This window comes from Spinacia oleracea, chromosome 1 (genome assembly GCF_020520425.1).
Source record: "Spinacia oleracea cultivar Varoflay chromosome 1, BTI_SOV_V1, whole genome shotgun sequence".
In the NCBI taxonomy this organism is placed as follows: Eukaryota; Viridiplantae; Streptophyta; class Magnoliopsida; order Caryophyllales; family Amaranthaceae; genus Spinacia; species Spinacia oleracea.
The window spans coordinates 61,085,671-61,157,759 of NC_079487.1; the positions used below are offsets into that span (position 1 = coordinate 61,085,671).

Genomic DNA, 72,089 nt, shown 5'->3' on the forward strand with positions numbered 1-72,089 from the left:
TACAAGGAAAGAAATGATCGTCGTGATGACGTTAGTCTCTAAAGAAATGTAATCCTTAGTTTTATTTTTCGTTGATTAATAAAGTGGCAAAGCTACTATTTATGGTTTTAGTTTTTTTATAGTTGGAGAATAAATGCTATGGCATTAGTGGATGTAAGACTTATTCATTGGAGTTTTAATAAAAGAATAGAATTTCCTTTTCGTTATCCTTTAAGTTAATTCTCAATTCTAAGTCTCGTGGGTATCGCAAAGGGATTATTTGTTATTTCTTCAATGAAATTTTATGTGCAAGGTGGTTTAGTAGCAACCATCTAAATTTACTTGCATCGAATAGTGGGGTGAGAAGGCCCAAGAATGGCGCCAACTCTTCCCCTAGGTTGCGCTTAAATGTGTTCTTGTTGTGAGTAGGTTCGTTGTCGAACTAGTGCCTTAGTGATGTCATGTCCAACCAATATTAAAGTTAGCCTTTTTATTTATTCAGGAGAAGGGATATGGCTAGCCAAGATATTTCTGAAGTGGTTAGACAACTAGCTGAGGTAGTTCGAGACCTAGCTCAAACCAGGGCCAACCCAATGCATGATCCGGCTGGGGAAATGTTTAAGAAAATAGCTCAAAGCAAGCCTCCACTCTATAGCGGAGAGATTGAACCCAGTGTGCTTGAGAACTGGTTGAGAGAGTTTGATAAACTCATTGTAGCTGTGAATTGCCCCGAAAACCTTAGGGTGAATAGTGCTGTGTACTACCTAAGAGGTGAAGCTGATTTATGGTGGCAACGATGTGAAAATACCCTTAGAGCCACACCTAACTTTAGATGGGAAGCATTCAAAACTGCACTAAGGAACAAGTTTTACCCACCTTACCCGAAGAAGCAAAAGGCGCAGGAGTTCATTGAACTCAAAATGGGAGGTCTGTCTGTGACGGAATACTATTCTAAGTTTATAGAGCTGTCTAGGTTTGCACCTGAAGTGGTGGCAACGGAAGAGCTCAGGGCTCAAAGATTTGAGAATGGTTTAACCATGGATTTACAGCTGTTGTTGTCTGGAGAGATCTTTACCTCATTAGACACCCTGTACAGAAAAGCTGCTCACCTGTATGGGTTACAGAAAAGGAAGAATGGTAGTGCTGAAAAGAGAAAGGATGGTGGAAGCTCGAATCAGGGAAATAACCATCAGAATCAGGGGAATTTTAAGAAGCACAAAGGAAATAGGAATTTCCAGTTTAGGGCTAACAATGGGGGCAATCGCAACAACCAAGGTGGTGGAAATCAGTCTGGAAGAAATGGAGTACGGACCTACGAATGTAGGCGCTGTAACATGAATCACCCTGGAAAGGATTGTGATGGAAACTTGGTGACTTGTAGGTTCTGTCAGAAGTTAGGCCATAGGGAGTATGAATGTTATTCTAAGAATGGGAAACTTAACCAAGGTAATCACCAAGGCAATAACCGGAATAATCAGTGTTAGGTTATGATACATATGATATTACATAAATCATGCGGAAACAACCATTAACCCAGGATTACATATTATTTACACATAATCATATAGCATAATTTAGATGCATACTCTTTGTTGCGTGCCCTCCCTAGCTGCGCCCGAACCGAACAAGAACAAGTCTTTAGGACTCCAAGTGTCGTCCCTCCGTAGATAGTCCACAGCACGTCCGGATCCGCCTTAAGATTGACCAACTAGAATCGCCCTTAAGGTACTAGAATTTTCGGCACTTTTGAGCAAGATGTGTGGCTGAATTTTTCTCTCAAAAACTCACTTTGAATACTTTTAAAACTCGTTATAAATTGTGAACCCAGGCCACATATTTATAGGGGTATGGAAAGGGAATTGGAATCCTATTCAGATACAAATTAATTAAACCTAGAATCCTACAAGAACTCTAATTTAATTAATTTATCAAATAGAATTAGGAATTTAATCATTAACCGAACTCTACACGTTTTAGGAAACGTGCACGAACACAAACACTTACACACGCACACACGGCAGCCACGATGGGCCGCCCATGCGTGCGCACGAGCAGCAGCCCACGCAGCGAGGCCTGCGCGAACTGCAAGCCCACGCAGCTCCCGCGCGCGCTGCGCGCGCTGTGCGCGCTGCCACGGCCTGCTGGGCCTGGCCTTGCGCTGGGCCTGGCGTGGCTGTTTGTGCGGCGCGCTTGGCTTGCTGGGCGATGGCCTGGCTTCGTGCTGGGCCTCGTCCGGCAGGCCTCGTCCGATGCTTATTCGTACGATACGCTTCCGATTAAATTTCCGATTCCGGAATTCATTTCCGATACGAACAATATTTAACATTTCCGATTCCGGAATTAATTTCCGTTTCGAACAAATATTTAATATTTCCGTTTCCGGAATTATTTTCCGATTCCGGTAATATTTCCGATTCTGACAATATTTCCGTTTCCGGCAATATTTCCGATTCTGGTAATATTTCCATTTCCGATAATATTTTCCGATACGTACCATGTTTCCGTTTCCGGCAACATCTACGACTTGGATAATATTTATATTTCCGATACGATCCATATTTCCGTTTCCGGTAATATCATCGTTTCCGGAGTATTCATTTCTTGCTTGTGACGATCTCAGCTCCCACTGAAACTAAGATCCGTCGGTTCCGAATATCCATAGATAGAGTATTTAATGCCATTAAATACTTGATCCGTTTACGTACTATTTGTGTGACCCTACGGGTTCAGTCAAGAGTAAGCTGTGGATTAATATCATTAATTCCACTTGAACTGAAGCGGCCTCTAGCTAGGCATTCAGCTCACTTGATCTCACTGAATTATTAACTTGTTAATTAATACTGAACCGCATTTACTAGACTTAACATAGAATGCATACTTGGACCAAGGGCATTATTTCCTTCAGTCTCCCACTTGTCCTTATGGACAAGTGTGCATTTCCTAATTCCTTTGTCGCTCGATGCTTGCTCTTGAACATAAGGTAAGAGTTGTCATCCTTATTATGTCCAGAGGTGTTCCTCGGTTTCAGAGTTCAACTGATCAAATAAACAGATAATCATAGCCTATGATTCATCCGAGCACGGCCATGCATTTCACAGTTTCTAGCTCTCCGAGTGGCCTTGTACAACTTTTAAGCATCTCATCCCAATTTATGGGAGGACAATCCCAATCTTGCGATCTTGAGATTAGACTTCGTTTGATAGGTGATTACCTGAGCGTTGCCTTTATAGCCTCCTTTTACGGTGCGACGGTTGGTCAACGTCAAAGCAACCAGTTCTCAAACAAGTAATCTCAAATCACTCAGGTATTGAGGATTTAGTGTCTAATAATTTAATGAAATTTACTTATGACAGACTTTCATCTCTTACAGTAAAGTTTCATAGGTCTTGTCCGATACTAGTCTTCCCAAAGTAAGTATCTATGCAAATGATTATGACATTGCCATGTCCACATAGTTCAAGAAACAGAACTACTAGTCATCTTGCATTCTAATCGTCTAACGTTTTCTATGCGTCCAATTTTATAGAAAACTCCGATTAGGGACCATTTTCAACCTTTGACATTCAAGTTCACTTGATAGACATTTCTTAGTCACAGGACTGGTCCTGACAGTCTATCTTGAATATATCGTCAAATTGAAGGGACTCATCATTTAATAAACCACAAATTAAATGGAAAAATGAATTCTTTTCATTTATTGTGAATGATTAACCAATAATGTTTTACAAAGATTTAAACTCTAAAACTTTAAAACATTAAACAGAGACATCAAAGCCATTCTCCAATATGCTTGATTCCCATAGCTGCAGTGTGCGAGTTGTGCTTCGCTTGCGGCAGAGGTTTAGTTAATGGATCTGATATGTTGTCATCAGTTCCAATTTTGCTTATCTCGACTTCTTTTCTTTCAACGAACTCTCGTAGAAGGTGAAATCTACGAAGTACATGCTTGGCTCTCTGGTGGTGTCTAGGCTCTTTTGCCTGTGCAATAGCTCCGTTATTATCACAATACAGGGCTATTGGTCCTTTAATGGAGGGGACTACACCAAGTTCACCTATGAACTTCCTTAGCCATATAGCTTCCTTTGCTGCTTCATGTGCAGCAATGTACTCCGCTTCAGTTGTAGAATCCGCAATGGTGCTTTGCTTAGCACTTTTCCAGCTTACTGCTCCTCCGTTGAGGCAGAAGACAAACCCAGACTGTGATCTGAAATCATCTTTGTCGGTTTGGAAACTTGCGTCCGTATAGCCTTTAACAATTAATTCATCATCTCCACCATAGACCAGGAAGTCATCTTTGTGCCTTTTCAGGTACTTCAGAATATTTTTGGCAGCAGTCCAATGCGCCTCTCCTGGGTCTGACTGGTATCTGCTCGTAGCACTGAGTGCGTACGCAACATCCGGGCGTGTACATATCATAGCATACATTATTGAACCAATCAATGATGCATATGGAATCCCATTCATTCGTCTACGCTCATCAAGTGTTTTTGGGCACTGAGTCTTTCTTAGAGTCATTCCATGAGACATGGGTAGGTAGCCTCGCTTGGAGTCCGCCATCTTGAACCTATCAAGCACCTTATTGATATAAGTGCTTTGACTAAGTCCAATCATCTTTTTAGATCTATCTCTGTAAATCTTGATGCCCAATATGTACTGTGCTTCTCCTAGATCCTTCATCGAAAAACATTTCCCAAGCCAAATCTTGACAGAGTTCAACATAGGAATGTCATTTCCGATAAGTAATATGTCGTCGACATATAATACTAGGAAAGCAATTTTGCTCCCACTGACCTTCTTGTATACACAAGATTCGTCTGCGTTCTTGATGAAACCAAAGTCACTGACTGCTTAATCAAAACGTATATTCCAGCTCCTGGATGCCTGCTTCAATCCGTAGATTGACTTCTTTAGCTTGCATACCTTTTTAGCATTCTTTGGATCCTCAAAACCTTCAGGCTGTGTCATAAACACAGTTTCTGTTAAAACGCCGTTTAAGAAAGCAGTTTTGACATCCATCTGCCATATTTCGTAATCGTAATATGCAGCGATTGCTAACATTATCCGAATAGACTTTAGCATTGCAACTGGTGAAAAGGTTTCATCGTAATCCACACCGTGGACTTGCCTGTAACCTTTTGCAACCAATCTAGCTTTGAAAACTTCAAGTTTCCCATCCTTGTCCTTTTTCAGTTTGAAAACCCATTTGCTTCCAATGGCTTGGTAGCCATCTGGCAAATCGACCAAATCCCATACTTGGTTTTCAGACATGGAGTCTAATTCAGATTGCATGGCTTCTTGCCATTGCTTGGAGCTAGGGCTCGTCATAGCTTGTTTGTAAGTCGCAGGTTCATCACTTTCAAGTAATAGAACGTCATAGCTCTCGTTCATCAAAATACCTAAGTACCTTTCTGGTTGAGATCTATATCTTTGCGATCTACGCGGGGTAACATTTCTAGATTGACCATGATTCTCACCAGATTCTTCTAAAGATCTCTGAGTTTCATCCTGAATGTCATCTTGAGCATTCTCTAGAGTTTGTTGTTCGACTCGAATTTCTTCGAGGTCTACTTTTCTCCCACTTGTCATTTTGGAAATGTGATCCTTCTCCAAAAAGACACCATCTCGAGCAACAAACACTTTGTTCTCAGATGTATTGTAGAAGTAATACCCCTTTGTTTCCTTTGGATAGCCCACAAGGATACATTTGTCAGATTTTGGATGAAGTTTGTCTGAAATTAATCGTTTGACGTATACTTCACATCCCCAAATCTTAAGAAAAGACACATTTGGAGGCTTTCCAAACCATAATTCGTATGGAGTCTTTTCGACAGCTTTAGACGGAGCTCTATTTATAGTGAGTGCAGCTGTATTTAGTGCATGTCCCCAAAATTCTAATGGAAGTTCGGCCTGACCCATCATTGACCTGACCATGTCTAGCAAGATTCTGTTCCTCCGTTCCGACACACCGTTCCATTGTGGTGTTCCAGGAGGAGTCAATTCTGATAGAATTCCACATTCTTTCAGATGGTCATCAAATTCATAGCTCAGATATTCACCGCCTCTATCAGACCGCAGTGCCTTAATCTTCTTGCCTAATTGATTCTCTACTTCACTCTGAAATTCCTTGAATTTGTCAAAGGATTCAGACTTATGCTTCATTAGGTAGACATAACCATACCTACTGAAGTCATCAGTGAAAGTGATAAAGTAGCTGAAACCACCTCTAGCATTTGTACTCATTGGTCCACATACATCTGTATGGATTAAACCCAATAGTTCATTTGCTCTTTCTCCAACTTTAGAGAAAGGTTGCTTTGTCATTTTGCCAAGTAAACATGATTCGCATTTACCATAATCCTCTAAGTCAAATGGTTCTAGAATTCCTTCCCTTTGAAGTCTTTCTAAGCGTTTCAAGTTTATATGGCCTAATCGACAATGCCACAGATAGGTGAGATCTGAATCATTCTTTTTGGCCTTTTTGGTATTTATGTTATATACTTGTTTGTCGTGATCTAATAAATAAAGTCCATTGACTAATCTAGCAGATCCATAAAACATCTCTTTAAAATAAAACGAACAACTATTGTCTTTTATTAAAAAGGAAAATCCCTTAGCATCTAAGCAAGAAACTGAAATGATGTTTTTAGTAAGACTTGGAACATGGAAACATTCTTCCAGTTCCAAAACTAGCCCGGAGGGCAACGACAAATAGTAAGTTCCTACAGCTAATGCAGCAATCCGTGCTCCATTTCCCACTCGTAGGTCGACTTCACCCTTGCTTAACTTTCTACTTCTTCTTAGTCCCTGTGGATTGGAACATAAGTGTGAGCCACAACCTGTATCTAATACCCAAGAAGTTGAATTAGCAAGTATACAGTCTATAACGAAAATACCTGAAGATGGAACGACTGTTCCGTTCTTCTAATCTTCCTTTAGCTTTGGACATTCTCTTTTGTAATGGCCTATTCCATCACAATAAAGACAGCTTGATGTGGACTTGTCCTGCTTTGATTTAGCATTGCCCTTGGACTTTCCACCTTTCTTGAATGGTCTCTTTCTAGCCTTGAGTAAATCTTTGGCTTCACAGTCCAGTACTACTTCAGCCTTTCTGACAAGGTGAATAAATTCTGAAACTGTTTCTTCTCTTGGTTCACTTAGGTATAGTTGCTTGAAGCGACCAAACCCACTGTGTAGTGAATTGAGCAAGACAGAGACTGCCATCCTTTCGCTTATTGGTGTTCTTAGTAGACTTAGGCGATCAAAATATGAACACATAAGATCCACATGGAACCTCAGTGGGACGCCTACCCTCTGTTTAGTGCGAAGGAGCTGAACATGTGTTTCTTGGACCTCCATCCTATAACACCTGTTGGGAGAACTAACCTTTAGACCAGACATTGATTCAATCAACTCATGGACGTTCAGGTCCCTGTCCTCCGTACTTCCACGACAAATATCCCTCAGATTCTTGATGAGCGTAAAAGGTTCATAGGCTACAAACCTTTTAGCCCAATCATCAGGGATATTGTTCAGCATGAGACTCATAACCTTTTTGAGATCCGCATCCCAGGCGTAAAATCTCTCAGGGGTCATGTCTCTGGCATAGTAGCTTGGCATGGGATGTGACAGTACATACTCAAGTCCATTGAGTTTGACTATTTCAACTAGCTTAGCTTCCCATTCAAGAAAATTTGTCAGGTTTAGCTTGACCATAAGCTCAGAACCCATGATGATGTTTTGATTGTTGTTTGCCATATTAAAACTACAATTGAAAAGAATAAACAAATAAATAACCATTCACAGTTTCTCTTAATAAACTTAAATTCTAGCATACATGCATAATTCAATGTTTATTAAGCATTTTATTCAAATTATGTGTTCCGGCAGGTGTGAATAAAATGATTCCAAGATCCTAAAATCATTGAAGAACTAAGCACAGTTTGTCGACTTAATCCTAGAACATCTTAGGTAAGCAAAAGCCTTTTGCTAATAGTCTAGAAACTATTCTTGGTTGATAGGTACGTCTAATAACTTATTAGGTAAACCTATCGATTTTGCCACGACATAAAATGACTCCTTACTTATATCGTTGAGTTTCACCAAAACTAACATGTACTCACAATTATTTGTGTACCTTGCCCCTTTAGGACCAATAAGTAACACCTCGCTGAGCGAAAACTATTACTAGATTGATGTAAAGGATATCCAAGCAAGTGTATATTTTGGCATGGCACCTTTTAACTCAATTTTTTAAGTTTGGAACTTAAAGCTCTTACTATGTTGGTTAGATTTTAAGTGAACTAAAATCCTTAATCATGCAACATAATCAAGCTTTTGATCTCATGCATTTTAAGACATATTTAAAAGCAATAAATAACTTAAAACATGCATAAGATATTTGTGATCTAGTATGGCCCGACTTCATCTTGAAGCTTTAACTTCAAAGTCCGTCGTGAAAATCTCCGTGGGAGGCACCATTTTCTTCAAATAGGATAAGCTATAACTAATTACAACTATTTGATGGTACGCAGACCATATTTGAATTGAAAAATAACTTTGGTACTTCAGACCAATTACATTCAAATTAATGGTACGCAGACCATATTTTCTATCCTATTTGGGCCATACTAGTCACTTCATAACCTGCAAAACAGTACATATACAATATATACCATTCACCCATTCATTATCATGAATGGCCCACATAGCTGGTTAGTAAAACACATTATGCATCACGTAAATATTTGCAGCAATTAATCAAGGGCACCAATAATCTACCAATTATTCAGTCCTTATTAATTCTAATCAAGTTGTTTTAACCTTAAGGATTTGTAGACCTAATCAAGAGTTTATGACTAAAAAGCGCTCCCACTTAAACCAATAAATTCATATGCTTTACCAATTTTAAACATAAAAATGTATTTCTAGTCTAACCGGAAACATACAAATTTAATTAAAATTTAAAGCTCATATAAATTTATAATTGAATCCAAAAAGTTTAATTTAATTTCAGTCGTTATTTAAATTAATTCATGATTTTAATTTTAGTAAAATAATTAGAATAAATAACATTTATTATAATTACAATATTCAAAATTAAAATCCAAGAAAATAATTTAAATTATTAATTTTAAAATTAATTAAAATTACGTGAACTGAAATTTTCAAATTAAACATTCAAAACGATCTAATTGTAACGCAAACACCCTACGCATTGCACGCCCATGGGCCGCTCGCACACAGCCATCGCTGGCCATGTGCGCGCAGCCCATGCGCTCGTCGCATAGCTGCTGCATTTCCATCGCAAGCCATTGCACGCTGCGCGCGCGCCAGCGCTCGTCGCACGCGAGCCATAGCTCGCAGTGCGCGCGAGCCATCGCTCGATGTGCGCGCGACATCGCTCGCTGGGCGCGCGACATCGCTCGCTGTGCGTGCGAGCCATCGCCCGCTGGGCGCGCGACATCGCTCGCTGTGCGCGCGACATTGCTCGCTGTGCGCGCGACATCGCTCGCTGTGCGCGCGAGCAACGCTGGGCGCAGCGCTCGTGGCACGCGAGCTTGCGCTCGCTGCGCGCGAGGCTGCGCGCTCTTGCGCGAGGCAGTGCGCGTTGTGGCGCAGCTCGCTTGCTGCCCACACGCGACTGCCTTGGCTCGCCCTTCTCCCATGCCCATTCGTCCATTGCTCGTGGCCCACGACACAAGGCAGGGCTGCTGCCTTGTGCTCGTGCACTACGCCCTTGCTCATTGCATTCGTGCCGCACGGGCGACAAGCTCCCTTGCTCGTCGTCGCATGCCCGCACTATACAACACCCCTTAAGGGTAACACGAAGCGTCCATTGCTTTGTGCGTGCAAGTTATATGAACGAATCGCATAAAAAATTTAAAATTTATAAAATTAATAAATATTATTAATTTCATAATTTTAGGGCGAAAAATCGAAAATTTATTATTCAATTGATTTCCGATTTACATGGATTCAAGTCTAGGTCATAAAAATTTAAAATTTATCATAAATTTACAATTTTTATGGTGGTTTTAATCATAGGTTTCTAATTAAATTATAATTAATTATGAAAATCAAATTAATTCTAAATTATTCTAATTTTCAACAAATTAATCATAATTACAAATTAGATTGCATAATTAACAAGGCTAGGCATTCAAACTTGTTAAACATATACAGTAGGTCAATCAAAAATTCAAGATTTATCAACAAGAATCGCAAATATTTAATTTAACATCTTAAATTTACGAAATTTTGCATTCGAAAAACTAAAACCTTCGAAAAGTCATAGTTAGGCTTCGAATTTGAGAATTCTGGGTTCGGCAGAATTTTTTTTTTTTTGTCAAAATTTTAGAATGCCTTTTACATGCGGAATTGACACAAAAATCACTCGATTTGGATGAGTAACGAAGAAACTGCCGAAAAACTGCGTACGTATAATTAAATAAACGCAATTTGCAATTAATTAACAATTACGAAAATTAATCACCCCTTTTAATTCTTGCAAATTTGTAATATTTAACCATGTTTATGCAAATTAGATTATGAAAATAATAAGGGGCTCGTGATACCACTGTTAGGTTATGATACATATGATATTACCTAAATCATGCGGAAACAACCATTAACCCAGGATTACATATTATTTACACATAATCATATAGCATAATTTAGATGCATACTCTTTGTTGCGTGCCCTCCCTAGCTGCGCCCGAACCGAACAAGAACAAGTCTTTAGGACTCCAAGTGTCGTCCCTCCGTAGATAGTCCACAGCACGTCCGGATCCGCCTTAAGATTGACCAACTAGAATCGCCCTTAAGGTACTAGAATTTTCGGCACTTTTGAGCAAGATGTGTGGCTGAATTTTTCTCTCAAAAACTCACTTTGAATACTTTTAAAACTCGTTATAAATTGTGAACCCAGGCCACATATTTATAGGGGTATGGAAAGGGAATTGGAATCCTATTCAGATACAAATTAATTAAACCTAGAATCCTACAAGAACTCTAATTTAATTAATTTATCAAATAGAATTAGGAATTTAATCATTAACCGAACTCTACACGTTTTAGGAAACGTGCACGAACACAAACACTTACACACGCACACACGGCAGCCACGATGGGCCGCCCATGCGTGCGCACGAGCAGCAGCCCACGCAGCGAGGCCTGCGCGAACTGCAAGCCCACGCAGCTCCCGCGCGCGCTGCGCGCGCTGTGCGCGCTGCCACGGCCTGCTGGGCCTGGCCTTGCGCTGGGCCTGGCGTGGCTGTTTGTGCGGCGCGCTTGGCTTGCTGGGCGATGGCCTGGCTTCGTGCTGGGCCTCGTCCGGCAGGCCTCGTCCGATGCTTATTCGTACGATACGCTTCCGATTAAATTTCCGATTCCGGAATTCATTTCCGATACGAACAATATTTAACATTTCCGATTCCGGAATTAATTTCCGTTTCGAACAAATATTTAATATTTCCGTTTCCGGAATTATTTTCCGATTCCGGTAATATTTCCGATTCTGACAATATTTCCGTTTCCGGCAATATTTCCGATTCTGGTAATATTTCCATTTCCGATAATATTTTCCGATACGTACCATGTTTCCGTTTCCGGCAACATCTACGACTTGGATAATATTTATATTTCCGATACGATCCATATTTCCGTTTCCGGTAATATCATCGTTTCCGGAGTATTCATTTCTTGCTTGTGACGATCTCAGCTCCCACTGAAACTAAGATCCGTCGGTTCCGAATATCCATAGATAGAGTATTTAATGCCATTAAATACTTGATCCGTTTACGTACTATTTGTGTGACCCTACGGGTTCAGTCAAGAGTAAGCTGTGGATTAATATCATTAATTCCACTTGAACTGAAGCGGCCTCTAGCTAGGCATTCAGCTCACTTGATCTCACTGAATTATTAACTTGTTAATTAATACTGAACCGCATTTACTAGACTTAACATAGAATGCATACTTGGACCAAGGGCATTATTTCCTTCAATCAGAACCGGAATGGGGGAAATGGAGGTGGAAACCAAAGGAACTACCAAGGTGGTAACAATGGCAATAGCAATGGCAATCACCAGAACCATGGAAAGCCTGGAGGGAACCAACAGCAGAATGGGAACCGAAACCACAATGGGAACACCAATGGAGGTGGATATAACAAAGGAGTTGCCCAGGGAAAGTTGAATGTGATATCTAGGCAAGAAGCGGAAACTTCCTCTGACGTCATAGCGGGTACTTTTTCTATTAATTCCGTTTTAGTTAAAGTTCTATTTGATTCTGGTGCGACTTATTCTTTTATATCAGTAGATGCTTTGGGGAAACTAGGGTTGAAAGAGCCTGAATCAATTGAAGTACCTATAGTCATACCTACTGGTAGTATAGTGAAGTGTACCAAAATCCATAGAGATGTGCCTTTGACCATAGCCAAGACCGTATTCTTATCTAACCTAATCGAATTTGAGTTAGGAGAGCTAGATGTAATTCTAGGGATGGATTGGTTGGCCAAGTTCAAAGCCAAAATAGATTGTGAGAAGTAGAAGGTTCACTTGAGGTCTAGCCTAGGCAAAGTAGTGTCATATCGTCGTTTTGGTACGCCTAAGAACATAGGAATCATCACGGCAATGGAACTCGTAAAGCTAGTCAGTAAAGGGAACCCAACCTTCTTATGTAATGTAAGGAACCTAGAGCATGTGATCAAGGATCAGCTTGAGGATATTGCAGTAGTCAACGAATTCCTTGATGTATTTCCAGAAGAGATCCCGGGGATGCCTCCCAATCGACCTATTGACTTTACCATAGATTTAGTGCCTGGAATCGCCCCTATTTCAAAAGCACCTTATCGAATGGCTCCAGCAGAAATGAATGAGTTAAAAGGCCAACTAGAGGATCTATTGGAGAAAGGTTATATTAGGCCAAGTGCATCGCCTTAGGGAGCACCAGTGTTGTTTGTGAAGAAAAAGGATGGAAGTATGAGGCTCTGTATAGACTACAGGGAGCTCAATAAGGTCACAATCAAGAACAAATATCCATTACCTAGGATAGAAGACCTATTTGACCAACTAAAAGGAGCAGGAATCTTTTCAAAGATCGATTTGCGTTCGGGTTATCATCAATTGAGAATCGCTGACCATGACATACCAAAGACCGCATTCAGGACTAGATACGGACATTATGAGTTCACTGTTATGCCTTTTGGGTTAACCAATGCCCCTGCAATATTTATGGACTTAATGAACCATGTATTCCATGCCTATTTGGACAAATTTGTAGTGGTTTTCATAGATGACATCCTAGTGTATTCAAAGAGTGAAGAAGATCACGCGGAACACTTGAGATCGGTGTTGAGTACCTTGAGAGATAACCAGTTGTATGCCAAGTTCTCAAAGTGTGAGTTTTGGTTGGAAAGAGTTGCATTTTTGGGACATTTTGTGTCAAAGGAAGGAGTGGCAGTTGACCCTGCTAAGATCAAAGCTGTTAGTGAATGGCCTACTGATATGCATGTTTTATATAGTATTTTTACCCCCGTCCCTTAGTGCTTTTATGTGTCAAACGTGCTCTTAGGAGCCGTTTCTAGTACTAATGTGTGTTATTGAGTGTGCCTTGAGTTTCAGGTTTGATTATGAGAAATTGGTCGTTTTAGACCCGTTTCATTGTTGATCTAGGCCACTATATGAGTCCGAGAAGTTCGGGACCTCCATCGTCGACTTTCGGGAGCCTTGGATGCTTATGGTTGAGCCCCGGGAGTTAGACTCAGTGATATGGGCGAGCTACATTGAAGATTGCAAATCGCCCTGGAAGCTGTGGGCGAAATGCAACCATCGGGCGGATTTATAAGCAATATGGAATCATCAACGCGCGCCCGATCGGGCGCATCTCGCCCGATCCGGATCGGGCGGTCAATTTGGAGGCTGTATGGAGAGTTCAAAAACCGCCCGATCGGGCGGATTTTGGCCCGATCGGGCCAACTATCGAGTGGATCGCCCGATCGGGCGACGCCAACCCCCAGCACTTATGCGCGAGTTTTCTTTCCGTTTTTTGGGCTTTATTTTGGGCAAACTATATAAGCAAGCCTTAATTGTTTTTAGAGAACACCTTATTTGCTAGTATTGAACCTTAGTATTATTTTCCTTAGCCTAGTTTTCTCTCTAGTTTATGCAAAAACACTTAGTTTAATTCTCAATAAAAATTCAAGCTTTCACTTTCCTTTGTTCTTCAAATAGGTATTATTTCTTATTTCAATTCATTGTCTTGCTTTAATAATGCTTTCAATTATGATTATTGCTTTGTTTATTGTCAACATGCTTGAGTAGTTTAATTTCTAGGGTTGGGGATCCATGAACAATATGAAGGGATAATTGAATGATTATGATTGTTGGCATTGTAATTGAATCCTATTGATTGGTTTATTTCACTATACAATTAGATTTGCGCAGGTTTAATTGTGGTAGTTATGCAATATCAAATTAAGATTCGAGAGATGCAATTTGATGTTTAGGCTTGTGTCAATAGGTGGAATTAGAGTTAATACGTAGCGAGAGCCCGTTAATTCTAAGTCTATGATTAGTATCGACTCGAGAGAGCATGCTAGTCTAATTAATTACTTTGTTGATTATCGTGATTGTTCAATGTCCTGGATTATTATTTGTTGGCGAACCTATACCCTAGATTCCTTAATATATTGATTCATTCTTGTTTAATATTCGTTCGTAGTCTTAGCATACAAACCATCAACCGACTTTTGTTCACAATAGTCTAGATTAATTAATTGATAGTAGAAAGAACGCCTGTTTCCCTGTGGATTCGATCCTGACTTCCCTTGCTACCTAGCTAGTGGACCTTAGGTTATTTTTGATTAGGTGATACGACTTTAGCCTGTCAAAATTTGGCGCCGTTGCCGGGGAGACGGTTTTATTTTCTGTTGTTGATTGCTTATCCTAGATTATTGTTTGTTACTACTCAAGGAACTCACGTTCCTGAGACCGGATCTCACATTGTTTTGTAGCCTTTGTCTATGCCCAAGACCGTAGGTACTAGTAATCTTACTCCATTCGATCCTGAGCCCGAAAGAACCTTTCGTAGACGAAGAACTTTCATTGCACAGTGTGGGAATTACTCTGATTCTGATCATAATATTGGCGATCTTTTTCCTTCAGATACATATTCAGTTTCAGAGATAGAGATGGGTGACGAAAATCTGATACCGCCACCTACCCCACGGCTTACGGACTATTCTAAGCCAAGTCTGTCCGTGCTACCAAAGGCGATCATGCCTTCTATTGCAGCTGAGACCTTCAAGATTGAGCCTGCATTGATTAACATGATCGAGAGACGCCAGTACGGTGGGGAACCAGGTGAAGATCCGAATCTTCACATTCAGTCCTTTATCCAATATTGCTCCACCATCAAGCAAAAGGGATTGACTCCGGAGCAGACTATGGAGATACCTTTCCCGTTCTCTTTGAGTGGGAAAGCTAAATTGTGGATTAATGGGTTGAATCGGGCGGCTTTGAAAATCAATAATTGGGAATCCTTGGCTCTTGCTTTTTATGTTAAATATTTTCCACCTGAGAAAACGGCTCGTCTGAGGGGTCAGATATTAGGTATCTCACAACAAGCGGATGAGAGTTTGTTCGAGGTTTGGGAGAGATTCAAGGATTTGCAAAGAGAATGCCCGCACCATGGTTTGGAAGATTGGTTCTTGATTCAGCAGTTTTATAATGGTCTGGGCAATGAGTCTAGATGTTTGTTGGATTCAGCTGCCAGTGGGAGGTTCATGCAACTTGAGGTGCCTAGAGCCATGGAGGTGATTGAGGAGATAGCCATTCACAATGCCCAGTATGGAAATCCTAGAGGTCTATCTAACAGGGGTGGTAAGCATGATTTAAATTCTATTGAACAATTAACTGCCCAATTGACTACTTTACATTATAAGTTCGATAATATGCAAGCGGCCAATGCTCAATCTGCCCAACCTGTTAGTGTAGCTGCTATGAGTGCCCAACCTACTACTGTTTGTGAAAGTTGTGGAATGTCTGGTCATTATGCACAGGAATGTAGAAGCTCTATTGAACAATGTAATGCATTTCAATCCTACAAACAAAACAACCCATTCTCCAACTCTTACAACGAGGGCTACAAAAATAACCCTCTGCTTTCCTACAGGAGCAACAATATCCAAAACCCTCACCAAGTTCAACATCCACCACCACAACCATATCAACCCCCACACCAACAATCTTACCAACCCCGAAACAACTACAACCAACAGTCTAGTGGGCCACCTGGGTTCTCTAGACAACACACATCACCCCCACAACCACAACCTCAAGCCACACAGCCTGACCCTATGCTAGTAGAGATGAGAAACATGATGCTACAAATGCAAAAATCTCTAAGTGAAAAGGATGCAAAAATCGATGCTCTTACTGCTCATAACAAGATCATTGATACACAGTTGGCACAGATGGCTACTACTATTGCAGGGAGGCCACCAGGCCAACTTCCTTCACAGCCCGAAAATAGGGAGACTGCTAATGCAATTACATTGAGGAGTGGTAGGGATTATGATGGTCCTTCTATGCCGGTTGAGGTTGATTCCGGGGTGTCTGCTAGTGATCTGGTCAGTGAGGAAATCCCGAAGATAGTTATGGGTGAAAAGGAACCAGCTGAAAAGGTAGTCAATGAGAATGAGGCTACAACTGCGGTTAAGAAGGGGGCGGATGTACAAGTACCACCTATTGCACTCCCCTTCCCAAACCGACAACTCAAGAATAAGCTAGACAAGCAGTTTGGCAGATTCTTGGAAGTGGTCAAAAATTTGCAGGTAACGGTTCCTTTTACTGAATTAATTTTACAAGTTTCTGCTTATGCTAAATTCATGAAAGATATTTTGACCAGAAAACGTGCTTTTTGTGAGGTAAAGACTGTAGCTTTCACTGAGGAATGTAGTGCTTCTTTGCAAAACAAATCTCCACCTAAACTTAAGGACCCCGGGAGTTTTTCCATCCCATGTAACATTGGCACCGTATTTATTGATAAAGCTTTATGTGATCTAGGTGCTAGTGTGTCTGTCATGCCTTTGTCTGTCTGTACTAAACTGAATATGGGTGAGCTTAAGGTTACCAATATCACTCTACAAATGGCCGACCGTTCTGTCAAATACCCCTTAGGTGTTTTAGAGGACGTCCCTGTTAGAGTAGGTAAATTCTATATACCTGTGGACTTTGTAGTATTAGACATGCAGGAGGATTCTCAAATTCCCATAATCTTAGGTAGACCCTTCCTTCATACGGCGGGGGCGGTAATTGATGTTAAAAGTGGGAAATTGACATTATCTGTTGGGGATGATAAGGTGACTTTTAATCTGAATAGTGCCTTAAAAAGTCCCATGCTAGAGGAGGAACAATGCTATCGCATAGATGTAGTCGATTTTATTACTCGTGATAACGTCTCCCAAGTTCTCGAAAGAGACCCTTTGGAGGCAGTGCTTTGTTGTGAGTCTTCTGCAGGTGATAACAGTTCTTGGAGTGCTGAAGTGGATGCTCTGGAGTTGGCTCTTAATGGTGGAGAATCTGAGCCGGAGAGAACCAAATTTAAGAGGTTAGTTCAGCCGGTTTGTTCTGTTAAAGAGGTAAAGAAACCCGAACTTAAGCCTCTTCCTACTAACCTTAAGTATGAGTTTTTAGATAATGAACAACTTTGCCCTGTGATCGTCAGTACTGCACTTGATGCAGGCCAGTTATCCCAACTTCTTATTGTGTTGAAAAGGCACAAAAAGGCCATTGGGTACAGTATTGATGATTTAAAGGGTATTAGCCCTGACTTTTGTATGCATAGGATACATCTAGATGAAAATCATAAACCATGCATTCAACCCCAGCGTCGTTTGAACCCTGTCATGCAAGATGTTGTAAAAGCTGAAGTTATGAAATTGCTTGATGCGGGTATAGTGTATGTTGTGTCTGATTCTAAGTGGGTGAGTCCCGTTCAGGTAGTGCCTAAGAAAGGGGGGACAACTATGGTGAGAAATAAAAAAAATGAGTTGATACCAACTAGGGTAGTCACAGGTTGGCGCATGTGCATTGATTATAGGCGTCTTAATGTTGCTACTAAAAAGGACTATTTTCCCCTTCCCTTTATTGATCAAATGTTAGAAAGGCTAGCCTGTCACAAGTTTTTCTGTTATCTGGATGGTTATTCTGGTTTCTTTCAAATTCCCATACATCCAGACGACCAGGAAAAGACCACCTTCACCTGCCCCTATGGTACCTTTGCATATCGTAGGATGCCTTTTGGTCTGTGTAATGCACCTGCTACTTTCCAACGTTGCATGATGAGTATCTTTTCTGATTTTATTGAGTCTATCATGGAAGTGTTTATGGATGATTTTAGCGTCTATGGTACTTCTTTTGATTCTTGCTTGCTAAATCTGACTAAAGTTTTGAAAAGATGTGAAGAGTGCAATTTAGTCTTGAACTGGGAAAAGTGTCATTTCATGGTTACTGAAGGGGTGGTTTTGGGACATTTGATATCTGATAAGGGCATTCAGGTGGATCGAGCTAAGGTCCAAGTGATTGAACAATTACCCCCTCCAGTTAATGTGAAGGGTGTTAGAAGTTTTCTTGGTCATGCGGGGTTTTATCGCCGCTTTATCAAGGATTTCTCTAAAATTGTTAAACCACTTACCCAACTCCTTCTCAAGGATTCCCCGTTTGTGTTTACTGATGCTTGTCTTGAAGCCTTTGACAGGATTAAACAGGCACTGATTTCGGCTCCCATCATCCGTTCTCCCGAATGGGATATTCCGTTTGAGATAATGTGTGATGCAAGTAATTATGCAGTTGGGGCAGTCCTGGGTCAGAGAAAGGAGAAGGTTTTACATGCCATCTATTATGCAAGTAAGACCTTGGATGAAGCTCAAGTTAATTATGCAACTACTGAGAAGGAGCTTCTAGCTATAGTCTATGCCTTGGATAAATTCCGCACCTATCTGATTGGATCCAAGGTGATAGTCTATACTGACCATGCGACCCTTAAGTATCTGCTCTCTAAGAAAGAAGCCAAGCCTAGGCTTATTCGATGGATACTACTGCTACAGGAGTTCGATCTAGAGATCCGCGACAAGAAAGGGGCTGAGAATGTGGTTGCAGATCACTTGTCTAGATTGAGGTATGACGATGGTAAGGGATCTACACCGATTGATGATTCATTTCCGGATGATCATTTACTTGCACTTGCCAGTCAGTCACCATGGTTCGCAGATTTTGCTAACTACATTGTAGGTAGAATTCTTCCGGCTGATCTTTCATATCAACAAAAGAAGAAATTCCTACATGATGTCCGGTTCTACTTTTGGGATGACCCTTATTTGTTTCGTGAGACTGTTGAAGGGTTATACAAGCGTTGTATTCCAGAATGGGAAGTTCAAGGTGTTATCAGTAGGTGTCATTCTTCACCTTATGGTGGTCACCATGGACCGTCTAAAACAAACGCTAAGCTGTCACAATGTGGTTTTTACTGGCCTACTATGTTCAAGGATGCACAGGCTTTTATTATGGCTTGTGATGCGTGCCAGAGGGCCGGCACTATTTAGAGGAGGTATGAGATGCCACAGAACGGGATCCTTGAGGTTGAGATTTTCGATGTGTGGGGAATTGATTATATGGGACCATTCCCATCGTCCAAGGGTAACTTGTATATCCTTGTTGCTGTAGATTATGTGTCAAAGTGGGTGGAAGCCGTTGCCTCACCTACTAACGATGCTAAGACAGTCATCTCCCTGTTCAAGAAGATCAATCTTTGATGGAGGGTCACACTTCCATGAGAAGCATCTGGATGCGCTCCTGCGCAAGTATGGAGTTTATCACCGCACTGGACTAGCCTACCACCCTCAGACGAGTGGTCAAGTTGAGGTCTCCAACCGAGAGATCAAATCTATCCTTGAGAAAGTGGTGGCAAAGTCTAGGAAGGATTGGAGCGATAAGCTAGATGATACTCTATGGGCATATAGAACCGCCTTTAAGACACCTATTGGTACCTCCCCGTATCAGTTGGTGTATGGCAAGGCGTGTCACTTACCAGTAGAAATGGAGTACAAGGCTTATTGGGCAATCAAACAGCTCAACATGGATGCAAAGCTAGCCGGTGAGAAGCGGTTACTTCAAGTAGGTGAGCTCGATGAATTCCGACTACAAGCCTATATATGATTGTGCCCGGATTTACAAGGAAAAGACCAAGAAGTGGCACGACAATCACATTTTGCATAGAGAGTTCGCGGTGGGCGACAAGGCTCTACTTTTTAACTCTAGGCTTAAGTTATTTCCTGGAAAACTTAAGTCTAGGTGGTCTGGGCCGTTCACTGTGACTATGGTAAGCAAGTTTGGGTCTGTTGAAGTAGAGAATGAGAATGGTGAACGATTCTAGGTCAACGGGCAACGTATGAAGTTGTACCATGATGGGGCTACTGTAGGAGTGGTTGAGGTCCATCACCTCAATCCCTCCGCCTCATAAACTGCATATTCAAGGTAACAAGGTCGAGCGGGACCTAGAAATAAACCAGCGCTTTGCGGGAGGCAACCCGTATTTTATCGCTTTAAGTAGTATAAGTTTGATTTTTTTTTTTCATTCTATTTTTGTGTGTTTAGTTAGTATTTCCATACCTAAGTGTGTTTAAGTATTGTTTTTGGTGTTAGTGAGGCGAGAAGAGGGCATTACGCTGTTTGGGTGTTTAATAATGTGCAGGCCTAAAGCTCCAAGTTCGAGAAAGTGAAATTACGCATAAGGCCAAGCACGCTGCAAACCGCCCGATCCGCATCGGGAGAGGTGCGCCCGATCGGGCGTGCACGGATGAGTTTCTTGCAGTTTATTTCCGCCCGATCGGGCGCAGCATGCCCGATCGGGCGGTCCGGCGAGTGGAATGCTCGATCGGGTGAAATTATTTCGCCCGATCGGGCGCTTTGGCGAGTGGAACGCCCGAGTCGGGCGTTAGTTTGCCCGATCGAGCGCAAAAGACGAGTGGAATGCCCGATCGGTCGAAATTATTTTGCCCGATCGGGCGGTTGATGAAATTTTCGAGGAAAAGTCAAGGATGATTCTGGGCAGGAAAAAGTCAAGAAAATGAGCATTCGCAAATCACCCAATCCGGATCGGGCGAGGTGCGCCCGATCGGGCGCGCACGGATGTAAAGAAAAGGATCGCATTCCGCCCGATCGGGCGCGACGCGATTTCAGCAATAAACCAACGTTTCTACCCTTTCTTTCTTCACTTCCTCTTCATCTTCAACCTAAATTTCTCTCACTTCCTCCATTAAACCCCAACTTCCAAAAACTTCAAACCACCATATCTCCCTCAAATCTCCACCAAATTCAACAATTCTTTCATCAAAATCATCCTCTCATCATCCTCTACAACCTACACCTAACCGATTTAAGTTTTCTCTCATCCCCACAAAATCCCCAAATTCACCCAAAAAGCTCAAAAAACTCAAAAATTCAGATTTTTCATCAATGGAAAATAGACCACAAAGAAAATGCACGAGGGTACCAAGAAATCAACATGAGGCTTCCACAAGCCGAGCTCGGGAACCTCCACCACCACCTCCACCACCGCAATTCGAGCCCGACACGGATTTTCCGGATGTCATCTTTATTACGGAGGAGCAACGAGCACGATTCATGCACCTCAAATTGAGGGAGGTAATCCCTACTCGCTTTATATGTCAAAAATCCTTGCATGAAATGGGAATTGAGCGTGATGTAAAACATGTTTTTGTTGGTGTTGGTATGAGTAACATGTATAGTATGCTCCGTCTCACATTTAGACGGTTGACTCTAGAATTCTTGAGTAGTTTTAATGTGCGTAGGGATGGCTATCGAACCGTGTCATCGGTTCAATTTCGTGTGATGAATAGAACCTACACCATGAGCTTATCTGATTTTGGTAGGATTTTTCGATTATCTACCACATATAGTAGGAAACCTAAGGAGACCCATAACAACTGCACCATGTGGGGAAAGCTTACGGGCAATGATAATCCCGGGAGTATGCAACATTTGCATGCTTCCAAGATACAACACCCGGTACCCATTGTCTTTTACAGGTTCCTAGGATTTACAATCTTTGGTAGGGATGAGACCCAGAACATTAGGAGTACGGAGCTAGAGATCCTAGGTGGCTACGTTTCCGAAGGAGAGGAGAGCTACAAAATGAACCTTGCACATCACATGGCCTCACAATTTTACTCCATAGCCACCTCTACACATACTACCAAAATTACCATTGGTGGGTTGATCACCCACATAGCCATGGCCACGGCTAACTTTACTGAGGCTAACCAGATTCAGGTTCTGGGTAGCAACTTGCTTGATTTGGCTTATTTTGCTGGACTCCGTAGGCTACAGGGGGAGCATGGGTTATTTAGGCCGGGAGCCATGTACTGGATGTTCGAGGGAAACAGGCTTTTCACCTTGCCTGACCCTCAGGGCCGCACTAGTTTCAGACCCGGCCAGGCTCATTATCTATTTGTTGGATTTGAGCAAGAGCCTCAGCCTGACCCCCAGCCTCAGCCTGACCCTCAGCCAAAGCCCCATCAGTACCAGCCAGAGCCTCGCACCTACTTCAGGAGGGGGCGTCGAGACACGGGGAGGCCCCAGAGTGGCCCGGTAGTTCATGAGGATCAGGGGTCCATTGATGAGAGGTTGAGCAGACTCGAGCTCGGGTTCCGGGAGTTCGCAGCTCATCACCAGAGGACCATGTTCCCATTTTATGATCAGTATGCCAGGCAGGGCTATATTGCCCCAGATTACGAGCACCCTACCTGGTATACCTATCCCGCGGAGGGATATGGAGCTCCGGGTTCTATGGGCACCTTCACACCCACCCAGTACGGAGGGTGGGGAGCGGGTCCTAGTGGGCATGGTGGCCGAGATGATGGTGATGATGATGATGATGGCGGCAATGGCCGTCAATGATGGAGATGAGATCGAGTTGGTTCGATACCCTTGAGCCAATGAGGACATTGTCTGATTTGGTTTGGGGGGGGGGTTTCACATTACTTGTACATTGTAGGTATGTTTTTCTTTTCTTTTCGCATTTCTTTATTTTGGTGTGTTTAATGCTTTCTAGATTAGTTTATTGCTTTAAAAAAAAATACAAAAATACGTTCCGATGAATGCAAAATCATGCTTCCCTGTGCCCCTTTGATTGAAAATTGTTTTGATTCTTGGTGTTTGATGATGGGCAATGTAGATGTGTTAGCCATGATTTGATGTTCGATTGTTTTGATGCCTAAACATGAGTCAACTCCGACTAACTACTTGTGGACTTGGTGCTTGACTAGTTGACTTGGTTAGGATGTGTGATAGCTTCCTGGTGTGCCATTGATTTTGAGTATTGGTTTGCAACTATTAGTAATGTTTTATGACTCATATACATGCACATTGTGGAGGACGAAGGCATTTTTCTATTTAGGTAGCCTTCAGATGAAATTAGATACGTTTGTTCCCTCTTTTTCTACCCATGTTGTGCTTGTGCCATTTATTCGGTGACTAACCACATTACAAGCCCGTAAATTCCCCATTGGTTACTAGTCCCAAGCCTAGCTTGGGGGAGCTAATAGTAGTGAGGTGAGGGAGTTGTAGTGTGGTACATTTTGAGCATATTGAGTATTGAAAAGGGAAGTTCTTCTTATCATGATTGTTGTTGAAAAAAATGAAATGAAAAATGAATGAGATGAGGAGAATAGCAAAAAATCGTGTGAAGGTTCCAAAAGAAAAAAAATGAGATTGAGCAAGAAAAAAAAAAATAAGAAGGAAAAATCGTTATTCTCAAGAAAATTCAAAGCATTGTTTCACTCAAGTATTGTAATTTCTTATCTTTATGAGTGATTGATTTTAATTGTGAAAGAAAGGCAAGAAAGTATAGTGTGGTTTGTTTGTTGTTTCATCATGTGTTGAGTGGGAAGTTGTGGTTGTGGTCATCATTTGTGGTTGACCATGGTTTTGCTAGGATTTATGCTCCCCAAAGCCAAGGCTTTAAGCTCACGTTTTACCCAAATTTACCGCACCTCTACCTAAGCCTAACATTACAAGCTTTGAAGACCTTCCGACCTTTGTGCATAGAGTCATATTAATGTGAAAGTAGTTGTTTATCAATGCAAGTTATGACATGACACATTCCGAGTCGACTACTAGGTTGAGTGCATGTTTTTCTAGACACACGAGTGTTGTGAGTTTGGGAGGGCATTGTACACATATATGTTGGGAGGAGAGCGAACGGGTATATTTTTTTATCCGCCACATAAATGAGTGACGAGTGTGTGAGCACTAGTCTTGAATTCCATTGTACACTTGTGGTTCGCTTTGCGTGACGATTGTTGAGGTAGATTGGCGGTTGAATGAATTTGATTGGTTAACATTGATGCATGCTTGTTGGATTTTGCCTCAAATTATGTTTTTCATTTTGAATTATGTCGGGGGTGAAGTTGGTTTTGTGTTCATCGATGATTTCCTTGCTTAGGGACAAGCAAGGATCTAGCTTGGGGAGGTTTGATATGCATGTTTTATATAGTATTTTTACCCCCGTCCCTTAGTGCTTTTATGTGTCAAACGTGCTCTTAGGAGCCGTTTCTAGTACTAATGTGTGTTATTGAGTGTGCCTTGAGTTTCAGGTTTGATTATGAGAAATTGGTCGTTTTAGACCCGTTTCATTGTTGATCTAGGCCACTATATGAGTCCGAGAAGTTCGGGACCTCCATCGTCGACTTTCGGGAGCCTTGGATGCTTATGGTTGAGCCCCGGGAGTTAGACTCAGTGATATAGGCGAGCTACATTGAAGATTGCAAATCGCCCTGGAAGCTGTGGGCGAAATGCAACCATCGGGCGGATTTATAAGCAATATGGAATCATCAACGCGCGCCCGATCGGGCGCATCTCGCCCGATCCGGATCGGGCGGTCAATCTGGAGGCTGTATGGAGAGTTCAAAAACCGCCCGATCGGGCGGATTTTGGCCCGATCGGGCCGACTATCGAGTGGATCGCCCGATCGGGCGACGCCAACCCCCAGCACTTATGCGCGAGTTATCTTTCCGTTTTTTGGGCTTTATTTTGGGCAAACTATATAAGCAAGCCTTAATTGTTTTTAGAGAACACCTTATTTTCTAGTATTGAACCTTAGTATTATTTTCCTTAGCCTAGTTTTCTCTCTAGTTTATGCAAAAACACTTAGTTTAATTCTCAATAAAAATTCAAGCTTTCACTTTCCTTTGTTCTTCAAATAGGTATTATTTCTTATTTCAATTCATTGTCTTGCTTTAATAATGCTTTTAATTATGATTATTGCTTTGTTTATTGTCAACATGCTTGAGTAGTTTAATTTCTACGGTTGGGGATCCATGAACAATATGAAGGGATAATTGAATGATTATGATTGTTGGCATTGTAATTGATTCCTATTGATTGGTTTATTTCACTATACAATTAGATTTGCGCAGGTTTAATTGTGGTTATGCAATATCAAATTAAGATTCGAGAGATGCAATTTGATGTTTAGGCTTGTGTCAATAGGTGGAATTAGAGTTAATACGTAGCGAGAGCCCGTTAATTCTAAGTCTATGATTAGTATCGACTTGAGAGAGCATGCTAGTCTAATTAATTACTTTGTTGATTATCGTGATTGTTCAATGTCCTGGATTATTATTTGTTGGAGAACCTATACCCTAGATTCCTTAATATATTGATTCATTCTTGTTTAATATTCGTTCGCAGTCTTAGCATACAAACCATCAACCGACTTTTGTTCACAATAGTCTAGATTAATTAATTGATAGTAGAAAGAACGCCTGTTTCCCTGTGGATTCGATCCTGACTTCCCTTGCTACCTAGCTAGTGGACCTTAGGTTATTTTTGATTAGGTGATACGACTTTAGCCTGTCACCTACACCCAAGAGTGTGACTGACATCCGTAGTTTTCTGGGATTAGCTGGCTACTATAGATGCTTTGTGCAAGACTTCTCTGGGATAACCAAGCCCATGACTACCTTGATGAAGAAGGAAACTAAGTTTGAATGCAGTGACCAGTGTGAGGAAGCATTCCAAGCCTTAAATACGCGATTGACAACCGCGCCAGTATTAACCTTACCAGATGAGAGTGGTGCATACGATGTGTATAGTGATGCCTCTAAGAATGGTTTAGGGTGTGTATTAATGCAGAATGGGAAGGTTATTGCGTATGAGTCAAGGCAATTGAAGCCATATGAATCCAATTACCCTACCCATGATTTAGAGCTAGCGGCTATAGTATTTGCATTGAAAATATGGAGACATTATCTGTATGGTGTGAAGTGTAGGATATTTACGGATCACAAAAGTTTAAAATACATCTTCACACAGAAGGATTTGAATATGCGCCAACGAAGGTGGTTGGAGTTGATTAAGGACTATGATTTGGATATCCAGTACCATGAAGGAAAAGCCAATGTAGTTGCAGATGCCTTGAGTAGGAAATCAAGTCATAGTGTTAATGCGTTAGTAGTTGCTAACGAGCTGTGTAAGGATATGCAGCGTTTGAACCTTGAAATAGTGAGTGGTGAAAGCCTTGAGGGAATGATGAATGCCTTAACCATCCAGCCGTCGATATTTGATGAGATTAAGGAGAATCAGGCAGGTGATGTAAAGTTGGAGCGAATCAAGGAAAAGATTTCGCAGGGTAAGGAGTTAGAATTCCGAATCCATGATGATGGAAGTTTGAGGTACAAAGGCAGGTGGTGCGTGCCTCAAAAGGGTGGAGAACTGAAAGAGAGATTGATGAAAGAAGGCCATAATACGCCATATTATGTGCAACCAGGTGGTGACAAGTTGTATAAGGACTTGAAAAAGGTCTATTGGTGGCCAAGGATGAAGAACGAAGTGGCTGAATTTGTGGCTAGATGTCTGACTTGTCAAAAGGTTAAAATTGAGCATAGGAGACCTCAAGGGAAGGTCCAACCTTTAGAGATCCCAAGCTGGAAATGGGACTGTATTTCTATGGACTTCGTCACTTGTTTACCCAAGTGAAAGACTGGGAATGATACAATTTGGGTTGTGGTAGATAGGTTGACTAAGTCAGCAGTGTTTATACCAATGAAGGAAACCTGGAAAATGGAACAACTTGCTAAAGCCTACATTAAGAATGTTGTGAGGTTACATGGAGTTCCTAAGGATATCGTATCAGATAGGGATTCAAGGTTTCTTTCGAATTTCTGGAAAAGTGTGCAGAAGAGCTTTGGTACGACATTGAAAATGAGTACAGCCTTCCACCCAGCCACGGATGGACAAACTGAAAGGACTATCCAAACCCTGGAGGACATGCTTCGGGCATGCGTCATTGATTTCCAAGGAAGTTGGGAAGATAGCCTAGATCTGATTGAGTTTTCATATAACAATAGCTATCATGCTAGCATTGGAATGGCACCATTTGAGGCTTTGTATGGACGAAAGTGTAGAAGTCCACTTTGCTGGAACGATATTAGTGAAACCGTAGTGTTGGGACCTCAAATGATAGAGGACACCATGAACCAAATCCGAACCATCCAATCAAAGATTCAAGCGGCGCAGGATCGCCAAAAGAGTTATGCAGACTTGAAACGTAGGGATGAAGAATTCAACATAGGTGATAAAGTGTTGCTCAAAGTGTCACCAACAAAAGGTGTCATGAGATTTGGAAAGAAAGGGAAGTTAAGCCCTAAGTACATAGGCCCATATGAGATCTTAGAAAGAATCGGAAAGGTAGCTTATAGACTAGCCTTGCCTATGGACTTGCATAGAGTGCATAATGTGTTCCACATATCTCAGTTAAGGAAATATATCCCGGATAAATCGCATGTGTTGCAACCGGAGACCATAGAATTAGACCAAAGTCTAACCTTTGAGGAAAGACCTGTCAAAATCCTTGATAGCAAAGTGCGTAGTACGCGTACTAAAGATGTGAAAATTGTCAAAGTGTTGTGGTCTAACCAAGAATCTGAGGAAGCCACTTGGGAAGCGGAGGACGAAATGTGAAAGAAATATCCCGAGCTGTTTCCCGATGTTAGTTGAGTTATGGGGTCGTAACTCGTGTCTTTTAAGGGGGGTAGAGTGCGGTAGAATTTCGCGCTTTTTACCTTGTTTTCCCCTATTTTATGCTCAATTTAGTGCTTTCTATTGAATTTGCACTTATTATTGTCCTGTTTAATCATGTGAAAAGTACAGCAACTTAAAATTTTTGTAAATGAACGTATTGAAAGTCTTAGAAAGTCTCATGTTTTGAGTTGAATTTTGATTTCCGAACCCAAGTTTCGGGACGAAACTTCTTTTAAGGAGGGTAGACTGTAATACCTCGTATTTTTATAATATTTATAAATATATTTTCCTATATTTTATTATATTTATAAAGCATTTTTACGATTTATTAGCATTTAAATAATATTTAAATGTATTTTATTTAATGTATTTTAATTAATTAGAATATTTATTATTTTAATTAATCACGAAACGAATTTAATTATTGATTCGGGAAATTAAATGAGTTGCAAATGATTTTTTAGGCTTCGGGTTTTAAATGAAAAGTCCAATTCGTTTTATTAAATGAGCCCAATCAAAAGAATTTAATTCAAGTCCTAAGCTAGCCCAATCATTTAATTCCCTAAGCCCAGTTCTAATTTCCTAAGCCTAGCCCATTAACAATAAGGAGCTTATAAATAGGACTTCTCATCATTAAATGAACCCCTAAAATTTCATAAAGCCCCTTTTTGATTTATTGCACCTCACTCCTCTCCTCTCTTTGCTCGGCACCCGCACGGCCTCGTGCCTCGAGCCTTCGTGCTCGCCCGCCTCTCGCCCACACACTCGCCCTCGCCTCTCCTCTCTTACCCGCAGCGAGCACTCGTACGCTGCTGCTGTCCCTTGCTCGTGTGCTCGCGCACGCCCCTGCTCGCTTCCCTTGCTAGTGTGCTCGTGCACACCCCTTCTTCCCCTCTCTCTCGCTCGTGCCCTCGCGCACAACGCTGCACCCTGCTCGCCCTCTCGCTCTCCTTCGCGCCCAGCGCGCGCGCGCCCCTCTCCCTGCTCGCGCCCGTCGCTGCTCGTCGCCCTTGCTGCGCGCACACACACGGTCGTGTGTGTGTGTTGTTCGTTCGTTGTTCAATTCTTTTCGCCCAATCACATTTTATTCGTGGTTGTTCCGTGCTATAGGCCGGATTGGTATAATTCTCTTCTTCCTTACCTATTCTATTTAAATTCCGTATTTTAAATTATTTTATTAATATTGTTTTGAGTAATTAAAATGCTGGGAATTGAACCGGTTATGAATACCGTGGTTTGAGGATTTGTGTGTTGTGATTCATTAGGTTGGTTTTAATTATTAAAGGAGGAATTTTCAGATTTGTTTATTTAAATAAAACATTGATTTTTATGATAATAAACTAGTTTTATTGGGGTTTTCAAGTTAGGGTTTTAACCTAGACCTAATGAGTCAATTGATTAGCATAATTAGGTGATGATTTTAATTATGATAATCAATTATATTTTCAGATTTGAATAAAGGTTAAAAGTGTTGATTTTTATTGATTTTTAAGACGGAAAAAGTATGTTTTTGTACTAGTGATTGATTTTGCAAATTGAGACGATTTTATTATTGAAAAACGATTGAATTCTAAAGTTTAAAGGAGGTTTTAAATTTTATAAAGTTGCTGGAAATTTAATGAACATGGAAATAATTTAAGTTTCATTATTTTGATGATAGGAGGTGATTTCTAGTTGAGTGCTTGTTATTGCAAAGTGGCCCCTACGCTTAGGTATTCAAGGTACGTACAAGTCTAGGGCGACCACACCTTTTGTCAATAACATTACATGATTGTTGATGATGTGAATTTCATTATGTGGAATCATGTTTATTTTGGTGAACGAGCATGTGATTTGTGATGTTGGATTTATTGGATTAATTGTTGAACAAGCAAGTTAAAATTATTATGAGTATGGATTTCATTGTCAATCATGTTGTTCAATATTTATGCATGTATGGTTTATTTCACATGCAAGGGATGGATTATTTATTTGTATGCTATTGTACGGGATGTCTAGCATACTTTGAGCCAATTATTCGTACCTCGTTGTACTATTTATTTTATCACATGTGAAGGGTTAGCTCAAGGAAGCCACCGCACGTGTAGGGTTCAGTTGGGAATGTTATGTATGAAATGAATTAGGATTTGTCGTGCAAGGGCACAACCATCATGTTAATGTGCATGATGTGGAGTCTCACTTTGGTGAGGAGGAACATGGTAGTAATATCACAAGTGTCTTGTCTTGTTGATCACAAGTCCTAAAGCAATTAAAGTAAGATTGTTTTGGTTGTTGTTTATTAATTGTATGTATGCATGTTGTCGAGTCTTGTGTTCGCCTTTAATAAAATATTAATAAATGTAAAGTGCAACCAGAACAAGCTTCAAAACTCTTGGAACGTATATACTTTGAGTATGAACAATGGGGGGAGTCTTGCCGGAAAGCTCGTACTCCTACTAATGATACAAGACGTTGTTTCATTTATATTATGCGCAGGAATTCCGTCGGTATGGCCCGATTTTATTATTTATTATTTGGTGTATGGTTGGCTCCCATCACCTTTCCCTTTGTGGATTATTCTTTTGGCCCGTTCAAAGCTTATTCTAATTAAATTGTGAGTCAAGAGTCGAGTCAAGTGTCGAGTCTTGTATTCATGATTGATTGTTTATTATTATATGGTTTTTGCATGTTGATTAGCACTTAGTGAGTGATGCATGTTTTAGTTTCATTCACTCTATGCTTGTAAGTACTCAGCTTTTGCTGACTACGTGCTTTGTGTGTTTCTGGTCATGGCCTTTGCCTTAATGACCCAATGATGATCCATCATTTGCACTTGCATTGTTGGGGAGTAGAATAATATAGCAGGTTGGTAGATCAAGTACGATCACAATCATGTGGCTTGGGATGATTGAGAGAGTTGCATGCTTTCGTTCTTTGAAACTATTTTATTTAATACTTTAATTATGTTTGAATTCGTTGAACTTTTTATACTTTGGTTTTTGGGCCATCATGGTTCCAAATTGTAGGAGGCCTCGATATTTATTAGTTATGGTTTTTAAAAGTTAGTTGACATTTAATTCCGCTGCGTAATTCTGGTAATAGCCTTAACCGTTAACACGGTGGCGGTAATGCTTTAGTAATTCCTTTATTTTAAGTTGGAAAATGGTTTTATAAAAGCAAGGAATTATTAGGGTGTTACACCTGTAACCAAATTATCAACAATTCTCTAAGAATATAGGTGTTATTAGTGTTATGGATAACTTGTGAGTTGTGATTGCATAATTGCTCAGCTCAAATTTTCTGAACTATACATAAGCATTCAGAATCCCTAAATGACAATTCATCAGTAACCGATATTGCCATTTTTGCTAATTTATGAGATAATGGGCTAATGGCTCATGGACTTCCCTACCATAACATTTCATCAGCTCTAATATCCAGTTCTGGCCATTTCCAACAGCCAGCAAGCCATCAATACGCTAATACATCCTATAATTAGTTCTATTCTCGGTCAAACTGTCAATAATCTCAATTGTCCCCCAAATCTTTTATAACACATGATACACATCTACATTATATTCCATATATATTTATTGGTAACATAGAAATGAACAAGTTGCACGAATGACTTAAAATAAAGAAAGATATAGTTATAAAAGAAGAGAGAAAGAGACTTCTAAAGAGCTGTGAGTTCATGAATTAGTGTGGACAAGAACAAGCATAAAAATAAATTCCTTACCTAAGACTACATTCTTCATTAAATGATTTTCCAAAGTTCGATTGATGAGGTGGTCTTGAAAGTTCTTTTGATGCTCAGTCATGGTAGCATACAAAATAATCTCCTTTTTACCAGGGAGTGATTGTTCAACACCAGCCTTCATTCTACGAAGGAGAAACGGACGCAATATGGTATGTAGCTTGGCCACCACCTAATAACAACATATAGACTAATTATATAAAAAAGTGAGAACTTTTTATTTCAAATGGGATAACAAAAGAGGGTAGTATAATATAGTTTGCAACAATAGAATAACATTGCTTAAATGCATGCCTGAACCCTCCTTTTCTCTTCTACGTCCTCTTTCACCACTTCATTGCTACGCTTCCCAGATAGGTCAAACCTGCAAATAATACCCACACCATAATTACAGAAAAGCACAACGTCAATGTAACACAAAGAAGATAATCTCATTTATCCCTTTTTCTCAAGCTCCACAAAATCTTAAATTCTTAATCAATATCATAAATATAATATATAAAAAATAAAAGCAAGAAATGAATACTACTAGAAGTGAATTATCACAGTAGATGTTGCTACAATATTGCCTGTAGAAGTTATGATGGAATTTAGCTTAATTATTGAAAATTCAATCTAGAAAAGAAATTATTTTGGAACCTTTTACTTTAAATTTAGGTGTTCAGGGACTCAGGAAGCAATGATGTACATTTTAGTGATTCAAGCATCAACATTTACTCCATTACTTGGTAAAAGGTATGATTCCAAACTAACATAGTCACATGTACAACTTTTATACGTAGTTCTCAGAGCCACGACAATATAACTCACCCAGACATTCAGGAGTAGGTAAAAAGTCAAGGAGTCAGTTTCATACAATTATGTTTAAAGGCTTCCATCACTGTTAGTATAACCAAGGTGAAACAAGAAGCTGATATCTAAGGAAAAGACTGCAAAAGTAGACTTGGTGATAACCAAAAAACTGATGTAATTTATAAACTGTGAGCCGGCAGCATTTCAAAGATAGATTGTTATATTGATGAACAACTGAGGTAACAATCACAAATAGTTATTAAAGCACAAACCATGACTCAAATTCTTCATGAGATGAGAATATGTCGGGCAAAATGAAATTCAACAATGACCACAACTCAGCCAAGTTGTTCTGCAACGGTGTTCCAGTCAACAGAAGCTTGTTCTCAACGGGCAAACGCTTCAACTCTTTAAACAATTTGCAGTTCGAATTTTTCAGACGATGGCCCTATTCAAAATACAGTCACTGTTGGAGTAAGCCCTAAAAAACGAAAGGTACAGGACAGAGAATGCAACGGACAAATTAATGAGGCAAACAATTACTTAAAATTTACCTCGTCAACAATAACATACTTCCACTTGTAATGCTTCAAGTGTTTCTGGGCATCATTCAGAGCTACCTCATAAGAAGTAATAACTATAGGGAAATTTGGACCAATGCTTTTGGGCATATGTTTCACGCGTATCTGATTCCCCTCTTTCGGATCACCATGATATATTATAGCTTTCACTGATGGCGTAAACCTAAAATTTGAAATGGTATTGTGATTGAGTAACAAAGTAAGCAACTGTAACATGACAGTAGTAGTAAATTAGTAATTACTTACCTAGTCATTTCATTCATCCAGTTTGACAGAGTAGAGAGAGGAGAAATCACCATATAAGGCCCATCCAAACGTTTCCCTTTTAGATGTGCAAGAAAGCCAATGGTTTGGATTGTCTTACCGAGCCCCATTTGATCAGCTAGGATTCCATTTAAACCATTTTTCCAGAGAGATATCAGCCACTTAACTCCTTTAATCTGGTAAGTTTTTAGCTTTCCACCAGTCAACAGGGGTATGAGCTCAGACTGCTCCTTCTCAACTCTTTCTTCCTCGGTAAGATCAGCATCTTCAGCGACTGTACCTTCTTTACATCTAGTAATAATTGCTGCAACTGCTCTCTTTGCTTTCTTCTGCAAATATGTCAGAGCAATTATACCACAAACATACAAGACTATCACATATGCAACTAACTGGACAGCTAACAGTAACAAAATTTTATATCTATACCAAATAAAAGCATGCTTGCAATTGACCCAATACGTTGGCAATGGATTCAAATAAGTACTCCCTCCGTCCCTTTTGTTCTTTACATTTGATATCATGCACGCGATTTAACGCATAATTATGAGGATGTAGATTCTTTTCTTTTTTAAATAAATGCAAAGTACTCCATTCATTAGTCATGCTTTCACTTTATCCGAAGTCCATATATTGTCTTTTTTGGATATAGCAAAAACAACTTTTTATCTTTGTTAACAAATTAAAAAAAAAAAATAGGACTTCAATCCACTAACTAGTCTAACCACCAATCAGATTGCTTTATTTATTTTTTAAACCAAATAAGGCAAAGTACATAGATCGCTATATAAAAGGAAAGATTTTCAATGTAAACAACAAAATGGGACACCCAAAATGGAATACGTAAAGAACACAAAGGGACGGAGAGAGTACCAAATAAAGAAACCTAGTCAAAAGAAACCTCTGAAGGTTAATAACAGTACCAACTTAGCAGCAAAAAGGATTTTTACCATCTTCCAACAGATAATGCAGAAGTGCAGAATACTGATACTTGTTAAAAACAGAACATAAGTCCGGCTGCCAAATAGAGGAGGAATCCTATCCAAATAAAAAATAATTGTTATCTTGTTATAGACAACTATACTTCAATGTCTTGCTAATTTGTAAGACCAAAATGCAGAACACCTATCAGAAAATGCTACAATGTCACTCATAACTTCAAAGAAGTAAATTTCTCAGTTCTCACATCATTGTAATGAGCAGCTTTCTTCCTTCCACCTCGCCCCCTCTTTTTTCCTTTGCTAGGTTCTTCTTCTTCTTGTTCCTCCACTCCGTTCTTCAGTCATTATACACATAAAGCATAGAATCAACATATACACATGCAACAACGAGAACTCAATTAAAAAAACTAAGCACATACTAATGTAATGTCATCCATCTTTTCCAACAAGAACTCTGAGTAGAGCTGTGTCTGGCTTAAAAGATCATCTAACTTGGAAAACTGAGACTCGTTTAGATTGGCTGTCTCGGCTGCCAATCTTTCCTGCTCAGCAATTTCTTCCTTCACTCTTATTTCAAGCAACTTCTCTTCTTCCTCAGCCATTTCTTTCGATATAAGAATAACATCTCCATTTTTCGCTTCAATGAGTAAATCACTGACTTCAGCTTCTTCTTTTACGATATCCTATAGGTTCACCAGCATACAAATTCTATATTAATTGTGGTGCTAATAATCAAAGAATTAAATGGGTATAAGCAATGGAAATGTTCAAATCTACTAACTAGCCACGAAAGCCCACGCCTACAAGTCTACAACTGTATAAGACGAAAAAGACAACTCAGAAAGTAAAAGTGTAGTTCATCATATCAGTCAAGAACAACAAAACCACACAATGAGTAATGTCTATTAACAAGCAATTCAACAGTAAGGCTGGCAAATCTCGTTCACTTTCGTCAAATTTTCCAGAGTTGTAGTTTGAAATAAATTATTTAAACAAATAAACAATTCATAATTGAAACATTTAAATATAAAAACATACTAAATCGTACTAAACCATCCTTTTTTCGAAAAATATCACAATTTTAAACTTGAAAATAGACAGAGCAAATGGTGAAGTGTACGTACCTCGTCTTCGAGAACACAGTAGGAGAATCAATGGACGGTTCAGAAATTTTGGTCTCGTTTTCCTCTGCCAATTTTCAAACCCTTATCTACTCTGAAACCAAAACCTGCAAATTAAACCCAAAAAAAAAAAAAAGAACTCCAATGAATACCAGCATCAATAAAAACCAAAATACAAACATAACTGTGTAAAATTGTTAAATTCAGTCAAAGAAAACCTAGGGTTAAGCAATTTCAATCATCATTTGAATACATCGAAATGCGAGAAAAATAAAAAATAAAAAAATGTTGAGAGAAAGATGACAAAATGGAAGAATTGAAAGAACCTTCAAGGAGAGAGAAAATGGAAGGTTTGCTGCTTTGAGAAGAGAGAATATAGAGAGGCAGAAATGGTGAAGTACTGTAGTGGAGTAGTGAAGTGTGGGAAAGTGGGGGAAACACTACGGGTAAATATTTACTGAGAAGAATTAAATACGGAGTATTTGTTTAAAAAAAAAGGAAGGAAGATAAATTAATGAGTTGGCCCATACTGTTGGGCGGGAAATCTAAGTTTTTTTCTGACATGTTTGCCCTTGCCTTTTTAGTAGTTTTTGAAATTTCACACTGTTCATAAAAAATCTGGACTTTATTTTTGTACTGGGCTACAAGCTACAGCCTACAGGATACAGATAGTTTGTCTGCATCAGTGCATAATGCGGTTATTCTGGTTAATACAATACTCCCTCCGTCCCTTAATACTCGCACCGGTTTGACCGGTGCGGAGTTTAAGACATTTGAATTGACTTATTAATTTTATGGGTGTTAGTTGATAGTGGGGTATTTTTTAATATAGTTAGTGGGAAATGTGTAAGAGGTGGGGAGTGGTGAGTGGTGGTGTAAATTTTTAAATGATTTTTTGTAGGGAATAGGGGTGTATGTGGGGTTAGTAAGTAAGTGTGAGAAATAATATAATATTGGTATAAATTTCCATTTATAGAAGCGGTGCAAGTATTAAGGGACGGCCCGAAAAGGAAAGCGGTGCGAGTATTAAGGGACGGAGGGAGTAGTTTAATATGGTAATCTAATTGCACGGATCTCTGTGTTTGTGGATTAAAGGTTTTTTTTAATAAATTTGACACAAGCAAAACACTTTTATTTGAAACCTATTCTGTACTCCCTCCGTCCCTTAATACTCGCACCAGTTTGACCGGTGCGGAGTTTAAGACATTTGAATTGACTTATTAATTTAATGGGTGTTAGTTGATAGTGGGGTGTTTTTTTAATATAGTTAGTGGGAAATGTGTAAGGGGTGGGGAGTGGTGAGTGGGGGGGGGGGGAATTTTAAATGATTTTTTGTAGGGAGTAGGGGTGTAGGTGGGGTAGTAAGTAAGTGTGAGAAATAATATAATATTGGTAAAGATTTCCATTTATAGAAGCGGTGCAAGTATTAAGGGACGGCCCGAAAAGGAAAGCGGTGCGAGTATTAAGGGACGGAGGGAGTATTTATATTTTCAATGTACATATGGTTGTTCAGAGTTTGGTTTAAATTGGGTCAAATTGTAAGTCAAACGGTAATTTCACAATTTGTTTTGGTTTACGATTTGATTAACTTTTTTTATCTAGATATGGTTTATCGTTTGGGTTTGGTTTGACCAACAAAACCTGAACCAACCCTTCTTCTCAAAAAAAAAAAAAACCCGAACCAACCCGTCCATAAACCGTATTAATAACATAGTTTACGATTTAAACTATAAACTGTAAGCCAAACCAAACCATACTAAAATATACTCCGTTGTTAAAACATTTAGGAAAAATTGACAACGGCGGCCATAACTATGGACGTTCATCTATAAAAGGGCCCAACCACAGATTAGTACCAACTAAGTGTTAGGTTATGAACAATCTAATGTCATGCGGGAAAACCATAAATGTCAGAATCCAAATTAAATGCACATAACCATTTAGCATAATTTAGTGAACACACTTTGTGATGCGTGCCTGCCCTCGCTGTTCGTGAACCGAACAAGAACAAGTTAGAACGTCAACGTCGTCCCTCCATAGAAAGTACACAGTACGTTCGGATCCGCCTTAGATCGTACAACTAGGATATAAAATAAGGTTTATGATTTTGGGATCTCACTTTTAGGTGATAGGCAAAGTGTATTGAATTGTGTGTTTATCATGAACATAGGCCATGTATTTATAGCAAATAGGAAAAATCGTAGGAGCCAAAACCCGAACGAATTAGGCAAGTTTTGGGAATATAGCAAAAACTAAAACCCTAAAACATTAGGGTTGGTCGGCTGCTTGCATAGCAAGCAAAACCGGCTAGCCATGGCCTTGCTCGCATAGGCCCAACAGCGCTGGCCAAGCAATAGGTGCAGCAGCGCTGACCCGTGTACTAGGCGCAGCAGCGCTGACAAGCGATTTTTGCGTCGTTGACGAACACCACCTAATCAAACAATATTTATAAGAACACCTAAATGAATATCTTTTCAATAATAATTATATATCTAAAGAGTTGCTAAACTCAGTGGGAGCTTAGTGTTTGTTATTCGACAAACTAAGGCCCAAGTATAGATATATGTTTCATTGTGATTTATTCAAATGAGACACAAGGGTATTGTTTCGACCACAGATTTTTGAGAACATAATGTTTGTTTGCTCGAAATAGTGTCCTTTTGGAGATTCGTTTCCAAAATGACAAGTGGGAGAAAATAGACCTCGAAAGTATTCGAGGCGAACAACAAACATAAACGGACATTCCGGAGGCTTTTAGAAGTTCTTTAGAAAATCTGAACACTTATTCTTTAAGGACTTTAGAAGTGGCTTTAAATAATAGACATCTCTTAGAAGACTTTACAAGTGCTTCAAGGAGAACAGAAATATTCAAAGGACTTTCAAGTGGCTATTGATATTCTATTGTTTGATGTTCTTTACCCAAGTAGGCATAGAGTTCATGTCATTATAACTATGAGATTCTTCTAGTGATGGAACATAGAGTTCAGGTCACTGAAACTACAAGATTCTTCTATTAGATAGTGAAGAAACCTACAACTTGCAGTCAAACTATTATCATGAAGATAAATGGGTTTGTGACTTGTAAGAAGCTATGACAAAACCCAGATTCCCTAAAATGGTTTGAGGCCATAAAGAGACTCAATATTTTAAATGGTTAGAGGCCATGAAACAGACTCAGTGTTTTGATAACAAAATTGAAATTTTGTTGATTTGCAAGAATAGTTTAACACATATTGGTTGCAAATTGGTTATAAGGATGAAAACTATCAAACATGGAAGTGTGTCTTCACACAAAGCTAGATTAGTTGCTAAAGGTATCAAGCAAATTCATGGCGTGGATTGTGTTGAAACCTCATGCAAAATCGTAATGCTCAAGTCTATAAATCAAGCAATGATTGCATATTGGTACATATGGCAATTGGATGACAAAACGTATTCCTCAATCAAATGTTGGAAGAAACTATGTACATGGCATGTCATAGGATTTGTGGATCCAAATAAATACTTGAAAAGGAAAGCTAGCTTATGAAATCTAAGTACAGATTTAAGCAAGCAATTGGAAATTTGAACTATATTTTAGTGAACCTAATAAGTATTTTAGTTTCATAAAATGTATATGATTCTTATAGATGTATAAGAAGTTTAGTGGGAGTACATAAAACTTAATTGGTCCTATGTGTATCACACACATATCTCTCTATTGTGAAATAACATTCAAATGCTAATGACTTAGATTTGAAATTATTCATCAATGATGGACCAAGGCGAAACTTAATACATACTGGGTATTAAGATCTATTTACAAAGATCTTATGATATCGTTTTAGATTAAGTAATGGCATTTACTAAATCAAACACGAAAGACTCCATTGGAGATATTCGACCCATATGAATAAATCTAAGCAATAGATGTTTGGACTATGTATAAGAATTTACTAAGTTAAACATCAAAGAGCCAAAATGAGATTCTTAAACCTATATTATATGTCAAAGAATTTAGTTGGATTCAGTATCTATTGAAACTGAATGAGCTAAAGTTACATGAATAGAATTTAATTGGGAATTATTCTGCAAAAGAATTTATCATGTATGATATAATATGAGGATCGCCAAAAACGTATCGTATGGCTTTAGTCATGACGAACATATACCAATATCTATTGGTCTAAGTAAAGATCAACTAGATTGAGATCAAGAAAAACTTATGGTACTTGAAAAGGTACATATGAATAGTTCTTGATTCAAGGAAATGAAGACATGCTAAATATTGATGCTACACGCATAAACACTGGCAAAGGATCAAGCAAGATCCCTTTGGAGTTAACCATTGGCAAGGACGAGCTACAGAGCACCGTGTTTTGAAATGGCAACATGGATTGAAGACCATGAGTTATTGCGTGGGAAATTAGACATTAATTTCTATGTTCAGAGATACGGATGGAAAGTCTTCCACATATCTGTGAACTGCTTGGATAAATAAATCCAAACAAAGCATCACTAGAAACCTATACAGTTGAAGTAAAAGTAATTATTGCCTAAGAAGCAATAAAACAGAGTTGTTTAGATTAAAGAGTTCTTCACTAAACTTGGGTGGATCACATGTCTACTAACTTGATTCTTCTTCATTGCAAAATGCGTAGAACCACTATTGTAGCAAGAAAGACTAGATCACAAAATAAACCTACTCAAAAGATCTTATCATCCTATCTCGAAGAACATTCGATGAAAAAGATATTAAGATTGGCAAAGCATGATAACTAAACCTATGCAACAAGTGAGAAACAATACTCACATCGTGGCACTGGAAATCAAGCATAGCTTTGAATTCCATAAATTGTTTTAAAAATGGGTTAGAGGCCCATGGTTGTAAAACATTGGGGTTGAACATTTATCATATATAAAATGTATTTTCATATTCCATTTAATCTTGGTTTAGTATTAAATGATGAGTCCTTTCAATTTGACGATATATTCAAGATAGACTGTCAGGAAAGTCCTGTGACTAAGAAATGTCTATCAAGTGAACTTGAATGTCAAAAGTTGAAAATGGTCCCTGGTCGGAAGTTTTCTATAAAGGTGGACGCATAGAAAACGCCAGACGACTAGAATGCAAGATGACTAGTAGTTCTGTTTCTTGAACTATGTGGACATGACAATGTCGCAATCATTTGCACAGATACTTACTTGAGAATATTAGTATCGGACAGACCTATGAAACTTTACTTTAAGAGATGAAAATCTGTCATAAGTAAATTTCATTACATATTAGACACTAATCCTCAATACCTGAGTGGTTTGAGATACTTGTTTGAGAACTGGTTACTTTGACGTTGTCAACCGTCGCACCGTAAAAGGAGACTATAACGGCAACGCTCAGGTAATCACCTATCAAACGAAGTCTAACCTCAAGATCACAAGATTGAGATTGTCCTCCCATAAATCGGGATGAGATGCTGAAAGTTGTACAAGGCCACTCGGAGAGTTAAAAACTGAAAAATGCATGGCCGTGCTCAGATGAATCATAAGCTATGATTATCTGTTTATTCAATTAGTTGAACTCTGAAACCGAGAAATACCTCTGGACATAATAAGGATGACTACTCTTACCTTATGTTCATGAGCAAGCATCAAGCGACAAAGGAATTAGGCAATGCACACTGGTCCCTAAGGACAAGTGGGAGACTAAAGGAAATAATGCCCTTGGTTTAAGTATGCATTCAATGCTAATTCTAATAAATGCGGTTCAATCTTAATTAATTATGCAAGTTAATAATTCAGTGAGATCAAGTGAGCTGAATGCCTAGCTAGAGGCCGCTTCAGTTCGAGTGGAATTAATAATATTAATCCACAGCTTACTATTGACTGAACCCGTAGGGTCACACAAATAGTACATGAACGGATCAAGTATGTAAGTGAATTAAACACTCTATTTATGGATATTCGGAATCGACGGATCTCGGTTCCAGTGGGAGCTGAAATCGTCAAAAGGCAAAATATAAATACTCCGGAAATGATGATATTGCCGAAAATGGAAATATGGATCATAACGGAAATATAAATATTATCCAAGTCGTAGATGTTGCTGAAGGAAATAGTGCCCTTGGTCCAAGTATGCATATAATATTAAGTCTAATAAATGCGGTTCAGTATTAATTAACAAGTTAATAATTCAGTGAGATCAAGTGAGCTGAATGCCTGACTAGAGGTCGCTTCAGTTCAAGTGGAATTAATTATATTAATCCACAGCTTACTCTTGACTGAACCCGTACGATCACACAAATAGTACGTAAACGGATCAAGTATTTAACGGCATTAAATACTCCATCTATGGATATTCGGAATCGACGGATCTTGGTTTCAGTGGGAGCTGAGATCGTCACAGGCAAGAAATGAATACTCCGGAAACGATGATATTGCCGGAAACAGAAATATGGATCGTATCGGAAATATAAATATTATCCAAGTCGTAGATGTTGCCGGAAACGGAAACATGGTACGTATCGGAAAATATTATCGGAAATGGAAATATTGCCGGAATCGGAAATATTGCCGGAAACGGAAATATTGTCAGAATCGGAAATATTATCGGAATCGGAAAATAATTCCGGAAACGGAAATATTAAATATTAGTTCGAAACGGAAATCAATTCCGGAATCGAAAATATTAAATATTGTTCGTATCGGAAATAAATTCCGGAATCGGGAATTTAATCGAAAGCGTATCGTACGAATTAGCATCGGACAAGGCCTGCCAGACGAAGGCCCAGCACGAAGCCGGGCCATCGCCTAGCAAGCCATGCGCGCCACACGAACAGCCAAGGCCACGCCAGGCCCAGCGCAAGGCCAGGCCCAGCAGGCCGTGGCAGCGCGCGCAGTAAGCTGCGAGCATTGCTGCAGCTCGCGTGGGCTTGTAGCTCGCGTGGGCCGAGCGGCCGTGTGGGCTGTGCGCGGGCATGGCCTGCACGCTTGCGGGTCATGCTCGTGTAGAGTTTGTGTTCACATACGAAACCTAAAGAGTATAGGATTTGTTTAATGATTAAATTCCTAATCTTAAAAGATAAATTAATTAAATAAGAATTCTACTAGGATTCTAATTTAATTAATTCGTATCCTAGTAGGATTCGATTACTTATTCCATGGTCTATAAATATGAGTTAAGGGCTCATAATTTACATCGAGTATTCAAGTATTCAAAGTGATTTTGAGAGCAAAATTCAGTCACATAATTGCCTACAAATAGCCGAAAATTCCAAGTACCTTAAGGGCGATTCTAGTTGATCAAGCTTAAGGCGGATCCTGACGTGCTGTGGACTATCTACGGAGGGACGACACTTGGAGTCCTAAAGACTTGTTCTTCTTCGGTTCGGGCGCAGCTAGGGAGGGCACGCAACAAAGTGTATGCATCTAAACTATGCTAAATGATTATGTGTAAATAATATGCTTTCTTAGCTTTATGGTTTTTCCGCATGATTTATGTTTTGTCATATGAATCATAACCTAAAAGTGGTATCACGAGCCTCTTATCATTTTCATAATCTAAATTGCATAAACATGGTTAAATTTCACAAATTTGCAAGGAATTAAAAGGGGTGATTAATTTTCGTAATTGTTAATTAATTGCAAATTGCTTTAATTATATGTACGCAGTTTTTCGGCAGTTTCTTCGTTACTCATCCAAATCGAGTGATTTTTGTGTCAATTCCGCATGTAAAAGGCATTCTAAAATTTTGCCAAAAATAATGTTTTTCGGCCGAACCCAGAATTCCCAAATTCGAAGCCTAACTATGACTTTTCGGAGGTTTTAGTTTTTCGAACGCAAAAGTTTGTAAATTTAAGATGTTAAATTAAATATTTCCGATTCTTGTTGATAAATCTTGAATTTTTGATTGACCTACAGTATATGTTTAACAAGTTTGAATGCCTAGCCTTGTTTTATACAACCTAATTTGTAATTATGATTAATTTGTTGAAATTCGAATAATTTAGAATTAATTTGATTTTCATAATTAATTAATAGTTTAATTAGGTATCTATGATTAAAATCCACCATAAAAATTGTTAATTTATGTTAATTTTTTAATTTTTATGACCTAGATTTGAATCCATGTTAATCGGAAATTAATTGATTAATAAATTTTCGATTTTTCGCCCTAAAATTATGAAATTAATATGTTTTATTAGTTTGTCATTAATTTTGAATTAAAAATTTTAAATTTTTATAAAAACGCTCATTAATGTTGCACGCACAAAGCAATGGAAGCTTCGTGTTACCCTTAAGGGGTGTTGTATAGTGCGGGCACGCGACGACGAGCAAGGGAGCTCGTCACCCGTGCGGTACGAATGCAGCGAGCAACATAGCGCATGGCGCGCGCACGAGGCAAGGGAGCCTGTGCGTGTGTGTCGTGTGTGCTATGCGATGGGCGAGGGCGACGATGCAAGGCAAGAGCGACGAGCAAGACGCGTGTGGGCAGCGATGCTGCCGCGCCACAGCGCGCCTGGCTCGCCCAGCAAGCAAGCAGAACGCGCGAGTAGAGAGCGATCCCTCGCTCGGCGTGCGCTGGCCTGCGCAGCAACACGCGACACAGCACAAGGCTGCACGCAGCGTGGCCAGCAATGGCCCGTGTGCGTGTGGCATGTGGCTGCCTGTGGCGTGTGGCTGTGTGTGCCTTGTGCAACGATCGATCGAGCGGGGCGCGCTGCCTCGTGGCTTGATGGGGCTTGGGCGCAAGCCCAAGTGCCTCGTCTTGCGATGATTGGCACGTTTTGATTTTAATTTTGAATTTTCAGTTCGGAATTAATTTTAATTAACTTTAAAATTGATAATTTAAATTGTTTTCTTAGGAGTTTAATTTTGAATATTATAATTATTATAAATGTTAATTTATAGTAATCATTTTACTAAAATTAAATCCTTGAATTAATTTAAATTCATTTAATTCAACTGAAAATAAATTAAATAAATGGATTCAATTATAATTTTATATGAGCTTTAAATTTTAATTAAACTTGCATGTTTCCGGTTAGACTAGAAATACATTTTTATGTTTAAAATTAGTAAAGCATATAAAGTTATTGGTTTAAGTGGGAGCAATTTTAGTCATAAACTCTTGATTAGGTCTACAAATCCCTTAAGGTTAAACAACTTGATTAGAATTAATAAGGACTGAATAATTGGTAGATTATTGGTGCCCTTAATTAATTGCTGCAAATATTTATGTGATGCATAACGTGTTTTACTAACCAGCTATGTGGGCCATTCATGATAATGAATGGGTGAATGGTATATATTGTATATGTTCCGGTGTTGTAAATATGGAAACAATGGGCTTCGAATGAAGGCCCTTTCGTATGTGTTGAAGATCTTGATTGTTTGAATGAGTAGAGTCCGAATTCACCTGCACAAGAGCAAAGTCACTAGCCTCGGGGGTGTTTCCGAGGAAAGCCCCTCCGATGCCTAAGTAAGAACGATGCACGGATTCTAGAGAGAAGTTCTCTAGAAGAGTAGTCTTAAGGCGATAAATTGGACGTACCTTGAGGTGTGAGCCTTGGCGGCCTATTTATAGTGTTTGCATAATAAATGCCCATAGGTCATTTATTGCTTTTGGGCCTTGGGCCTTGATGGATGGCTGACTAGCCATTGGTAGGTTTGATGCTGTTTGTTTAGAGCCATTGGGCTTTGGACTTAGTGGCCCAATTGAGAATCAATTGGGAGCCCAAACAACATGCCCCCCAGACCCGGTCCATTTAGAATTAAATGGGTGGGTTTCCAGCTGTCAGAAGTCCGAAAGTTCCCTCTCTTTTTTGAAAAGGGATGATTTGCATTGATGACAAGTGTTGGGAGTTGTATTGTGTCGTGGAGATCGTGGGTTGAGGAAGTTGATGCGCCCCTTTTCTTTTCTATAAATACTGGGTGCTTTGCTCTTTTCGAACTTTTTACTCCTTCTTTCAATCCCATTCTCTCTCTAAATTCCGGCGATCGCAATGCAATTTGTTTCTTCAGATCTACGAAATTCGGCCAACTTTAGACTTCGGGAACTTGTGTTGTTCGTTTTATCGGCGATTTCCGCCTCGGAAAAAGGTAATTTGTTTCTGAATTCTCCTTTTTTCTTCGTTTTTCCTTCTACCCCTCAATCTCAACCCTAGACCGAGAATTCGCGGCCATGGCAAAGAATAGGGGCAAAAGCAAGTTTGTCGTTGGCTCCTCTAGTGAGAGGGAGAACGTGCCCTCGGGAAGGTTACCGAAAACTTCGAGGGGTCGGCCTTCGGAGAGGCCGGTGGAGAGGCGTTCGACTGGTTGGGATGCTTCCAAAGATGATGTTGTTGGCGGGTCTAGCGTGTCTGAACGCGCAACTTCTGGTAAGAAAGCTGGTTCTTCGGGTGTGCGCCGCTCTAACCCTGAGTTTCCAGTTCATTGGACTGAAGCTGATCCGCAGGGCAAGTATGCCCCGATTCTGCACGAGACCACTAAGATCGATGGTCCTTTGGAAAAATCGGTCAGTGGTGATTGGTTGGTGGAGGCGAAGCTGGGGAACTACCATCGGAGGGCCGAAGAGTTATACGGAATCCAGCACGCCTTGGGGTACTGGTGCGAGCTTCCCGATCAGGAGCGTCCTCGGGTGACTCATCCGCCGAGGGGGTTCATCTCTGTGTATACTCATCATTTGGAGAACGGTCTCCGCTTTCCTTTGGATCCCTTCATTTCCGAGCTCCTGGTGTCGTACAACATCAGTTTGGCCCAACTTACCCCCAAATCTATGAGGCACATCATCGGATTTAGATGGGTGTGCGATTTTATTAACTTTCCCTGCTCTGTTGCCGTGTTTCGGGATCTGCACGATCTGTCTTTCAACCACGCTTCCAAGGGGGATGGGTATGGTTGGTGGACCATCATCAACAAAAGGTCCCGAAGGAAGGGGGAGCCGAACTACATTACGGCCTACCCTTACCTCAGCTCTGATCATAATTGGAAGACGGAGTGGTTGTTCGTTCGTGTGCCGACAGATCCGAAGCATCCACATTTTTACCGCCCTCCGAAGTGGTTTGTGACTCCTGATCCTGATATGCGAAGCGTGGCTGCTCCGGATCGGAACCATCACCACTACGTGGATCTCCTCCAGTGGTTTTTGGCTCGGGAGGACAACTACAAACTGCCGTCCAACTGGCTCCCGAACCTCAACTATATCTTGCGGGAGGACATTCTTGCTGTTGCCGGTCTCAGCAGGATTTTTGACAGGGGTAGGTGTCTTTCGGCTGGGACCGTGCTTTAGTAAGTTTGTCCTCCTCCTTTTTGTCTCGTTTTATTGACTTTGTTTTGTGCTTTGTTTCTGCAGAGTACGGCTTTAGCTGCGTTGATCCTGTGGTCTTGGGCATTTCTTTGGATCTGAAGACCATTCACGACTCGGCTCCTGATTACAAGTTCGGGAAAGAGAATCCTCGTAATCCTCGCTTGAAGGATTACGTGCTGTCTCCGTCGGGTGTCGCTCGGATATCTGAAGTTCGAGCTGATCCGTGGGATTCTGCCTCTTCTCCCGAAGCTGTTCCAGTGAAGGTTGTGCTCCCTGATTTGAGGACAACCTCGGATCCGGTGAGTGTTTCTATATCTCGAAGTCTTTTGTTTGTCTTTCTTTCTGGTTGGCCGTCGGCTAACGTCTTGGTCCTGGACCATCTTTTTAGGGTCCTGGGACTGACGCTGTGCCGCGTGCCGTTCCTTCGATTTCATCTCCGGCTCGGATAGATATCTCTTTATCTAGGAACCGGGTACTTCACGTTTTTTTTCTTCATTCCTTCCTTTGTTTTCTTTTACATTTATTGACCCTTGGTCTCCTCTGTTTAGGATCAGCGCAAAAGGAAGGGCAACACTCTTTTGAGGCCTTCCGCGGGTCCGAAGAAAGCGAAGGCTTCTCAGTCTTCGGAGAAGGTATTTGCTCTGACTTGGAGCTTTTGCGGTCCGTTCTCTCTTTTTCTGAAACTGACCTTTGAGCGTTTGCCCTGTAGGAAGCGGTTTCGGAAGTCATGCCTCCTCCAAAAAATCTCCTTCACTTCATGCCCTTGCCAGGGCAGAAGTTGAAGAGTGTGGTGGTTGCGGAACCGCCGCCCGTGGACCAACCGTTGGCTGAGGAAGATACCATCCCCTCTCCGCTGAAGCCGTCTGCTGCTTTAGGGATCGAGATCCAGGATATAACCAAGGTGATGGAGGCGATTGAAGCCGACCTTGTTCCTGGCTCGGATGTCCCTATTGTGGCCGAGCAGAAGGAGGGATCTGCTGACGTTTCTCTCGAAGGGGAGAAAAGTCCAGATAAGGAGATGGTGGATCTCACCGAAGCTCACATAGAGGTTCCCGATCTGAGAAGGAGGTCCCTTCTGCTGAGGAGGAGCAACCCGAACAGGGTCTGACGAGGAAGAGGCGCTACTCGACCTTGGGCTCTACTTCGACCTCGGCCCTGGATAGACTGATCCACGCTGACCCTTGCTCGGATGTTCCGCTGAAACGGATCCCCGAGGAGGTAAGGGAGGCGATGGCTCGCTATGCTAGAGCTCCGGTTTTGGGGGAGAACCCCATGGCTCACGTGGGATCTTTGGTGGGTCCCGAAGCTGCACGAGAGAATCTTCTTCGGGCCAACCCGCAGTGGAGGGTTCCTGGAGCTCAGGAGAGGAACCCAGCTATGATGGCCCAATATTATCTGAATGAGGTAAGTGTTGGAAATTCTCTCTTGAGTTCCGTTTTTGGTTTGTTGTTTTCTTCTTTCCTCATTTTTTTTTCATCTTTTCTTCTTTCCCAGGCTGTTTTCTGGTCCTCGTTCGCTTCCGAGTGTAGCTCGGTTGAGGAGAGGCAACTGAGGAGGTATCAGGAGGCTTATGCTCGTGATATCCCTGTCTTGGACCAGAAGGCTGGGCAGCTCTTCGCCGAGCTGGTGGAGGTCAAGCAACTGTACCTTCAGTACAGTCGTGAGGCTAGGGAGTCGGCTGAGAGGATCGGGGCCGAAGTTGGGAAGCTCACTTTCCAAGTCGAGGAGGATGCTGAAAAGATAGCTTCTTTCGACAAGGAGAGGAAAGAAATGGCCGCCAAGTTTGCGAGCGAACTTGAAGAAAAAGACAGTCTTCTCAAGGAGATGACGTCTAAATTTGAGGCGGCCATTAAGCAGAGCCAGGAAGCGGAGGCGAGGCTCCAACAGTTTGTCAAGCATCGGGAGATTATTCAGAATCAAGCTGACAAGGTGCCCGTTCTCCAGCTGAAGATCCGAGAGAAGGATGCGGCCATTCGGAAGTTGGAGCAAGAGAGAGTTGACCTCTATACTGCTGATCAGTGTAGAGAGCAATACTGGAATGGCATCCTGGGTGCTCGGCGCATGTTTGCGAAGCACATGCCTCATTTCCCTTGGAATGAGAAGGTCCCGCTCTGGATGAGGGCCCAGGATCACTTGGTGGAGTGCCAGGCTGATCGAGACGAAGCTGAAGCTGAACGTCAAGCTGCTCTTGCAGAGGCTCGAGCCCAGAAGGCGTCTTCCGAAGGTGACACTACTGCTGGGGGTTCTTCGAAGGATGCTCCCCTAGGGGCTGCTCCTGAGACTCCCAAGAGTTAGGGATTCGGGCAGTCGTCTTCTTCAGAGTCGGTCGGTTCCAGTTGAGGACTTCCGAACATGTGCTTGCCTTTCCCCCCTTTTGCTTCGGCGCTGCGTTGTACTCATTTCTTTTTGTTTTCTTTAGTACTTCGGTAGGCCGGTATTGTCTGTTGATGGCTGCCGATTTTAACTGTTTCATTTTGTTTTCAATTTTTGAGGTTTTCAATGTATTTGTACTCCCCCCAAATATTGAATAAAAAATGAATGTTTGTTACTTGGCTGCTTCTTTTCAACTTTGTACTTTCGCAATTTTAGGTCTTTGAATCCGTAGATTTTTCGAGCTCCTCTTTCTGTAGGCTTGCTAAAACCTTTTGATCTTGCGAGCTCTTTAAATCCGTAGATCTGTTAAGAGACTTTTTAATTTTGCGAGTTCTTCAAATCCGTAGATCTTCTAAGAGACTCTTTAGTTTTGCGAGTTCTTCAAATCCGTAGATCTGCTAAGAGACTCTTTAATTTTGCGAGTTCTTCAAATCCGTAGATCTGCTAAGAGACTCTTTAGTTTTGCGAGTTCTTCAAATCCGTAGATCTGCTAAGAGACTCTTTAGTTTCCAGACTCTTCAAATCCGTCGATCTGCTCAGAGGTTTGGATTGTTCTTCCGATCTCTTGTGGTTCGGAAACCTGGGCAAGAGATCGCTAGTCTGCCTCTTAGTTATGCCTTCGGCGATCCGTGGATCTGAGCCGGAGTTTTATAACTTGATTCGAGCGACTGTTTGTGGCGAACAAGTTTTATTTGGTTATCGCGAATCCGAGGATTCTGGACGATTCCCTGAAGTGTATGATTTGGTCATTTCTTGCATTTTATCAAGGAATGGACAAAGTCAACCTGTTTTTAGTCTCGGATTGATCAGATCCGAGGCTGCATATATATATAATGGGACAATAAATATAGAGATAAGTTTAATGAAACACATGGTGCCAACGGCTTTCCTCTTCTCATCAAACAACTTACTTGGTCTACAGACATAGATCATACAAAATATTTTTTGAGAACATCGGTATTCCAATGGTTCTTCAAAATTGTTCCATCTAATTGTTTCAGCATAAACGTGCCTGGCCTCTTTTCGGAATGGATGATGTATGGTCCTTCCCAAGTGGCTGAGAGTTTGCCATGGATCCGTCCTTTCTGAACCGAGGCGGCGTTTCTGAGTACTAGATCACCGACTTTTAGGGGTCTGGCGTTGACTCTTCGGTTATAATGCTTGTTGACCCTCTGCAAATAGGCTGCGTTGAGTGTCCTTGCATCGTTCCGAGCTTCGTCCAGTAGATCGAGAGCTTCAGACAGAAGTTGGTTGTTGCTTTCTCCCTGGAGCCCATCATACCTGTTGTATGCCTGGATCCTCAGGCTTTCTGTTCCGATTTCCACAGGGATTACGGCTTCGGATCCATATAAAAGGTGGAACGGTGTTTGCCCGGTAGCTTCTTTCTTAGTGGTCCGAAGGGACCATAGCGTTCCGGGTAGCTCTTCTAACCACTTGTTTTTGTCATCCTCGACTCTTTTCTTGAGTGCATTGAGGATGAGTTTTTTAGCAGCTTTGGCTTGCCCGTTGCTTTGTGGGTGGCAGACTGTCGAGTAAGCTAGGTGTATGCCGAACTGTTTGCACCACTTTTGCAACGGGGTGTTGTCGAACTGTTTCCCGTGGTCGAAGACCATCAGTCTTGGTATGCCGAACCTTGTGATGATGTTCTGCCATATGAACTTGCGGACCTGAGGTTCGGTGATGGAGGAGACAGCTTCGGCTTCGATCCATTTGCTAAAATAGTCGACTCCTACAATCAACCACTTCTTCTGGTTCGTCGCTGAGGGGAAGGGACCAATGATGTCTAACCCCCACTGTGCGAATGGTAAGGGATACAGTGTTGATTGTAGGGTTTGAGCTGGTTGATGGATGGTTGGTGCGAACTTTTGGCATTTCTCGCATTTCCTTGCCATCTGCTTTGCCTCGGAAACCATAGTGGGCCACCATTACCCAGCCCGAAGGGCTTTATGTGCCAATGTCCTACCTCCGATGTGATTTCCGCATATCCCGAGGTGGATTTCCCTCAGGATGTAGTCAGCGTCTGTTGGACCCACACATTTTAGCAGCGGAGCAGAGAATGATTTCCTCATGAGCTCTCCTTCGGCGTTGATGATGAACCATTTGTTGAATCTTTTCAGTTTTCTCGCTTGCAGCTTATCTTCGGGAAGTTCTCCCCTTTCTTTGTATGCAACTACTGCGTCCATCCAGCTGGGTTCGGTACGTAAGCTGCATACTGTGGTGGGTAGCAAGTCAATGCTTCTCTCTTGGTGAACTTCCACGTGGACCGGCCTGTTTAGGTCGATGAGTGTTGAGCTTGCGAGTTTTGACAATGCGTCTGCTTGCGTGTTTTGTCCTCGGGGGATGAGGATGACTTCAAAGGATCTTAACTTTGACGTTAAGGATTTAATTTTTGCTAAATAGGCTGTCATGCTGGGCCATTTGGCCTCGTACTCCCCTCGGATCTGGTTGGCTACAAGCTGGGAATCAGTTTTGAGGCAAACATGCTCGGCCTCCAGGGATAAGCAAAGCTCTATTCCTGCGATTGCGGCCTCATATTCGGCCTCGTTGTTAGTTGCTTTGAAGCCGAACTTCAATGCATACTCTATGCTTTTCCCCGTCGGGGGGATTAGTACAACTCCTGCTCCTGAGCCGTTTATTGTGGAAGATCCGTCAGTGAAGACCTCCCAAGTGCTTTTCGTATCATCCAGCATTTCCTGGTATGAGCACTCGGCCAAGAAGTCTGCCAATGCTTGTGCTTTGATTGCTGTCCTCGGCTGATATTTGATGCCGAACTCTGAAAGTTCGAAGGCCCAGGCAGCCAATCTTCCTGACCTCTCTATTTTGTTGAGTACTTTCTCGAGCGGTTGGTCAGTTAGTACTGTGATCTGGTGGGAGTCGAAGTATGGCCTCAGTTTTCGTGCAGCTACCACTACTGCATATGCGACTTTCTCGATGAGCGGGTACCGGGTTTCGGCCCCTGTGAGTGTTCGGCTGGTGAAGTAGATTGGCTGTTGCTTCTTTTCTTCTTCCCGAAGAAGCACTGCGCTGACGGTTCCAGGGCTAACTGCGACATATAGGTACAGGGTTTCCCCCTCCTTTGGTCTGGCCAGTGTCGGCAGTTGAGCTAGGTGGGCTCTGAGTTGCTGAAAAGCTTCTTTTTGCTCCTGTTTCCATATCAGTTCGGGATCCACTTTCCTCGGGACCCCCTTTTTCTTGACTGGTTCTGCTTCTCCTCCGGGGAGGTTCTTTGGTTTCAGTGCTTTGAAGAAGGGGGCTCCCTTGTCCGAGGCTTTTGATATGAACCTTGTTAGTGCGGCTAACCTGCCGGTTAGCCTCTGCACATCTCTCTTGGTCTTCGGCTCGGGTAAATCCAATGTCGCTTGGACTTTGTCTGGGTTCGCATCAATTCCTCTTTCGCTCACCATGAATCCGAGGAACTTCCCTGACTTCACCCCGAAGACGCATTTTTTTGGGTTCAGCTTCATGCTGTATTTCCTCAGATTTCCGAAGGTCTCTGCCAAGTCTTTGACATGGTCTTCCTCCTTGATGCTTTTTACGATGGAGTCATCCACGTAGACCTCCACATTCCTCCCTTTCTGGTCGGCGAAGACGTGGTCAACTAACCTCTGGTAGGTGGCTCCGGCATTTTTCAAGCCGAAAGGCATCATTTTGTAGTTGAACACTCCTGCGCTTGTGATGAACGCTGTCTTTGCCCTGTCATCGGGGTGCATGAATACTTGGTGGTAGCCTGAAAAGGCATCCATGAAGTTGAGCAGTGCATGGCCGCTGGTGGAGTCAACCAATTGATCTATCCTTGGCAGGGGATAGCAGTCTTTCGGGTAGGCTCGGTTCAGATCTGTGAAATCTACGCACATCCGCCATGAGCCGTTCGCTTTTTTGACCATCACCACGTTGGCCAGCCACTTCGGATACATGCATGGTTCGATGAATCCGGCCTCTTGCAACTTTTTTACCTCCTCGGCGATGGCTTTGTTTTTCTCCGAGGAGTAGTTTCTCTTTTTTTGCTTGATTGGCCGAGCTTCAGCGTTGACGTCCAGCTTGTGACAAATCAGCTTCGGATTTATCCCTGGCATATCTGCTGCTGACCATGCAAAGATGTCTTTGTGATCCCTGAGTAGTCGGATCAAATCGATTCGGAGCCCCGAGCTTAGGCCCTTGCCTATTCGGACGCTCCTGTCTGAACTATCTTCGAGGAAGATATCCTCCATTTCTTGATCTGGCTCAGGAGACAGGGTTTCGGGGCGAGCATCAACTTCTGCGGGAGATAGGCTGCTCGTGCTTGCTCTTCTCCTTTTTGCCTCGCTTTCCTCTCCCGTGGCTGCTTTTTCTTCCTCGGGGCCGTCCCCTAGTTTGGGTTTTCGGACAGCAGTGTGGCAGGTTCTTCTCGCCACTTCTTGATCACCTCTGATTCGTTCGGCGAATCCTGCATCCGAGACGTATATCATCAGCTGATGGTATGTGGAAGGGACTGCTTGCATCTTGTGAATCATGGTTCTTCCCATGATTACGTTGTATACGGAGTCGCAGTCCATCACCAGAAATTCGTCCCGAAGGGTTTTTGCTGCTTGGCCTTCACCCACCGTGACTGGCAGGGTGATCTTTCCTCGAGGGATAGCTGCGGATCCGTTGAATCCGATTAGAGGATAACTGACTTTCGTCAGTGCTTCCTCTGGTTCTTCGAGGATCAGCTGCTCGAAGCAGTTCCTGAAGATGATATTGACGGCACTTCCTCCGTCGACTAACACTCGATGTACGTTGTGGTTATTGAGGTCCATGGAAATGACTAGAGGATCGTCATGTTTGTACTGGACTCCGAAGCAATCATCAGCAGTGAAGGTCACGTTCGGGGGGTGTGGCTGGTTGTCTCCCACCGCGCTGAAGTTGACCCGATGGGAGAGGGCTCTTAGGTGTTTCTTGGTGGCTTGGCCAGACTTCTGTCCCCCGAACACCACTAGGATGTCATTCTTCTTGTGCCCTGTTGCTTCGTAGACCCTCTTCTGGGGTTGCTCGTGTTGTTTGCCACTTGCGGCCTTTTCTTTTTCCTCCCTTCGGTCTAACAAGTACTGTTTCAGGTAGCCTCGGCGAACGAGGTCCTCAATGTTGTCTTTTAGCGAGTTGCATTCTTCGGTGTGGTGACCGAAGTCATCATGAAACTCGCACCATTTGTTCTTGTTTCTCCGAGCTGGGTTGGACTTGAGCTTCCCAGGTAGTTTCCACTTTTCGTCATTTCTGTTGAGGCTAAATATCTCTTTTCGGGGCAGAGCTAGTGGAGTGTAGTTGGTGTACTTGGGTTGAAGTTCACCCCTTCTCCCGTCTTTCTTCGGGCTCATCTCTCTAGCTCCTACTTTCTCTTTCCCCTTCCTTGAGCTGTCCTCGGGCTTGCTCTGGGTATTCTTTGTGTCTCTCGGATCCGACGATCCTTTCAATCTTGCAGCGGCCTTGTTGAACTCTTCGGTTCTGATGAACGCATCGGCCATTTGGAGCACGTCAGCTATTTTGGAGGGGTTCTTCATTGAGAGTTCGTCACGGAACTTCCCTTCCTAGAGCGCGTGTTTCAAAGCGAAGATGGCCACGTCTGGCTGCAAGTTTGGTATGTTTGTTGATTCCTTCATGAATCTGGCCATGAATTCTCTTAGACTTTCGTCTCTTTCTTGTTCGATTGAGGTCAGTTCTGCTGTGGTTCGCTCGGGGCGATTGTTGCTCACGAACTGTGTGCAGAATCTCTTTTTCAGCTTTTTCCAGCTCTTGATCGATCCCTTCGGCAGCGATCTGAACCACTCTCCCGCCACTCCGGTTAGCGTGGTTGGGAAATATTTACACCAACATGCTTCGGAGTAGGGACTCAAGAACATCTGCTGCTCGTAGGAGATGACATGATCCCTCGGATCTGTGATTCCGCTGTAGGTTAGGTGCGCTGGCAGTCTTACCTTCGGTATTTCTTCCATGATCAGCTCGTCCGAAAAAGGGGATGACGTGGGAGTCATGATTCTTTTCCCGAGTCTAGCCCTGATGCCTTCGTTTGCCGAGGTTCTGTGATTAGAACGTTCGGGCGTACGATGGGGGCTAGGGGTTCGATCATGCCTCCTGTCTCTTCTTCTTTCTCGGCTACTGACCTCGGGTCGTTCGCCAGATCTGCTTGACTCACCTGCCCCGAGTCTCGTATGGATCGAAGGTCTTAACCTTGAGTGGACCGAGGGCCTCAACCTGCTGAGCACCGAGCTTCGGATCCGAGTGTTGCGAGTAGTCGATTCGCTTTGGAGAGCTGTTGGAGTAGGCGATGGTCTCGCAAACCAATCTGGTTGCTGTTGTGCCCTTTTTTGGGTGTCCCACGTGCTTTCCATCCACCTCGACGTCAGGTGTGTACCTGTCAAGGGAAGGAGTTCTCGTTCGGGTCTGGACACTTCCGCACTGGGTGGCTCGTTCAGCCTTCGCCTGGTCCTCCTCTCTTCCCTGCGGTCATTTTCCAGTCCTTGCTGCTTCTCATTGAAGAGGAAGTTTTGCATGATGGTCATGGCGCAGTGAGCTCTTCCCTAGTTGGAATCGGAGGTCCTGCATTTGTGGCGGTCGTAGCTCTGCTTGGCTGTGACCTCGCCATCGATTGAGGGTGCTCCTCTTGGTCAGATTCTGAATCTGACCGCACCATCATATCGTCGTCATTGTTGTTAATAACATCGTTTACCATTTTCGCGGAAAGAGGTGGTTGATGTCTTTCAAAGGCTTTGAAGTGTTCTTCCCCACAGACGGCGCCAAATTGTTCCAGTGTTGTAAATATGGAAACAATGGGCTTCGAATGAAGGCCCTTTCGTATGTGTTGAAGATCTTGATTGTTTGAATGAGTAGAGTCCGAATTCACCTGCACAAGAGCAAAGTCACTAGCCTCGGGGGTGTTTCCGAGGAAAGCCCCTCCGATGCCTAAGTAAGAACGATGCTCGGATTCTAGAGAGAAGTTCTCTAGAAGAGTAGTCTTAAGGCGATAAATTGGACGTACCTTGAGGTATGAGCCTTGGCGGCCTATTTATAGTGTTTGCATAATAAATGCCCATAGGTTATTTATTGCTTTTGGGCCTTGGGCCTTGATGGATGGCTGACTAGCCATTGGTAGGTTTGATGCTGTTTGTTTAGAGCCATTGGGCTTTGGACTTAGTGGCCCAATTGAGAATCAATTGGGAGCCCAAACAGTATATGTACTGTTTTGCAGGTTATGAAGTGACTAGTATGGCCCAAATAGGATAGAAAATATGGTCTGCGTACCATTAATTTGAATGTAATTGGTCTAAAGTACCAAAATTGTTTTTCAATTCAAATATGGTCTGCGTACCATCAAATTGTTGTAATTAGTTTAATTATAGCTTATCCTATTTGAAGAAAATGGCGCCTCCCACGGAGATTTTCAAGACGGACTTTGAAGTTGAAGCTTCAAGATGAAGTCGGGCCATACTAGATCACATTTATCTTATGCATGTTTTAAGTTATTTATTGCTTTTAAATATGTCTTAAATATGCATGAGATCAAATCTTGATTATGTTGCATGATTAAGGATTTTAGTTCACTTAAAATCTAACCAACATAGTAAGAGCCTTAAGTTCCAAACTTAAAAATTGAGTTAAAAGGTGCCATGCCAAAATAACACTTACTTGGATATCCTTTCTTCATCGATCTTAGTAATAGTTTTCCGCCATAGCGAGGTGTTACTTATCGATACTAAAGGGGTAAGGTACACAAATAATTGTGAGTACATGTTAGTTTTGGTGAAAATCAACGATATAAGTAAGGAGCCCTTTTATGTCGTGGCAAAATCGATAGGTTTACCTAATAAGTTCTTAGACGTACCTATCAACCAAGAGTAGTTTCTAGACTATTAGCAAAAGGCTTTTGCTTACCTAAAAGATTTTAGAATTGAGTCTAAATACATAATGTGCTTAATTCTTCAATGGATTTTAGGATCTTGGAATCATTTTATTCACACCTGCCGGAACAAATAACTTGAATAAAATGCTTAATGAACATTGAATTATGCATGTATGCTAGAATTTAAGTTTATTAAGAGAAACTGTGAATGGTTATTTATTTGTTTATTCTTTTTCAACTGTAGTTTTAATTATGGCAAACAACAATTCATTCAACATTCGATCAATTCTCGAAAAGGAGAATTTGAGCGGGAAAAACTTCCTTGACTGGAAAAGGAACTTGCAAATAGTTCTTATGCAGGAAGAAAAGGAGTATGTCCTGGAAGAGGCGATGCCCGAAGCCGCAGGCGAAGGGGTCACTCAGGCAGCCCTCAATCGTTGGATTGATGCCAACAAGGATGTGAAATGTCTAATGCTTGCAACCATGAGTGCAGATCTACAGAAAACGTTCATCAACTCAGATGCTTTCACGATCATCAGTGAGTTAAAGAACATGTTCCAAGATCTGGCTCGGGTCGAAAGATTCGAGACTCATAGGCAAATTCTTGAGACCAAGCTTAAGAAAGGCGAGCCCGTAAGTCCACATGTTCTCAAAATGATTGCACTCATTGAGAATATGAGTCGGCTGGATCAGCAATTCTTTCAGGAAATGGCTGTAGACACCATCCTCCATTCTCTTCATAACGGGTATGATCAGTTCAAACTGAACTACAGTATGAATAGTCTGGAAAAAACGCTCACTGAGCTTCACGGTCTGCTGAAGACCGCTGAAAAGACGCTCAAAAGTGATAAGCAAGATGTGCTTATGGTGCGTGGGGGAAAGTTCAAGAAATCTGGAAAGAAGAGGAATGCTAAGAAAGGTGGCAAGAAGGCCAGCCCAACTAAGCAAACTGGCGCCAAGTCTTAAAAGAGGAAGTTCAGTCAACCCACTTCTGAATCCGAATGCTTCTACTACAAGAAGAAGGGGCATTGGAAGAGAGATTGCTTGAAGCTAAAGGAAGAACAGAAGAACGGAACAGTCGTTCCATCTTCAGGTATTTTCGTTATAGACTGTACACTTCTTAATTCAACTTCTTGGGTATTAGATACAGGTTGTGGCTCACACTTATGTTCCGATTCTCAGGGACTAAGAAGAAGTAGAAAATTAAGCAAGGGTGAAGTCGACCTACGAGTGGGAAATGGAGCAAGGATTGCTGCATTAGCTGTAGGAACTTATTATTTGTCGTTGCCCTCTGGGCTAGTTTTGGAACTGGAAGAGTGTTTCCATGTTCCAAGTCTTACTAAAAACATCATTTCTGTTTCTTGCTTAGATGCTAAGGGATTTTCCTTTTTAATAAAAGACAATAGTTGTTCGTTTTATTTTAAAGAGATGTTTTATGGATCTGCTAGATTAGTAAATGGAATTTATTTATTAGATCACGACAAACAAGTTTATAACATAAATACCAAAAAGGCCAAAAAGGATGATTCAGATCTGTGGCATTGTCGATTAGGCCATATTAACTTGAAATGCATGGAAAGACTTCAAAAGGAAGGAATTCTAGAACCATTTGACTTAGAGGATTATGGTAAGTGCGAATCATGTTTACTTGGCAAAATGACAAAGCAACCTTTCTCTAAAGTTGGAGAAAGAGCAACTGAACTATTGGGCTTAATCCATACAGATGTATGTGGACCAATCAGTACAAATGCTAGAGGTGGTTTCAGCTACTTTATCACTTTCACTGATGACTTCAGTAGATATGGTTATGTCTACCTAATGAAGCATAAGTCTGAATCCTTAGATAAATTCAAGGAATTTCAGAGTGAAGTAGAGAATCAATTAGGCAAGAAGATTAAGGCACTGCGGTCTGATAGAGGCGGTGAATATCTGAGCTATGAATTTGATGACCATCTGAAAGAATGTGGAATTCTATCAGAATTGACTCCTCCTGGAACACCACAATGGAACGGTGTGTCAGAACAGAGGAACAGAACCTTGCTAGACCTAATCAAGAGTTTATGACTAAAAGGGCTCCCACTTAAACCAATAAATTCATATGCTTTACTAATTTTAAACATAAAAATGTATTTCTAGTCTAACCGGAAACATACAAATTTAATTAAAATTTAAAGCTCATATAAATTTATAATTGAATCCAAAAAGTTTAATTTAATTTCCGTCGTATTTAAATTAATTCATGATTTTAATTATTAGTAAAATAATTAGAATAAATAAAATTTATTATAATTACAATATTCAAAATTAAAATCCAAGAAAATAATTTAAATTATTAATTTTAAAATTAATTAAAATTACGTAAACTGAAAATTTCAAATTAAAATTTCAAAACGATCCAATCGCAACGCAACAACCCCACGCAACGCACGCCCATGGGCCACACGCACACAGCCATCGCTGGCCATGTGCGCGCAGCCCATGCGCTGCGTCGCATCGCTGCTGCTTCTCTCCTTCGCAAGGAATCACGCGAGCTGGTGCTCGCTGCGCGCGCCAGCACTCGATGCACGCGAGCCATCGCTCGCTGCGCTCGCTCGTCAGCGCTCGCTTCATGCGAGCCAGCGCTCGCTGCGCGCGCTCGCTTTATGCGGGCTATTGCTCGCTGCGCGCGCTTGCCAGCGCTCGATCCTGCGAGCCTCGCTCGTTGTGCGAGGCATCGACGCTGGGCGTAGCACTAGTGGCACGCGAGCTTGCGCTCGCTGCGCTCGAGGCTCCGCACGCTTGCGCGAGGCAGTGCGCGCTGTGGCGCAGCTCGCTTGCTGCCCACACGCGACTGCTATGCCTTGCTTTCGCCCTCGCCCATTCGTCCATTGCTCACAGCCCACGACACAAGGCAGGGCTGTTGCCTTGTGCTCGTGCACCATAGCCTTGCTCTTTCATTCGTGCCGCATGGGCGACGAGCTCCCTTGCTCGTCGTCACATGCCCGCACTATACAACACCCCTTAAGGGTAACACGTAGCGTCCATTGCTTTGTGCGTGCAAGTTATATGAGCGAATCGCATAAAATTAAAAAAAATTATAATTAAAATTAATGACAAATTAATAAATAATATTAATTTCATAATTTTAGGGCGAAAAATCGAAAATTTATTATTCAATTGATTTCCGATTAACATGGATTCAAGTCTAGGTCATAAAAATTTAAAATTTAACATAAATTTACAATTTTTATGGTGGTTTTTAATCATAGGTATCTAATTAAATTATAATTAATTATGAAAATCAAATTAATTCTAAATTATTCTAATTTTCAACAAATTAATCATAATTACAAATTAGATTGCATAATTAACAAGGCTAGGCATTCAAACTTGTTAAACATATACAGTAGGTCAATCAAAAATTAAAGATTTATCAACAAGAATCGCAAATATTTAATTTAACATCTTAAATTTACGAAATTTTGCATTCGAAAAACTAAAACCTCCGAAAAGTCATAGTTAGGCTTCGAATTTGAGAATTCTGGGTTCGGCAGAAAAGTACTATTTTTGTCAAAATTTGCCTTTTACATGCGAAATTGACACAAAAATCACTCGATTTGGATGAGTAACGAAGAAACTGCCGAAAAATTGCGTACGTATAATTAAATAAACACAATTTGCAATTAATTAACAATTACGAAAATTAATCACCCCTTTTAATTCTTGCAAATTTGTAATATTTAACCATGTTCATGCAATTTTAGATTATGAAAATAATAAGAGGCTCGTGATACCACTGTTAGGTTATGATACATATGACAATTCATAAATCATGCGGAAAAACCATAAAGCCAGGAAAACATATTATTTACACATAATCATTTAGCATGGTTTAGATGCATACTCTTTGTTGCGTGCCCTCCCTGGCTGCGCCCGAACCGAACAAGAACAAGTCTTTAGGACTCCAAGTGTCGTCCCTCCGTAGATAGTCCACAGCACGTCCGGATCCGCCTTAAGATTGACCAACTAGAATCGCCCTTAAGGTACTTAGAATTTTCGGCACTTTATAGGCAATTGTATGACTGAATTTTGCTCTCAAAAACTCACTTTAAATACTTGAATGCTCGATGTAAATATGTGACCCTAGGCACCTATTTATAGAGTTATGGAAAAGGATTTGGAATCCTATTAGGATACTAATTTATTTAATTATAATCCTACTAGGACTCTAATTAAATAAACTAAATCTTTTAGGATTAGATTTAATCATATGACAAATCCCGGTAGCTTTAGGATTCGAGTAGCACACAAACACACACGCAAGCACAGCAGCCCACGAGGGGCGCCATGCGCGCGCGCGCGCAGCCCGCGAGCTCGCAGCCCACTGCCGCAAGCCCACACGCTGCCGTAGCCTTGGCGCGCGCTGAGCCTGCCTTGCGGTGGGCCTGGCGCAGCCTTGGATGGTGCGATGGCCCGGCTTCGTGCTGGGCCTTCGTCTGGCAGGCCTCGTCCGATGCTAATTCGTACGATACGCTTCCGATTAATTTCCCGATTCCGGAATTCATTTCCGATACGAACAATATTCAATATTTCCGATTCCGGAATCAATTTCAGTTTCGAACAAATATTTAATATTTCCGTTTCCGGAGTTTCCGATTCCGATAATATTTCCGATTCTGACAATATTTCCGTTTCCGGCAATATTTCCGATTCCGACAATATTTCCATTTCCGATAATATTTTCCGATACGCACCATGTTTCCGTTTCTGGCAACATCTACGACTTGGATAATATTTATATTTCCGATACGATCCATATTTCCGTTTCCGGCAATATCATCGTTTCCGGAGTATTCATTTCTTGCTTGTGACGATCTCAGCTCCCACTGAAACCAAGATCCGTCGATTCCGAATATCCATAGATGGAGTATTTAATGCCATTAAATACTTGATCCGTTTACGTACTATTTGTGTGACCCTACGGGTTCAGTCAAGAGTAAGCTGTGGATTAATATCATTAATTCCACTTGAACTGAAGCGGCCTCTAGCTAGGCATTCAGCTCACTTGATCTCACTGAATTATTAACTTGTTAATTAATACTGAACCGCATTTATTAGACTTAACATTGAATGCATACTTGGACCAAGGGCATTGTTTCCTTCAGTCCCCCACTTGTCCTTAGGGACAAGTGTGCATTTCCTAATTCCTTTGTCGCTCGATGCTTGCTCTTGAACATAAGGTAAGAGTTGTCATCCTTATTATGTCCAGAGGTGTTTCTCGGTTTCAGAGTTCAACTGATCAAATAAACAGATAATCATAGCCTATGATTCATCCGAGCACGGCCATGCATTTCACAGTTTCTAGCTCTCCGAGTGGCCTTGTACAACTTTTAAGCATCTCATCCCGATTTATGGGAGGACAATCCCAATCTTGCGATCTTGAGATTAGACTTCGTTTGATAGGTGATTACCTGAGCGTTGCCTTTATAGCCTCCTTTTACGGTGCGACGGTTGGTCAACGTCAAAGCAACCAGTTCTCAAACAAGTAATCTCAAATCACTCAGGTATTGAGGATTTAGTGTCTAATAATTTTAATGAAATTTACTTATGACAGATTTTCATCTCTTACAGTAAAGTTTCATAGGTCTTGTCCGATACTAGTCTAGCTTCCCAAAGTAAGTATCTATGCAAATGATTATGACATTGCCATGTCCACATAGTTCAAGAAACAGAACTACTAGTCATCTTGCATTCTAGTCGTCTAACGTTTTCTATGCGTCCAATTTTATAGAAAACTCCGACTAGGGACCATTTTCAACCTTTGACATTCAAGTTCACTTGATAGACATTTCTTAGTCACAGGACTGGTCCTGACAGTCTATCTTGAATATATCGTCAAATTGAAGGGGCTCATCATTTAATAAACCACAAATTAAATGGAAAAATGAATTCTTTTCATTTATTGTGAATGATTAACGAATAATGTTTTACAAAGATTTAAACTCTAAAACTTTAAAACATTAAACAGGGTCATCAAAGCCATTCTCCAATATGATTGATTCCCATAGCTGCAGTGTGCGAGTTGTGCTTCGCCTGCGGCAGAGGTTTAGTCAATGGATCTGATATGTTGTCATCAGTTCCAATCTTGTTTATCTCGACTTCTTTTCTTTCAACGAACTCTCGTAGAAGGTGAAATTTACGAAGTACATGCTTGACTCTCTGGTGGTGTCTAGGCTCCTTTGCCTGTGCAATAGCTTCGTTATTATCACAATACAGGGCTATTGGTCCTTTAATGGAGGGGACTACACCAAGTTCATCTATGAACTTCCTTAGCCATATAGCTTCCTTTGCTGCTTCATGTGCAGCAATGTACTCCGCTTCAGTTGTAGAATCCGCAATGGTGCTTTGCTTAGCACTTTTCCAGCTTACTGCTCCTCCGTTGAGGCAGAAGACAAACCCAGACTGTGATCTGAAATCATCTTTGTCGGTTTGGAAACTTGCGTCCGTATAGCCTTTAACAATTAATTCATCATCTCCACCATAGACCAGGAAGTCATCTTTGTGCCTTTTCAGGTACTTCAGAATATTCTTGGCAGCAGTCCAATGCGCCTCTCCTGGGTCTGACTGGTATCTGCTCGTAGCACTAAGTGCGTACGCAACATCCGGGCGTGTACATATCATAGCATACATTATTGAACCAATCAATGATGCATATGGAATCCCATTCATTCGTCTACGCTCATCAAGTGTTTTTGGGCACTGATTCTTGCTTAGAGTCATTCCATGAGACATGGGTAGGTAGCCTCGCTTGGAGTCCGCCATCTTGAACCTATCAAGCACCTTATTGATATAAGTGCTTTGACTAAGTCCAATCATCCTTTTAGATCTATCTCTGTAAATCTTGATGCCCAATATGTACTGTGCTTCTCCTAGATCTTTCATCGAAAAACATTTCCCAAGCCAAATCTTGAGAGAGTTCAACATAGGAATGTCATTTCCGATAAGTAATATGTCGTCGACATATAATACTAGGAAAGCAATTTTGCTCCCACTGACCTTCTTGTATACACAAGATTCGTCTGCGTTCTTGATGAAACCAAAGTCACTGACTGCTTCATCAAAACGTATATTCCAGCTCCTGGATGCCTGCTTCAATCCGTAGATTGACTTCTTTAGCTTGCATACCTTTTTAGCATTCTTTGGATCCTCAAAACCTTCAGGCTGTGTCATAAACACAGTTTCTGTTAAAACGCCGTTTAAGAAAGCAGTTTTGACATCCATCTGCCATATTTCGTAATCGTAATATGCAGCGATTGCTAACATTATCCGAATAGACTTTAGCATTGCAACTGGTGAAAAGGTTTCATCGTAATCCACACCGTGGACTTGCCTGTAACCTTTTGCAACCAATCTAGCTTTGAAAACTTCAAGTTTCCCATCTTTGTCCTTTTTCAGTTTGAAAACCCATTTGCTTCCAATGGCTTGGTAGCCATCTGGCAAATCGACCAAATCCCATACTTGGTTTTCAGACATGGAGTCTAATTCAGATTGCATGGCTTCTTGCCATTGCTTGGAGCTAGGGCTCGTCATAGCTTGTTTGTAAGTCGCAGGTTCATGACTTTCAAGTAATAGAACGTCATAGCTCTCGTTCGTCAAAATACCTAAGTACCTTTCCGGTTGAGATCTATATCTTTGCGATCTACGCGGGGTAACATTTCTAGTTTGACCATGATTCTCACCAGATTCTTCTAAAGATCTCTGAGTTTCATCCTGAATGTCATCTTGAGCATTCTCTAGAGTTTGTTGTTCGACTCGAATTTCTTCGAGGTCTACTTTTCTCCCACTTGTCATTTTGGAAATGTGATCTTTCTCCAAAAAGACACCATCTCGAGCAACAAACACCTTTTTTCAGATGTATTGTAGAAGTAATACCCCTTTGTTTCCTTTGGATAGCCCACAAGGATACATTTGTCAGATTTTGGATGAAGTTTGTCTGAAATCAATCGTTTGACGTATACTTCACATCCCCAAATCTTCAGAAAAGACACATTTGGAGGCTTTCCAAACCATAATTCATATGGAGTCTTTTCGACAGCTTTAGACGGAGCTCTATTTATAGTGAGTGCAGCTGTATTTAGTGCATGTACCCAAAATTCTAATGGAAGTTTGGCCTGACCCATCATTGACCTGACCATGTCTAGCAAGGTTCTGTTCCTCCGTTCCGACACACCGTTCCATTGTGGTGTTCCAGGAGGAGTCAATTCTGATAGAATTCCACATTCTTTCAGATGGTCATCAAATTCATAGCTCAGATATTCACCACCTCTATCAGACCGCAGTGCCTTAATCTTCTTGCCTAATTGATTCTCTACTTCACTCTGAAATTCCTTGAATTTGTCAAAGGATTCAGACTTATGCTTCATTAGGTAGACATAACCATATCTACTGAAGTCATCAGTGAAAGTGATAAAGTAGCTGAAACCACCTCTAGCATTTGTACTCATTGGTCCACATACATCTGTATGGATTAAACCCAATAGTTCATTTGCTCTTTCTCCAACTTTAGAGAAAGGTTGCTTTGTCATTTTGCCAAGTAAACATGATTCGCATTTACCATAATCCTCTAAGTCAAATGGTTCTAGAATTCCTTCCTTTTGAAGTCTTTCTAAGCGTTTCAAGTTTATATGGCCTAATCGACAATGCCACAGATAGGTGAGATCTGAATCATCCTTTTTGGCCCTTTTGGTATTTATGTTATATACTTGTTTGTCGTGATCTAATAAATAAAGTCCATTGACTAATCTAGCAGATCCATAAAACATCTCTTTAAAATAAAACGAACAACTATTGTCTTTTATTAAAAAGGAAAATCCCTTAGCATCTAAGCAAGAAACTGAAATGATGTTTTTAGTAAGACTTGGAACATGGAAACATTCTTCCAGTTCCAAAACTAGCCTGGAGGGCAATGACAAATAGTAAGTTCCTACAGCTAATGCAGCAATCCGTGCTCCATTTCCCACTCGTAGGTCGACTTCACCCTTGCTTAACTTTCTACTTCTTAGTCCCTGTGGATTGGAACATAAGTGTGAGCCACAACCTGTATCTAATACCCAAGAAGTTGAATTAGCAAGTATACAGTCTATAACGAAAATACCTGAAGATGGAACGACTGTTCCGTTCTTCAGATCTTCCTTTAGCTTTGGACATTCTATTTTGTAATGGACTATTCCATCACAATAAAGACAGCTTGATGTGGACTTGTCCTGCTTTGATTTAGCATTGCCCTTGGACTTTCCACCTTTCTTGAACGGTCTCCTTCTAGCCTTGAGTAAATCTTTGGCTTCACAGTCCAGTATTATTTCAGCCTTTCTGACAAGGTGAACAAATTCTGCAACTGTTTCTTCTCTTGGTTCACTTAGGTATAGTTGCTTGAAGCGACCAAACCCACTGTGTAGTGAATTGAGCAAGATAGAGACTGCCATCCTTTCGCTTATTGGTGTTCCTAGTAGACTTAGGCGATCAAAGTATGAACGCATAAGATCCACATGGAACCTCAGTGGGACGCCTACCCTCTGTTTAGTGCGAAGGAGCTGAACATGTGTTTCTTGGACCTCCATCCTATAACACCTGTTGGGAGAACTAACCTTTAGACCAGACATTGATTCAATCAACTCATGGACGTTCAGGTCCCTGTCCTCCGTGCTTCCACGACAGATATCCCTCAGATTCTTGATGAGCGTAAAAGGTTCATAGGCTACAAACCTTCTAGCCCAATCATCAGGGATATTGTTCAGCATGAGACTCATAACCTTTTTGAGATCCGCATCCCAGGCGTAAAATCTCTCAGGGGTCATGTCTCTAGCATAGTAGCTTGGCAGGGGATGTGACAGTACATACTCAAGTCCATTGAGTTTGACTATTTCAACTAGCTTAGCTTCCCATTCAAGAAAATTTGCCAGGTTTAGCTTGACCATAAGCTCAGAACCTATGATGATGTTTTGATTGTTGTTTGCCATATTTAAAAACTACAATTGAAAAGAATAAACAAATAAATAACCATTCACAGTTTCTCTTAATAAACTTAAATTCTAGCATACATGCATAATTCAATGTTTATTAAGCATTTTATTCAAGTTATGTGTTCCGGCAGGTGTGAATAAAATGATTCCAAGATCCTAAAATCATTGAAGAACTAAGCACAGTTTGTCGACTTAATCCTAAAACATCTTAGGTAAGAAAAAGCCTTTTGCTAATAGTCTAGAAACTATTCTTGGTTGATAGGTACGTCTAAGAACTTATTAGGTAAACCTATCGATTTTGCCACGACATAAAAGGACTCCTTACTTATATCGTTGAGTTTCACCAAAACTAACATGTACTCACAATTATTTATGTATCTTGCCCCTTTAGGACCAATAAGTAACACCTCGCTGAGCGAAAACTATTACTAAATTGATGTAAAGGATATCCAAGCAAGTGTATATTTTGGCATGGAACCTTTTAACTCAATTTTTAAGTTTGGAACTTAAGGCTCTTACTATGTTGGTTAGATTTTAAGTGAACTAAAATCCTTAATCATGCAACATAATCAAGCTTTTGATCTCATGCATTTTAAGACATATTTAAAAGCAATAAATAACTTAAAACATGCATAAGATAAATGTGATCTAGTATGGCCCGACTTCATTTTGAAGCTTTAACTTCAAAGTCCGTCTTGAAAATCTCCGTGGGAGGCACCATTTTCTTCAAATAGGGTAAGCTATAATTAAAACTAATTACAACTATTTGATGGTACGCAGACCATATTTGAATTGAAAAACAACTTTGGTACTTTAGACCAATTACATTCAAATTAATGGTACGCAGACCATATTTTCTATCCTATTTGGGCCATACTAGTCACTTCATAACCTGCAAAACAGTACATATACAATATATACCATTCACCCATTCATTATCATGAATGGCCCACATAGCTGGTTAGTAAAACACATTATGCATCACGTAAACATTTGCAGCAATTAATCAAGGGCACCAATAATCTACCAATTATTCAGTCCTTATAAATTCTAATCAAGTTGTTTTCACCTTAAGGATTTGTAGACCTAATCAAGAGTTTATGACTAAAAGGGCTCCCACTTAAACCAATAAATTCATATGCTTTACTAATTTTAAACATAAAAATGTATTTCTAGTCTAACCGGAAACATACAAATTTAATTAAAATTTAAAGCTCATATAAATTTATAATTGAATCCAAAAATTTTAATTTAATTTCAGTCGTATTTAAATTAATTCATGATTTTAATTTTAGTAAAATAATTAGAATAAATAAAATTTATTATAATTACAATATTCAAAATTAAAATCCAAGAAAATAATTTAAATTATTAATTTTAAAATTAATTAAAATTACGTAAACTGAAAATTTCAAATTAAAATTTCAAAACGATCCAATCGCAACGCAACAACCCCACGCAACGCACGCCCATGAGCCACACGCACACAGCCATCGCTGGCCATGTGCGCGCAGCCCATGCGCTGCGTCGCATCGCTGCTGCTTCTCTCCTTCGCAAGGCATCACGCGAGCTGGTGCTCGCTGGGCGCGCCAGCACTCGATGCACGCGAGCCATCGCTCGCTGCGCTCGCTCGCCAGCGCTCGCTTCATGCGAGCCAGCGCTCGCTGCGCGCGCTCGCCAGCGCTCGCTTTATGCGGGCCATTGCTCGCTGCGCGCGCTTGCCAGCGCTCGATCCTGCGAGCCACGCTCGCTGCGCGAGGCATCGACGCTGGGCGTAGCACTCGTGGCACGCGAGCTTGCGCTCGCTGCGCGCGAGGCTCCGCACGCTTGCGCGAGGCAGTGCGCGCTGTGGCGCAGCTCACTTGCTGCCCACACGCGACTGCTGTGCCTTGCTTTCGCCCTCGCCCATTCGTCCATTGCTCACAGCCCACGACACAAGGCAGGGCTGCTGCCTTGTGCTCGTGCACCATGGCCTTGCTCATTGCATTCGTGCCGCATGGGCGACGAGCTCCCTTGCTCGTCGTCACATGCCCGCACTATACAACACCCCTTAAGGTTAACACGTAGCGTCCATTGCTTTGTGCGTGCAAGTTATATGAGCGAATCGCATAAAATTTAAAAAATTTATATTTAAAATTAATGAAAATTAATAAATAATATTAATTTCATAATTTTAGGGCGAAAAATCGAAAATTTATTATTCAATTGATTTCCGATTAACATGGATTCAAGTCTAGGTCATAAAAATTTAAAATTTAACATAAATTTACAATTTTTATGGTGGTTTTTAATCATAGGTATCTAATTAAATTATAATTAATTATGAAAATCAAATTAATTCTAAATTATTCTAATTTTCAACAAATTAATCATAATTACAAATTAGATTGCATAATTAACAAGGCTAGGCATTCAAACTTGTTAAACATATACAGTAGGTCAATCAAAAATTCAAGATTTATCAACAAGAATCGCAAATATTTAATTTAACCTCTTAAATTTACGAAATTTTGCATTCGAAAAACTAAAACCTCCGAAAAGTCATAGTTAGGCTTCGAATTTGAGAATTCTGGGTTCGGCAGAAAAGTACTATTTTTGTCAAAATTTTAGAATGCCTTTTACATGCGGAATTGACACAAAAATCACTCGATTTGGATGATACATATGACAATTCATAAATCATGCGGAAAAACCATAAAGCCAGGAAAACATATTATTTACACATAATCATTTAGCATAGTTTAGATGCATACTCTTTGTTGCGTGCCCTCCCTAGCTGCGCCCGAACCGAACAAGAACAAGTCTTTAGGACTCCAAGTGTCGTCCCTCCGTAGATAGTCCACAGCACGTCCAGATCCGCCTTAAGATTGAACAACTAGAATCGCCCTTAAGGTACTTAGAATTTTCGGCACTTTATAGGCAATTGTATGACTGAATTTTGCTCTCAAAAACTCACTTTGAATACTTGAATGCTCGATGTAAATATGTGACCCTAGGCACCTATTTATAGAGTTATGGAAAAGGATTTGGAATCCTATTAGGATACTAATTTATTTAATTATAATCCTACTAGGACTCTAATTAAATAAACTAAATCTTTTAGGATTAGATTTAATCATATGACAAATCCCGGTAGCTTTAGGATTCGAGTAGCACACAAACACACACGCACGCACAGCAGCCCACGAGGGGCGCCATGCGCGCGCGCGCAGCCCGCGAGCTCGCAGCCCACTGCCGCAAGCCCACACGCTGCCGTAGCCTTGGCGCGCGCTGGGCCTGCCTTGCGGTGGGCCTGGCGCAGCCTTGGCTGGTGCGTTTGTGGCGCGCTGGCTTGCTGGGAGATGGCCCGGCTTCGTGCTGGGCCTTCGTCTGGCAAGCCTCGTCCGATGCTAATTCGTACGATACGCTTGCGATTAATATCACGATTCCGGAATTCATTTCCGATACGAACAATATTCAATATTTCCGATTCCGGAATCAATTTCCGTTTCGAACAAATATTTAATATTTCCGTTTCCGGAATTATTTTCCGATTCCGATAATATTTCCGATTCTGACAATATTTCCGTTTCCGGCAATATTTCCGATTCCGGCAATATTTCCATTTCCGATAATATTTTCCGATACGTACCATGTTTCCGTTTCTGGCAACATCTACGACTTGGATAATATTTATATTTCCGATACGATCCATATTTCCGTTTCCGGCAATATCATCGTTTCCGGAGTATTCATTTCTTGCCTGTGACGATCTCAGCTCCCACTGAAACCAAGATCCGTGGATTCCGAATATCCATAGATGGAGTATTTAATGCCATTAAATACTTGATCCGTTTACGTACTATTTGTGTGACCCTACGGGTTCAGTCAAGAGTAAGCTGTGGATTAATATCATTAATTCCACTTGAACTGAAGCGGTCTCTAGCTAGGCATTCAGCTCACTTGATCTCACTGAATTATTAACTTATTAATTAATACTGAACCGCATTTATTAGACTTAACATTGAATGCATACTTGGACCAAGGGCATTATTTCCTTCAGTGATAGAACAATCAGATTTAGTTAGTTTAACAGTTCATAAAAAGGGCGAGGAAAGCAATTAAATCATCGAGAAGGGGCACATTACGACGCACCCTTGAGAGGTGCGTCACGGTTCTCAGAAAACTAACCACTTTGACTTATTTAACGAATCTCAATTATGGGACAGGATACGTTCTGTTCGATTTGTGGATCGATTGCGACAGAACGCGTGAACAATTACGCAGCGTGAGGCTTAGGCTAAGGGTTGGAGTCAATACTCAGAATATAATTGTGTGTTGTGTGTGTTCCTTTCACGTCGGTTTTAGGGGCCTATTTATAGGGAAGAGTTCGTGGAAAGATAGAATTGCAGAGTTCTAATCCACAAAGAATTAGGAAAAAACACGTACCCAGGTATTTTCAGCGCCCAGGCCTGGGCGCCGAAGATTTTGGCGCCCAGAGCCAGGCGTTGAAAATAGGGTCTGGGCTGTTTTCTTAGTCAGATTCGGATTCCTGAAATCCGTAGAGTTTGAGACTTAACCGAGTCTTTTAGTGCATATTAACCTTGCGACGGGATGCGTCTGGGCCCGTTACGAACTCTAGGCTCGTTAGGATTTTAATTAATACGTAACTCTTATTTCCGAATCATATTAGGCATAGGATTCTCGCAGTTTTCTATCTCATTTAGGATTTATGTTGGAATGCAACACCTAATTCTGACAGGTTTCTATCTTTTATGACTTGCCACTTTTAGAAGCTACCCTTTACGGCAGTTACTATTTTTAGCAGGTTTCTATAAATAGCAGTTTTCTATAAATATCAGGTTTCGGGTGAAATGAAAAGGGGAATTGAGATTCGTTTATTTTATAGGAGATGCGTTGTCAAGTGGAGATTTATGTTTTCATCATCGAACGTTTCCCTTTCGGGAATGGGGACAAAAGTAGGTGTCTACAGTTAGCCCCCACTTTGACTGAGTCTTGGAATAAGACGATGGTCAAAGTATTAGACGGAGTGCGTCACACAAGCCATGGTGTATGTGACCTGTTTTGCGA

General features: G+C 41.1%; 1 non-coding gene across 1 annotated transcript; it reads right to left on the bottom strand.

The window, feature by feature from the left end:
• Positions 1-15,568: 15,568 nt before the first annotated feature.
• LOC130466460 (small nucleolar RNA R71) lies at positions 15,569-15,675 on the bottom strand. Its single transcript, XR_008926685.1, has one exon. It is a non-coding gene; the product is annotated as a small nucleolar RNA R71 (small nucleolar RNA).
• Between the last annotated feature and the right edge of the window lie 56,414 nt (positions 15,676-72,089).